General features: G+C 49.6%; 4 protein-coding genes across 5 annotated transcripts; 3 read left to right on the top strand and 1 right to left on the bottom strand.

Annotated features, from left to right (window-relative positions):
- Positions 1–19,564: 19,564 nt before the first annotated feature.
- On the top strand, positions 19,565–32,416 carry LOC127230387 (dehydrogenase/reductase SDR family member 4). The gene is made up of 8 exons (XM_051195685.1): positions 19,565–19,728; positions 20,697–20,874; positions 25,487–25,588; positions 27,795–27,865; positions 27,957–28,008; positions 28,274–28,408; positions 28,800–28,855; positions 31,889–32,416. Exons 1-8 carry the CDS (start codon positions 19,598–19,600, stop codon positions 32,001–32,003), a joined length of 840 nt encoding a protein of 279 aa, XP_051051642.1. The 5' UTR covers positions 19,565–19,597; the 3' UTR covers positions 32,004–32,416.
- An 828-nt stretch (positions 32,417–33,244) lies between these two features.
- Positions 33,245–49,895, top strand: Carmil3 (capping protein regulator and myosin 1 linker 3). Of its 2 annotated transcripts, XM_051195678.1 has the most exons (40): positions 33,245–33,311; positions 34,841–34,935; positions 35,188–35,238; positions 35,330–35,389; positions 35,467–35,582; positions 35,757–35,854; positions 36,107–36,177; positions 36,276–36,349; positions 36,570–36,645; positions 36,724–36,812; positions 37,338–37,432; positions 37,654–37,740; positions 37,942–38,051; positions 38,193–38,270; positions 38,754–38,830; positions 38,904–39,008; positions 39,100–39,169; positions 39,628–39,709; positions 39,807–39,903; positions 40,050–40,104; positions 40,182–40,354; positions 40,561–40,629; positions 40,812–40,905; positions 41,011–41,109; positions 41,448–41,576; positions 41,730–41,843; positions 42,268–42,443; positions 43,185–43,272; positions 43,394–43,528; positions 43,784–43,847; positions 44,153–44,361; positions 44,842–44,942; positions 45,545–45,860; positions 46,176–46,304; positions 47,241–47,307; positions 47,411–47,500; positions 48,740–48,858; positions 48,984–49,164; positions 49,339–49,458; positions 49,579–49,895. In XM_051195678.1, exons 1-40 carry the CDS (start codon positions 33,272–33,274, stop codon positions 49,602–49,604), a joined length of 4,125 nt encoding a protein of 1,374 aa, XP_051051635.1. In that variant the 5' UTR covers positions 33,245–33,271; the 3' UTR covers positions 49,605–49,895. The 2 variants fall into 2 exon arrangements, with proteins under 2 accessions (XP_051051635.1, XP_051051634.1); XM_051195677.1 differs by lacking the exons at positions 47,411–47,500; positions 48,740–48,858; positions 48,984–49,164; positions 49,339–49,458; positions 49,579–49,895 and having other exon boundaries at positions 44,839–44,942; positions 47,241–47,375.
- Positions 49,896–53,669: 3,774 nt separating this feature from the next.
- On the top strand, positions 53,670–58,628 carry Cpne6 (copine 6). The gene is made up of 15 exons (XM_051195687.1): positions 53,670–53,851; positions 54,274–54,453; positions 54,866–54,940; positions 55,101–55,175; positions 55,344–55,427; positions 55,518–55,607; positions 55,925–56,029; positions 56,229–56,315; positions 56,786–56,845; positions 57,081–57,214; positions 57,286–57,340; positions 57,422–57,473; positions 57,784–57,917; positions 58,055–58,291; positions 58,472–58,628. Exons 1-15 carry the CDS (start codon positions 53,684–53,686, stop codon positions 58,607–58,609), a joined length of 1,674 nt encoding a protein of 557 aa, XP_051051644.1. The 5' UTR covers positions 53,670–53,683; the 3' UTR covers positions 58,610–58,628.
- A 3,115-nt stretch (positions 58,629–61,743) lies between these two features.
- Nrl (neural retina leucine zipper) lies at positions 61,744–63,477 on the bottom strand. Its single transcript, XM_051195688.1, has 2 exons — positions 63,074–63,477; positions 61,744–62,137 (listed from the first exon to the last, which is right to left on the bottom strand). The coding sequence occupies exons 1-2, from the start codon at positions 63,452–63,454 to the stop codon at positions 61,805–61,807; spliced, it is 714 nt and encodes a 237-aa protein (XP_051051645.1). The 5' UTR covers positions 63,455–63,477; the 3' UTR covers positions 61,744–61,804.
- Between the last annotated feature and the right edge of the window lie 5,561 nt (positions 63,478–69,038).

Genomic DNA, 69,038 nt, shown 5'->3' with positions numbered 1-69,038 from the left:
TTTCCCACAGTTACCCAGACTTGGTTAGTTGGTTAATTGCTTTTTCCTGTTTCCCACATAAATTTCAGGACTAAAACAAAAACAGTTAGCTGAGCCTAACATCTTGTACCATAAACTGAGGTTAGAGGTTAATTGCTTAAGGAATTTGAGTAGGGAGTGCTGTCGGTCCACATTATCAGTTAGACCTGAAAAGAGAAACTGGCATAGCAGTTTTAGGCCTCTTTTGTGTCTAAGAGACTGATTCAACAAACAAGACACTTGCAGTTCTGCTCTTGAGTAATATCTGTGAAGGTTTAACTTACAATCCATTCACAGAGACACTTGGTCTAGTTCGTTGTACTTAATTGCCTTGTCAGCTACCTAATGATGAAACACAGGCTTCTAAGATTCTCATGGTTTTGTGGAACAAAGGTTTAACTATAAAGGCATATTTGATTCACCAAAATTACACTGTATACTAGGGGCTGGGGAGATGGCTCCACCGTTAAGAGCACTGGCTGCTCTTCCAAAGGTCCTGAGTTCAATTCCCAGCAACCACCTGGTTGTAATGAGATCTGGTGCCCTCTTGTAGCCTGCAGGCATACATGCAAGCAGAACACTGTTTACATAACAAGTAAATAAACACTTTTAAAAATCACACAGTATAGGAAGAAATCATCCTTCTGGTGATTTACAGGGACAACAGTGCCCAATAAATGAGGAACACACCTGCCAACAGTTGTGGGAAGAATCCCGTGGCAATTTTAGGGGAGATGTCATGGTAGTACACAAGAGAATTATAGCTAGAATCAGTCCGTTATTCATAAGCAGTAGTCTTTTCATAAACTTTGTTTATGAGTTTATCCTCCATCAGGTAATTACTCATCTGGTGAGTCAACCTTATGAATCTCAGCTGTCATCTACTGCATATTCTTGCGGACCCCGACAACACATGAAGTATCTCCTCAGTCCCATCACCTTCTCTATTTTATCAGTCACATCTGTGAACTATTCTTTGGGCTTTGAAATCTTCCAGAAGCTTACCAGCGCAACATCGGGCTTTCTGTTATCCTTAGGAACTTCAGCTCAACAGAAGTCCTGCCATACTTGCCTTTAAGAAACTGACAAACCCCTTTGTCTATTTTGGCCTTCCCTCCTCCCCTTTTGATTGCTTTAGCATTTTTAGAACCTTATTCACAAGTTGGTCTAGGTCAGCAGGGGCCATCAAAGTCTCTCCTATACCATAAACATCTCCCCACCCAGGGGCTCAGCAAATCCATTTAAGAGCTCTATATCAGCACTGAGGTTCTGGCTGAATTAGCCTTTTTCTCAACTCTCCCATAAGCACAGTTGTATGTGGTCAATAAAACAAGAACAAACAAGCAAATAAAACCAACAACAACAAACTGGAAACCAGACAGTGCCTCTCTTGTGTCTAGTTCTCTCGGTGGCACCCGACTTCCTGCATTGTTCCAATTCCTGACATTCACGGGTCCTCAGCTGCTGAAAACCAAGCTTCCCTACTCTCTTGAATGAGCCAGTCTGAGAGAACAAGAACTTACCTGTGAGGCAACCCTATTCCAGCACGAATAGCCCCTCCCTTCCTATGACTACATTCCAGCATGAATAGACACTGCCTCCTCATAACAGTTTCGGCTTTCCTAGAAGTCACTTAAGTCAGTACCACAAATAGCACTCCTACCTTAACCACTGATGTGATCTTTCCATCCTAAGCCCAGCCCTTTGAGCAAGCCCTAATACAAACCCTAGCTTGTAAGAGAAGCTCCGCCCCCAGCCTCTCAAATCTGAGAGGCCTTTCAGATGTATTCTGACACAAACCTGCCCGGGGTATGGTTGAGCAGCCTCTGCTTTGTTGTCTTCCTACACTGTCATCAGGGGTGGGTTTCTGTAGCATTACACCAAGTTGTACCACCTTTGTCCGGAGGAAGCATAAGCTGTTAAATTAGTTTCTCTGCTTCTACACCCCTGATGATGACTCCATCTTCCCCCACATCTCACAGCGAGGCAGAGAGTCTTTCACTTGCTTATAAGTACTGAACTGAAGCAGCTCAAGCCTTTGCTAAGTTCCCCACCCGCATACTGAATCATGGGCCTCTCTCTCTCTCTCTCTCTCTCTCTCTCTCTCTCTCTCTCTCTCTCTCTGGTTTTTCAAGACCAGGTTTCTCTGTGTATCCCTTACTGTCCTGGAACACACCAGGCTGGCTTGAACTCAGAGCTCCGCCTGTCTTGGTCTTTAGAGTGCTAGGATCAAAGGCATGTGTCACCACTGCTCAGAGCTTTTTTTTTTTTTTTTTTTTTTTTTTTTCCTTCATATATGACCTCTTCTGCACGAGACTCTTCCCATGGATTCCAAGTCTTTAGATCCCAGGAAGGGCTCTTTAAATGTAACTTAGTTGCAGCAGCAGCAAGCCAATATGCCCATGTCATCACACCTTTTGTCCAATTTACCCAACAAACCAAGGGCTAATGTGGAGGGCACTAGCTAGCTATGTGTTACTTTGCTATTGTAACTCCTCCCTTGCATTAGAAAATTCTCTCTGGGCAGCCACCTCAGCCTCAGTTGCATGGCTTGTGACACATGGCAGTAGTCACACAAGGGTCACAGCAGCTTGTCCAAAACCTCTTCCTATGCATACTCTTAGGGAATGTGGTGTTTCCTGGCCTAAATACTTCTGTATTGTTCTGCTCAATTAATTGCTGTGGCTACTTGGCCACAGTGATCTCTACTCTAAAGTATCCATCATGTTATGCCCAAAGGAAAAGAAAATGTTACAAAAAATTGTCCAAAAGTAGAGTGGTGTTTACTTTAAGAGGGTGAGTTTAAAGATGTGGGAGAACCGGCAGGTAGAGGAGCCCTGGGAAATCCACAAGGCTTTCTAGCTGCTTTTTTCGCATGTTCAAGACTCAGAAGATGCTTATCAATTTAACAAAACACACCTGCACCATTCAATTAACCAAACCCATTCAGTTCAACCAAAAAAATTAAACCTGTTTCATCTGAGGAAGACTTCCTTTGCAGGATTCATTTTCCAGACCTATGTCCACATAAAAACACCCTTGCCTCCTTTACCCTAAACACACACACACACACACACACACACACACACACACACACACACACACACACACGCAGAGAGAGAGAAAGAGAAAGAGAGAGAGAGAGAGAGAGAGAGAGAGAGCCCACTGAGCCCTGTGAAAAGGGAGGAAATGAAAAGGTACAAAGAAACTGTTTGGGAATAGTGACTACACTGGTTACTTTTCTGTGGCTATAACATACTGTAACCAAAGGCAACTCATGGAAGAAAGGGTTTATTTTGGCTTGTGGTTCCAGGAGGATAAGAATCCCTTATGATGGGAAGGGTTGGCAGCAAGCATCACACATGGCTTCAGGAACAGGAAGCTCAGAGATCACATCTTCAACCATAAATATAAAGAGACCCAGAAGCTGAATGAGAAAATTCAAAAAGCCTGTACACCCCCCCACCCCACACCAGTCCCCCCATCCCCCCACACCCCCACACCCCACACCCATCACCCCACCCCCACCCCCTCACCCCACCCCACCCGGTATCATGTTTCCTCCAGCAAGGCAGAATCTCCTAAAGGTTCCATAACATCTCCCCCCCAAACAGTGCTACCAAGTAGGGAGCAAGCATTCAAATATCTGAACCTGTGGGGGGGGGTTCTTATTTAAACCACAGCAACTAACTTTTGTGGGATCAGGAACAAGTTGGGTCCTAGAGAAAGATTTCTATCATCTGCCCTGTGGCCTATAAACACGACAAAGTAGAGCATCCCTGTGGGAGCAAAAGCAATGAGAGGCTGGGGAAGAAGTGGGGATAAATTTCCCTTAGTTCAGCACTCTGGGACAGTTATTTTCAAGATGTTTCACTGATATGTCTCATTTCGTCCACTAGATTGCAAATTCTCCAAGTGCAAGGACAAAGTTTGTACTATAAATCTTTAATCTCCTGAAGTGTGTAGCACGCTGTTTTTCCCACAGATGATTAATCAGCATATGGTTAATTAGTAAGAGGCAGCTTTTGAGGAAAAGTGTTACATGCCTGTGATATTACACTGTGAGTATATAAGATTGTCTTAGCTGCTGTCCTTTTGCTGTGGAGACACCATGATTTAACACGGTACAGTGTGTGTCAAGGACATTCCTCATACCCTAGCCTGCTATACCTCCTGGGAGTCGCCACCCTAGGAGTTGAGAGGATTAAGCATCACTTCACTTGGGGTCTGAAGTCACTTTCTTACCAAACCTCTCAGGAACAGCAGTCAAGTCAAAGACTACAGATAAAAACCAACCCTCCATTTTTCTTTCACCCTTTCTGGTCCCCAAAGTCCAAGGTTCCTTTCATCCTACCCCTCTGTGCATGCACACTTTGTTCCTAAAGTTTGAAGTCTCACCCACACTCGGAGCTGGTCACTCCTGGCCAACTGCCGGCTTCCTCGGCCTGCGCCCAGAGTTTACAGCTTGGCTGTGAGCATCTCTGGAGTGTTTTCCCCCACTCCCCTGTGTCCTTCGAGCATGATGCACATTTCAGGCTGCACAACACAGTCCTGGTCCCTGACAGAGCTCTCAAAGCAGTCAGCCAGAAGTCAAGTACTCAGCACCTTGCTGAGAGTTTGGTAGCGAACACTTGCCCCAGCAACCAAAACTCAGTGGATATGACTTTGCCTCAAAAGCCAGTGTATTGAGTGGAGAATAAGCCTTTTGAGTGGTGGGGGAAATGTGCCTCCCACATACCTGCAAGAATAAACAGAAAGACGATGTGGATGAGAAATCAGACTGCCCACTGGTACTGAAGGACAAACCCTAGAGTAGCCTTTGCCAGCACTCTCTGGCTTGTAGGCCTCTGACAGAATGTACTAGAATGCCACACTGTAAGATAGGGAAGAGTACAGAACAGTCTGAGCTCTGTCCCTGCTCCTACAACAGGATGACCTCACAGCACTTGGCTCAGAAATTCTGGGGCTCCTTAGGATTAAACACACACACACACACACACACACACACACACACACACACCCCTACCTGGGTGGTCCCACAGGTAAGACTCCATCTACTTGACAGTTTTCCTGAGCGAGCTCAGGGTCACCAGCTCACTGTGGTTCCTAGGTTGCCACAGGTTCTTGCTGTGTGACCATAAATAAGAAAATTTCTTAGCTCCCCTAGATTAGTATCACTCATCAAACTAAAACTCAAGCAGCTAGGCTTATACAAAAGCTCCCAGGAACCATTATGGAAACTGGCGAGATGTTTAGCATCCTGCCTTGTGATTGGAAGCAGTCAAAGAGTTCGCCTGCAGGGATTGAAACCCATGCACAGCGTTTGGCTTAACAGAGCCCTCACTGACACTGATAAACACCCAGTGCACACTGCAGAGCACAGTACCAGCATGTCATGTCTATGAAAAGAATGGTTCTTCTTAGTGACAATAACAGAGACGTTATAGATTCTGGATTCGCAGCCACAATCTTTCCCTCTTTGTCACCCACCAATGGAGCCGATGTTACGCCATGTGCTGACAACCAAGGACCTCAGCTGGCATCCCTGTGTCCTGTCCGTCTCTAAGCTCTGTCTCCCAGATGCCACATCCACATTGTACTTTTGGAATGGATGCTCTTGGCCCTGCTCTTAGCAACACTGTCTTCAGAGCTAAACGTAGAGCAAATCTGAACATTCCACTTCTCTCCAACCAAACCAGGCAGAGGCCCAGAACTCTGGGGTGACGACTGCCTGCCTGGTTGTCACCATACGTCTGGCTCTGCCACTGGGCAAACTTCATCTTCTTTTCCCTGCTAGTCTGAGAAAGCTTGGCAGTCAGCTACCATTACCTTTATACTACATTCATCAACTCTGGCAAAGGGAAACTGGGACTTTGATAGCTATTTGGAGGGTTGACTACCAGAGAAGCTCAAAGGCCAACCTATCCAACTGTGTCAAAGTTGATGGTATATTTTTTAGACTCTGAACTAATACACTTTATTAAATATATTTTTAAATCACTTTACTCAAATAGGCAATAAGACCTGGAATCTGCTCTGCAGAGTCCAAAAAGCTTTCCGGCTCAGTGAACTTTACACAAATTGAAAGACAGTTTAAGGAGGTACAGCTATTGGCAGTTCATTCTAAGCTTTGAGGATAGCTTTTAAATATTTTGGCTTCTCGGGAAGAAATGAAATTTAAATGAGAAAGAATACACTTATGCACGAACGCGAGCACGTGCGCACACGCGCACACACACATTCAAGGCACACAACATCTGAAACACAAAAGCATTTGTACTTTTGCCCTTGAACTTAGTCCTGGTGAAATGAGGAAATGGGAGCAAAAGAGACATTTAAGAGCCTGATATCAAGCCCACTCCCACAGAAGACAATTTTGACTCCTTTCTACCAAAGTCATAGGTATGCTTCCAAGCCACACGCCCAAGCCAACTCAGAGAGCTGAATAGTGTGCAACTCCATACTACAGTCAGTTAAGGGCCAAGGACCAGGGAAGGGAGGCCAGTGCCCAGGCCTTTCTAGTTTTTTTCACCATCCAATACCTGGCTTTTGGGAAGCACAGAGGAGAAAAGTGACCAGCAGAAGGGAACAGCCCCTGCTGCTAGCGCCCTAATCATGGCGATGGCCCAGATGTCCTCTAATTGAACTCTTTGTGATTGACAGCCATGGATCTTGATTTCAGCCCAGCCATTTACAACTGTTACTTGATCTACTTGAATTTTATTTTTTGTTTTGTTTTGTTTTGTTTTGTTTTGCTTTCCATTTCTTTTTTTCTTTCCTTGAGACAGAGTTTCTCTATGTAGCTCTGGTGGTCCTGGAACTTTCTCTGTAGACCAGGCTGGCCTCGAATTCAGATCCACCTGCCTCTGCCTCCCAAGTGCTGGGATTAAAAGTGTGTGCCACCACCTCCTGACTTTTTTCTTCATTTTAAGAATGGAAAATATCAACTTTGTACATTGTGGTAAAATTCTAAATAGCACTGATATTTCTAGAAAATAGTAGATGCTCAACTTAGAGCTACTGGGAATGATTAAATTGTTTTCAGGATGCCACAAAAGACTGTGAGTGCTTGCCTGATATTGCAAGCCCTGGATTCTCTCCCCAAAGCTACACAAAGCAGGCCTGTAGCACACCAGTCTAACCCAGCACTCAGAGGGGAAAAGCAGGAGGGTGAGAAGTTGCAGATTGTCTTTGGCTACATAGAGAATTCAAGGCCAGCTTGTGCTATATGAGACCCTGCCTCAAAAAGAAAAACAAACAAAAAAAATTAAGAGTAATACGAAACTGTATGTATGCTTCCTGTTTTAGTTTATTTCCCATTGCTGTGATAAACACCCAACCAAGGATCTAAAGAAAAATTGCTGATTAGCTTTAGATGTCTCCATCTCAGTCAGAGGGAAGTCAGAGCAGAAGCTCAAACAGGAGCAGAGGTGAAAACTGGGGGGGGGGGGGGGTAAAGCCGCTTACCGGCTTGCTCCCAGTGGCTCGAGCACTGCCAGGGTGGCCCACCAGCTGAGGTTCCCTCTTTTCAGGTGACTGCCGAGTTGTGTCAAGGGGACAGAAACTAGCCGTCACACTTCCTCTTGACTATGGTCACACATTGGAACACTCACATAGCGTGGGACATGGGGTCCCTCCCAGAAACCCATGCAAGCCTTTGCCAGATTTTACCATTCTCTTCTATCTTCATCGAAAGTTCTTCTGAAATATGGACTTGGAAACATATAGACAAATTGAATGAAATAGCTCAAACATATGATAAATCAGAGGCGAGATACTCAAACAGTGCCCAGAAAATTGACTGGCCCTTTGGGGAAGCCTGGATCTATACCCACATGAGAACAAGCATCATATATTTCAAAGTTGGGAGGTGGGGGGGGGAGTCTTGTTCTATCACTCAGGCTGGCCTTAATTCTCTTTCATCCTGTTTCTGCCTACTCCGTGCACTGTCATTAAAAGTGTAGACCACCATGCCTGGCATGACCCAAAATTCTTGAAGCAGAAAGTCTTTTTAAGCATCCCACAAACTCAGAAGGCATAAAAGAAAAGCAATTTTTAAATTTTTCACTAAATGAAACTAAATGGCATAAATTCAAAACTAATAAAAATATTTTCACATGTGACAATTAAATGTCTAATCACCTTTACAAAGAATTTATAAAAATAAGAAATCTGTAAATAATCCAAGCATGATGGTGCATGCTTTTAGTTCCCACTGCTTAGGATGCTGAGGCAGAAGGGGAGGCCAGCCCCAGCAACATAACAAGACCCTTTCTTAAAAGAAAGAAAACAGCCAGGTAAGGGGAGGCAAATGCTAGAAACAGTTTATGAAAATAATACAAATACTTTAAGCACATAAAAAATGTAGTAAAGAAATGAGGGGCAAAGCAGGAAAAAGATGTAAAAAAGAGTGTAGATAAAATTAGTTTTACATGGAGAAAAGTGATTGTAATCATTGTTTTTACACAAACTGAAAACATTTAAATGTTCACTGAAACTGGGTGCTGTGAATTGCCCTTCAGGAATGTTCTGGAAGCGTAGGAACAGGTGAGCATTGGCAGCAAGCTATCAAAGACATTCAACTTTGCCCTCGATCCCCACATGTTTACGAGATCTAAGTACAAGATTTTCTAGTTAAGTACACAGGGTACTATTGCGACCTCACAGGGACTGAAGAATCTCTAGAAACAACCAATGTGGAATTGCAACAGATTCCAAGAGGTCATAGCTCAGACTGTGGACAAAGGAATGAAGATGAAATGATTCTACAGAACCAACTAGTCAGAGATTTCTGAGATGTACAAGTGCAAAGTCTCACACACATGAAAATGTACGTAAAAATAAAAACTCATGGAGGTCTGTAGAGGTGTGTGTGTGTATGTGTGTGTGTGCGTGTGTGTAGATGTGTGTATGTGTGGTGTGTGGGTATGGTATATGGGCATGTGGGTATGATGTGTGTACATGTGTGGTGTATGTGTGAGTATGATGTGTGTGTGATATGTATATGTGTTTATGGTGTGGTTGTGTGTGATGTGTGTGTGTGTGTGTGATGTGTGTATGTGGTATATGTGATGTGTGTGTAGGTGTGGGTAGTGTGATCTGTGTGTGTATATGTGGTGTGGTCTGTGTGTATGTGGTGTGTGTGTATGTGGTCTGTGGTATGTGTGGGGGGTGGGGGTGTATATGTGGTATGTGTGATGTGTGTGTGATGTATGTGTGGTGTATGTGTGTGCGTGTGTATGTGTGTGTGTATGTGATGTGTGCTGTGTGTATATATGGTGTGGTGTATGTATGTTTGTGTGTGTGTGTGATGTGTGTATGTGGTATATGTGGTATGTGTGTAGTGTGGGTAGTGTGATCTGTGTGTGTGTGTGTATGTGGTGTGTATGCAGTGTGTGTCTTGCTGGTGGCCATGTCGAGGCATTGACGATTGACTTCCGAGGATTGGCTCACCAGGAAGCAAAGCTCTGATGGGTAAATCTTGGGTAGGCAAGGCCCCAAGAGCCTTGGCCCCAGAACATCTCTTGCTATTGCCGTGTCTTTACATGTTTGCCGCTGCCATTTTTCTCTGGTATCTGGCATGTTGTGAATGGGTGGGAGGAGCCCACTGACCTTAATGTGATTATTTCATGGAAACATACATTCTATTGGGCATTTTTTGCCAGTGGACTATTATGAAAATGATTTCTTCCTAAACTGTACTGTTTAACTGAAGCAATGATTTTATACAATAATAGTGTTAGTTTAAATAGAATCTTGATGAATGAGGATTTTAATATATATAGTAAGGGGTTATGATAGAGGTTAGCTTAGTGGGAAATCCAATATAAGTTAAAGCAAGATATGGTGGTGTTCCCACCCATGATAAAGCAGGGGCTGCAGAGGATAAAAAAATAAGAACAAGGAAATGTCACACAGTTAGTTTCTCTTGAATAACCATACTTAGGTTAATGATTAAGAAAAACAGTTGAGTCCCAGAAGCCCAGCTAGCTCAAATTCTTTAATCTAGATGTTGGGAGATGTGTTCACAGGTTTTAGTGTGCACCATAACTAAAACAACGCTCTAAATAACGACTTAAAGTTAGGCTAAGATGTTTTTGTTAATGGCTTTGAGGTGAAAAGTATATATTGGAAAACAATTTAAAGGCACACTTTTAGTAGATTAACAAGGGACTGATTGGGGTCAGAGAACAGCAGCAGTGGCTGGCGGCCTGGCAACCGCTGCCTGGCATGCCTTTTTAGCTAGCACGGGTTAGAGATCAAGGGTGATGAAGAATCCCTTGTGCCCATTTGGGCCCTCAGCTTCCTGTTATAAAAAACTGTTGATGAGTGGGTATGCACCCTGAAGATTTAAAGTAGAGCTGACTGGTGTTTTTCTTATATAAAAGTTTAGACTTGCGATTCTTCTACGATTTCTTATAAGATTACCTTTTGAGATGAATAATAAAGTAACTGATCTTTTCTTCATAACTACAAAATGCAGCCTGCCAGAAGAAAAAAAAGAAGAAGAAAGAAAAAAAAAGCTGGCTAAGAAAATACCTTGCTTGCTTTCACTCCTTTAATCCGTAACGCGTTGCTGGTATGAATGTATGTGGGTTCTTGAAACAACTTGTTTTTCATCTGTAATACATAAAATGTTTAATCATGTGAGGGGTATGCAAAAACATGCTGTTTTTCCCTTGTATTCATTATAATCATTCCCTTTAAAAATAGAATGTAACCACATTGTAATTTTTGTATGGCTTGAAAGATTCTTCTGGGGTATATAAGCTGTAAGGGAAAAACAAAGGCAGGAGCAAGGATAACACCAGGGGATAATGAGAAGGGAGACATCAAGAGAGACAGAAGGGAAGCATCACAAGAATGGAGCAGAACACCCAATGGAGAGAATAATAAAATGAAGAACTAAACTTCGACCCTCAGGAGAGTCCTTGTCTGTCTGTCTGTCTGTCCAGTAGTTTGCCTGTTCTGCATCTCCTCTTCAGTTTCTCTGACCTAATGAAGGCTTGCCACTCATCAGCACACTAGGTGAGATCCTGAAATGTTGGAGATGTGAGTACTTCCCTTTTGCCCTGACCCCAGAAAGTTAAGATTAGCCCCTCTCACTGGCCCCAGAGAATTAAGCTTTACTCCTTCAAATAGGAAAGTCAAATTGAGTGATTAATTCACCAACTCCATGACTCCCCCTGAAACCCTGAGCTTCTGGAGGCTGGTCCTCAGGGCAGTGGTAGTATGTGGTGTGTGTGCTGTATTCATGTGACATGTGTGATATGGTATGGTGTGGTGTGTGTGACATGGTATGATGCGGTGTGGTGTGTATGAGATATGTTATGGTGTATGTATGGCAAAGTGTGTGTAGTGTATGTGTGGTGTGTTATGTGTGTGGGGTGGGGGTGTGGTGGGTATGGGGTGGTGTGTATGATGTGTGTGTGATGTGTGTGGTGTGGTATAATGTGGTGTGTGTGGTTATGTGGTGGGGTATGGTGTAGCATGATATGGTATGATTTGGCATGTGTAGTGTGTGTGGTGTGGTGTGTAAATGTGTGTGTGATGTATATATGTATGTGTGATGTGGGGTATGTGTGTGTTATCCTTAGGATGGGATCTTAACTGTTGGAGGAGAGACAAAGGTTGACATCTTGTGTCTTCTCTCTCATTGGCCACTAAAGTCCCTCACTGAACCTGAAGCTCACTGATTTGGAAGACTAGCTAGTTCCCAGTCCCCTGGGAGCCTTCTGTCTTCACCTCCACAGTACTGGGCTTATATGTACAGCTAGAGACACTGACACTGACTTTAAAAAAAAAAAAGAAAAGAAAAGAAAAGAAAATGTGGTACACGCCTTCAATCCCAGCACTCAAGAGGCAGAGGCACAAGGATCTCTGTGAGTTCGAGGCCAGCCTGGTCTACAGAGTGAGTTCCATGACAGGCTCCAAAGCCACAGAGAAACCCTGCCTCAAAAAAAAAAAAAAAAAAAAAAAAAAAAAAAAAAATGGCTTCTGGGAATCTGAATTCAGGCCCTCGTGCTCAAGTGGCTTATTTTACTGAGTCGTTTCTCTTGCCCCTCCTTTTTTTAGACTCTGGTTCTTTAAGTTGCCCAAGCAAAACTTGAACCCTTGGTTCCTGCCTTAGCCAAGCCACTGTGATTATGGGCCTGTGCCACCAGGCCAGATAATTCTCTCTCTTTTTTAGCTCAAAGGGCAGAAAATTTATGCCTTCGGTTTTGTTTAAAGTATTGAAGTCAAATAGTCTATGCAGTGAAACTGGAGTGAGCAGAGCATATTAACGGGGGGGGGGGGCATGCGCATCTTCCCTTCATTCTCAGGGAGCTCTTGCAGAGTTTAAAGCATAGCCAGTTCTGCCAGAAATTTGATCTTCCCAACAGAGAAAAAGCAAGGAAATAGACAGCTTTGTCCTCTGGCGAGGCTTGTGAACAGCTGATTTATTTGTACCCTAGGCGTCTTACTCTGTCCCCAATGCAAGGGAAGGCAGCTGAAACTACTCGCATGATAATGTCAAATGTTATCTCCAGAGAGGCCAGACTGGCCACCTCTAGGGAAATGATTCTCCTTTTAATGTGGATTTAGATTGCTGTGTGCGTGTGTGCGTGTGTGTGTGTGTGTGTGTGTGTGTGTGTGTGTGTGTGTGTGTGTGTGTGTTATTTGGCCCAGAAATTCTTTGCAGTAAAATAAAATGCTTCAAGAAGGGGGTACATTTTTTTAACACATTGCATCATAAGGATCTCCATAAAAACATGCATGAAACCAGCCTCAGACTGCTAAGCCCACCCCAAAATTCTCTGTATAGATCCTCCTTGAATAATTCAAACTGGCAGGAACTGCAGTGACAGGATTCTTGCCTCAGAGTGCTCTGAAGTCTCTACTTTGTGCGGGAGGGGGGAATACACCTTTGAGGTGGTGCCCCAGGAATATTAGGAGTGGGCTCTGCACTGTAAGACTTAAGAGGGTTGGGGACGTAGATCAGTTGGGAGAGCTTTTGCCTGGTGTGCACCAAGTCCTATATTCAATTCCCAGTGTTGTAGTGTAGTATGGTGGTGTAGGTCTGTAACCCTGTCACCTGGGTGGTGAAGGCAGGAGGAGCCAAGATCAAAGTTAGCCTCAGCTCTATAGCAAGTTCAAGGCCAGCCTGGGATGCTTGAAACTGTGAGGGGTAGGGGTGCAAAGAAAGAAAATACATATATCCTCAGCAAAGGAGACATGTGGGAGGATGATGTAACCCTGTGAGAGGGGAAGGAAGGAAGGACAAGGATGAGGAGGTGTGGGTGTGCTGGCAAGCACCAGCCCACCCAGGACCTCCAGAATGAAAGTCGTCCTTTGTGAAGCAGAAGTTCGCTGTCCCTGTGGCTCCCTGAGAAGACTGTCACTTCCATTCAAAGGATGAAGTGGCCCTGAGGGAATTAGCAGCTGGCTGCATGTTCACAGCTCAACAGGATGCCACAGCTGGGCTCTGAGTCCTGCCCAAGAAGAACTGAACACCACACCTTCAGCATCAAACGCTGCCTGCATCTCCGGGAACCATCTGTGCAGGAGGACAGGAGAGAGCACAGTTCTGAAAACAAGGCTGGGAGTCAGTCGTGACCATAGGGGCCCAGTGAGAATGTACATCCTGCATCCTCCTTGCGGAGAGGGGGCTATGTTGTGCTTCTTTCTGTGTCGTGACTCGTTCATATCTTCAATGGAGTTCTTGGCGGAATGGCAGCGTGAGAAACAAAGGAGAAGATGACGGAGCAAGTGTGGCGGTCATCGCCTCAGCCCTGCCCCACAGCCTGCATCTCAGCTCCCATATGGAAACCACACGAGGACCAAAATCCTAGACTTTCCACAAGTGGCCAGAAGCAGAGAGCACCGCCTACTGGACGCCCCACCCCAAATGCAGGCAGAGAAAGCCACCTGGAGCAGCCTGACCCATGAGAGCCTTCTATCCCAAAGAGACTACATAGATGATTACCAAATAGCTTTCCCAAACAACTGCCTAAATATAGGCCATGAGAGGAAAGGAAATGTAAAAAAAAAAAAAAAAAAAAAAAAAAAAAGAAGAAGTTTAACGAGTTATACTTAAGTGCTTGAAATGGTACATAGGACAATATTTTACAAAGCTAATATCCCAGGCCAGGCCCTGGTAGGCAAAGACTATATCCTTCTCTGGCAATTATAGATCCAGTCACTGTTTTGTTTTGTTTTGTTTTGGCGGAGTTATTTTGTTAATGCAAGTTATTCTTGTTCATTTATAGTTGGGGATTGTTTATTTTTATTCACTTTTTATTTAGTTTTGGTCTTTTGAAACAGGGTCTGGATAACCCCAGATTCGTGGTGACCCTCCTGCCTCTGCCTCCTGTGAGCCAGGAGGATAGGTGTTTCCCACCTCCTACTCATTTGGTGGTGGTGATTATTTAAAGCTAATCAGTTACCAACATTTTAAAAATAAAATATCCTGTATTAATACCCGGCTTTGTTTAAAAATTCCACAGGACCTATAATCTCCGTGGATTTATATTTACCACAGAACTTAAGCAATCAGCGGTTTAAGCCATATGTTCTGTGTGTGTGGTAGGTAAAAACATCTTAAATAAAGACAAGCCATTAATCCCAGTACTCGGGATGCTGTATGTAGTTCAAGGCCATGGTGGTCTACAGGAAGCACTATGTCTCAAGAAGGAAAGGGAAGAAAAAGAGAGGAAGGAGTCCATCAAAACTGATAAAACATTTCCAAAGGAAATTTGACTTTTACTGGTTTAAAACATTTGATCCAGACTGCAAATATATGTGCACTAAAGTGTTCATCAGTAGGAGACTGACTAAACATTTTATTGTGTAGACAACCCATATAACAGGGTCTTGTGCACCTATTTTTAAAAGTAAGGAATACAGTAGCTCTATCGTAACATTCCCCAAGAAGCTCTTTTAAGAAGAGGTAAAATAAAGAAAACAATGAATAACTGAAGGACAGTATGTACAGTGTCATCCCACTTGTAGGAATGATTTTAATGTATATGGGTGTTTTGCCTACATGCATATCTATGCATGTGCACATCCCTGATACCCTCAGAGGCCATAAAAAGGCATCAGATGGCATCAGGTTCCCTGGGACTGGAGTTACAGACAGTTGTGAGCTGCCATGTGGGTATCAGGAATGGAACCCAGGTCCCCTGGCAGAGCAGCCAGTGCTCTTAACCACTGAGCCATCTCTCCAGCCCCTAACTTCTACTTTTCACAGCGTTCCATTTCATTTTAAAACCATGACATATGTATTTAAATGATTAAAACAAAAACAGGGGCTTAAAAAAATGTACCTCGTGTGTATGAGACCCTGGTTTGATTCCTCAGCCCCAAAAGGAAACACACAAAAGTGAAAAATACAATATTCTTTGTTTTTTGTTTTGTTTTGTTTTTCGAGATAGGGTGTCTCTGTATTACTCTGGAGGCTGTCCTGGCACTCGCTCTGTAGACCAGGCCGGCCTTGAACTCACAGAGATCCGCCTGCCTCTGCCTCCCAAGTGCTGGGACTAAAGGTATATGCCACCAATGCCCAGCACAAGATACAATAGTCTTAAAAGCAAAGTTTTACATCAGAAGAAATCGCTTTCTATGGAAGCTAACTTGTGAGGAAATCCCATCAATGCTAGGACAGTCAAATGTAGCTCCACAGTACTGGCAGTAGCAGGCTGTCATGACTCCTCCTGCTTCCACGCCATGGCCCATGGCACTCCATTAGAAACCAACAATGAGTTAATAAATATTTAAACCACCTGACACTTGATAGCACTTACTGAGGCCTCGATATGTGAGGCCGGTAACACTCCTATCATCATTCCCGCTTGGCAGCGGTCCCAACCATACATCAGCCTTTCCGCATTGCCCAGTCCTGATCGATCTCAATCAGGCCTCAGTCAATGACCAACCTAGAGTGCCTACTGCAAAAATGCATGCAAAAAGCTCATGCCGGATGAAATCTCTATGAGCCCCTGTCATGCCATGAAGATAGAAGCCTCCTTGTACAACAACTTCACATCCTACATATGTGTGTTCTCCCAAAAGATGCCCTAATCCACCTTCAACAGCCTCCTTAATAAGAAACAGAAGCTTGAGACCCTACACTTCTTGCCTTCCTTCTGCCCTTTTCTCTTCACAGATTCCTCTCCCTAACATTCCCTGTGCTCTTACAAAAGAAAAAGTGGTGAAGGCCAAATTCCTACCCTGCCTTTATGAAAAGGACACCACACTATTATGACATGACTCTCCCCTGTGTCCTTGTCACCCTCACCCACTTACCATCCTTCCCATCCTCTGTTAGATACACCCTGCAGGCCTGTCCCACCAAGCCAGGCTTTGAGAGCTCCTACTAGAGTCCATTTTGTGCCCCAGGGTCCCAGCTCCACACACACACAGGTGACAGTCTGGGAAGAGTTCCCATGGTGCATTAGCTGGAGTGAGTGAGAGAGTGTGGTGCTTTCTAGCACCTCAGACTGAGGTGCACCAGGTAGTCCTTTTCCTCCTACACAAGGCCTCCTGTCTCATCTCTTCAGGATGCGCTGAGCAACACAACTGCAACTTCTCTGCTGAGAAGCCCTCCGTAAATCTAGTTTGTGCTGGTTACATCACTTGTCATCCATATACAACCCCCACAACAACTGCTTTGTGCTTTGTCTTCTCAGCTGATATGTGTGTGTGTGTGTGTGTGTGTGTGTGTGTGTGTGTATGATCTATATAATGATTCTTTTTTGTTTTAGACAGAGTTTCTCTATGTAGTCCTGGCTATCCTGGAACTAGCTCTGTAGATCAGGCTGGCCTGGAACTCACAGAGATATGCTTGCTCCTACCTCCCAGATGCTGGGATTAAAGGTACAGTGTGACACTTTAGTAAATACAAATTCTGTTAAATGTCAAACCCCAGAACTGTATCTCACAGACTTACTAATTGTGCACACTGCATAAGGTTGACCAGATGGTGATTTCACTAACTAACAACACTTTTCTAAAACCATCATTTGAGCTGGGCATGGTGGTGCATGCCTTTAATCCCAGCACCTGGGAGGCAGACATAGGTGGATCTCTGAGTTTGAAGACAACCTGGTCTACAGAAAGTTCAGGACAGCCAGAACTACACAGAGAAATCTTGCCTCAAAAATAAATAAATTAAATAAATAAATAATAAACCCATCTGCTTTTATCATCTTTTCTAAAAAGAAAAGACTAATATCAAAAAGAGGCAAGCACAAATCCCAGAATTAACTACTACTAACTAGTTTCATTAGCGTTACAAAACTCACTGTATTGTCTTTACATTACTTATTTTGCCTCGGAGTCAAAAAATGTTGCCAGGGACAAACACTGCTTTTCAGCCTGGAATTTGGAACCCCAGGGGTGGAACAAGTTTAGTCACTTGTGCCTGGTTCTGTTGAGGCATCTCTGAGGTACATTCTAAGCTGTCCAAATTCACTAATTCTTCCAGGAACCCATGAGAGAGATCACTTCAGCCCACATGGCAGCAAATGGAGGCTGAAGTCTTGGACTTAGAATTTATGGTTGGTGAGCATTCTATTCATCATCTCCACATTCTCCGTGCACAGGCGAAGCATCTGGCCTGTGGCAGCCATAACTATTGTATCATGACAATAATTACTGTGGAGTTAGTAGTTTACAGTTAATAAAGCACTTTCATGTTTAGCAGATATTTATTGAACTAGACTAGAAGGGAAGAGCTGAGGATTAGTGGGCACAGGAAGTCTGAGCACCCCCGGTCCCCATATTTCCACCACTGCTTAGGGAACTCTTCAGCATCCTTGCTGCCACTATAAACTGGCAGGTCCTCTCAGATGGAACCTGGACCTCCATCCTTTCACACTGGGTATCACAGTGATCTTTTCTGCCTGTCTGAAGATGGAAGACTCAGTGGTTTTCAACCTTCCTAATGCTGTGACCCTTTAATAGTTCCTCATGCTGTGATGACCCCACATAAAGTTATTTTGGTTGCTTCACAACTGTAATTTTGCTATTGTTATGAATAGTAACGTAAATACCTGATGTTTCTGATGGTCTTGGGTGATTCCAAGGGATCATGACCCAGAGGTTAAGAACTACAGCAGTAGGCTTATGAGCTAGAGGGAAAAGTGGTATCAGGCCCAGGCCAGCTCATAACCTATCACATTTGTCTCCTAATCTCATTTCTCACTGAATTGATCCTGTGAGGAGCACAAGCCTTGCCTCCACAGGCAGTCTCAAAATATCCATTCACCCTTCACATGCATGGTGTGTGTGTGTGTGTGTGTGTGTGTGTGTGTGTGTGTGTGTGTGTGTTGAAAGAAGGTAGATACACTTAGTTGCTATAACAAATGTTATATTTTTTATTATGCTGAGGGTCACTTTTAGGTTCACATCCAAATTCCCAACTATGGTCCTAAGCTTATCTCCCCAAGTCTGCTCACCTATGGGACAATGTATCTAGCTGGAGGTCAGGTCCAATCTCTAACAGAAGTGTCTGACCTGAGGATCAGGATCTTGGGAGAGACTCTCCAGGTGCAAGGTAAGATCAAGGTGGTCTCTCCAGATGTGCAGAGCAGAGCTTTGCTCTTGATCTCTGCTTGTATGCTGCCCAGTGGTGTCCTGTGCTCTAGGACTGCGTCTGGTTATCTTGAGTGAGTGGTATCAGCGGCTTCTGGTTATCAGGCACAGCCTTGCGTGAAGTGAGCTTCCTAAGCTATTTTCACAATTCTGAAGGCATTTTGTACCATGCTTATTACAGTGTGCTGGGGGGGAGGGGTATACATGCGTGTGCGCGCGCGCGTGTGTGTGTGTGCGTGTGTGTGTGTGTGTGTGTGTGTGTGTGTGTGTGCATGTAGAAACCAGAGGCAAACATGGAGTGCTTCCTATCTATCCGTCTTATCTTTTTCTTGAATCAGGCTCTTTCACTAAGCCTGAAGCTCACAGATTTGGCAAAAGCAGCTAGCCAGAAACCTCCCCATCATCCTGTCGCTGTCTCCCCAAAGCTACAATTACAGCTGTTAGCTGACACACCCTTTTTATGTTGATGCTGAGGATCTTTCTTGTTCAGTAAGCCCTTTACCAAGTGAGTTATCTCCGCAGCCTCTCATATAAACTCAAGCTTCTTTGAAAGAATTATTTAAAGTTTTTAAAGAAGCAAAAGAAAAGTCAAAGCTTCCTCCACCGAAACTCGCCACCCTCCCTCCCTCCAACCCCCACCCCTCCCCCAAAAATGGTGGGCCAACAGAAGTGTGAGGAGCCCTGGGGCACAGAGAAGCCTGAAGGTTCCTGCAGAGAAGAGCAGTGGGCTGGCCTACAGGAAACTTGGACTGGGAACTTGCGGGGGAGTCCCTAGCCGGAGGAGGGTAGTGATCGACCCGGCGCGGGGTGCCAGCAGGGAGCGCTCGCAGCCGCAGCGGCTCCCCCTTGGCCCGGGATCTCGCGGAACAAGTCCTGGAAGTCCGGGCGGGCAGTCTATAGAGGCAGGACTCTCGCCCTTCGCCCTAGCGTTCTCCCTCCCTTTGATCTGTCACTTCCCGTAACAGAGTTCGACCCACCTCTCACTCCACCCCCCGCCTGAACTATGCAAAGAGCGGGATTGCTGCTGGGTAGCTGGACTCAAGCGTGGAAGTCGGTGAGGATGGCCAGCTCCGGGGTGACTCGCCGGAACCCACTCTCGAATAAAGTGGCCCTGGTCACTGCCTCCACCGACGGGTGAGTACGGTGTCTCCATGCAGAAACAAGTGTTCTTTAACTCCTGGACTCTTGTCCACAGGCCTCAAAGACGGCCAGAGGCCTGCCAGGAGATACAAAGGAAACAAACCCCACAATGGATCTGAAATCTCTTCGAATCCCCAACCTGACCCTGCCACCAACCAGCCCCTTTTGACACTGCTGCCTTTCGCGTTGAGACAGCAGGACACTGCCGAGTGTACCCAGGCCCCCATGCTCCTAGGCTGCCCCAATCAATAGCTCCACCTAGAGTGTGGGAAGACCAAAACAAACAAGGTTTCAAAGCTTCTGCTCTGACCACCCCACTGACAGCCCTCCCCAGTAACCACACCCCTTACCTAGATGAGCAGGAAGATCCTGTGTACAGATCTTTGCTTAGGTCTGTATATTTTGGCCCACGGTGCCCAGCCTGTCTCGCCCACCACCCTTTATCTATCCTTTTCATCCCCACAAGACTTGGGTAGATAAAACTTCCTCACAAACTTAGAATAGAGATGTATATGAAAAGCTAACACCTGGCAATTGTAAAATGTGTAATTGATATTTACATTTTGAGCCATGTTTTTCCATGAAGGCCCCCAAATCTAACAAAAGATAGAATATTGAGGTTGTGGTCTGGTAAGAGAGACACGGGCTCCTTCAAGCAAGACCCTCAAGCCACTGCCAGAGCAACTACTGAATACTCATCTCATTTCTCTCCCTCTTTCCTAACTGTGGTAGATCATGTCAGGTCATGGGAACCAGGGTGAAAGATAAGGTCATAATAAAATTATCTGACTTACCTTCTATCTGTAGCAGTAAGCCTACCCTTCCTAATAGAAACACGTGGAGCTCAAACACAGGGAGAGTGACAATCCAAAGCCAGAAGTCTGAATCCAGAGCCCATGTGTGTCCTCATCCTTTTCCCTGTTGTAGAGACCTCGACAGTGTATCTCTTTTTGTACTTGTAGGATTGGCTTCGCCATCGCCCGACGTCTGGCTGAGGATGGGGCCCATGTAGTCGTTAGCAGCCGCAAACAGGAGAATGTGGACCGGGCAGTGGCCACACTCCAAGGAGAGGGGCTAAGTGTGACTGGGATCGTATGCCATGTGGGAAAGCCAGAGGATCGAGAAAGGCTGGTAACAACGGTGAGCAGGGAAGATATGGGCATTGGGCCAAGAGATGACAGAAAGGAGGCAACCTGTACCTTCATCCCTGACTTTTAAGACAACCCTGGTGAGATGCAACCCAGCATTCACTTCTGCCAGCATTTCCAGTGCCCATATCCAAACTAGTCCACCAATAATTTTTAAATATTTATTTTTATTATTTTTAATTATGAGTATGGTAGGGAGGGTGTTTGTGGGTACAGGTTCCTGTAGAACCCAAAAGAGAACCTTGAGTCCTGTGGAGCTGGTGGGTTTGAGCCATGGGATGTGGGTGCTGGGATCGTCCTCGGGCCCTTTGTGAGTACATCCTCATAAACATCGAGCCATCTCCCCAGCCTCTCACCATTACATTTTTATTGTGTGCCTTTTTCTGTTACATCTGCATCCTAAAGTCTAAGAACAGCCAGATTCTCCCAGCCAGAGAGGTGATTCAACCTTGCAAGATCCCTTAGACATCCCCCAAAAAATGGCTGGACCTGATTCTTTAGGTTGAGCTAATAAGTGTCCCCTTGTTCTTTGACTTACAGAGCTCATAGGTGCTTGTAAGAGGCAGCTCACTGTGTTCCTTGTGCCTACTATGAGCCATTTCTTTTGTGTAGAGCTTTATGCAGGTTTTTGGTGGAAGTTGGGGGTTGAGGCAGGATCTGGTGCTGGAGCTAGAGTGGAGTGGAATTCACTTTGTAGCCTAGTCTAGCCATGAACTTGCTTCCCCTGTGCTGGAAGCACAAATGTGAGCCACCATACCCAGGCAAGGACTATTCTCCCTATATTTACAGAGACTGGGTCACATACTGAAGACACCTCTCCCCTCTCACAGCCTGAAGGGAAAGATCTGTGATTCAGCCAGGCCTACCCTTCTTTTGGTGCCTACAGACTAGGCACTTCCCCCATCTATGTGGTACCAGCCCTTAGATACCCAAATTAACTTTAGTCTAAGCCGGTGTCAGGCTTGACACTTGGCACCAGGCTCCAACTGTGTAAGAAAATATGAACTATGCTACAGAAAAGGTATATCTTCACCCAAACCCCAAAGTGCAAGGGAGGTCCTACCAGCACAGAGAAAGCTCCGCCTGTGAATACACTGGGCAGTGGGCAGAAATAATTTGGGCAGTCGTCTTGAAAGAGAGGAACCTTAAACAACAGTTGACTGAACTGTGAAGGATAAAATAAGATGATTTCATTTTTATTATTTGTTTGTATTTTATGTGTATGAGACTTTTTTGCCTGCATGTATGTCTGTACACCATGTGTTCCATGCCCATGGGATTCAGAAGATGGTGCCATATCCCTTGGAACTGGAATTACAGACAGTTGTGAGCCACTATGCAAATTCTGGGTACCAATCCAGGGTCCTCTATAAGATCAAACAGTGCTGTTAACCACTGAGCCATCTCTCCATCCCCAAGATAATTCCATTTTTCAAGAGCTGTTGACAGATACTTAAATGTGTTTTTCAAAGGGCCAACTATGAGTCCAAGGAATTTGTATTGCCTGGCATGGACCACTGGAAGAGCCTGAGTATGTAGTCTTGATCCTGGGAAGCTGGGGCCAATTAGTGACAGCCATTTAAACAAATATAGCACGTGTATGTGTGCATGAGCATGTGCACACATGTACGTACACACACACACACACACACACCCAGTGCTGGGGTCAAACCCAGAGCCATGTGCAATTTCATGTCAAAATCCTATGGAGTGGGAAGGCTTGGGAGATGGTCCAGCCATTAAATCTCTTGCTCTTGACTAAGGTTCAAGCTCCCTGGCCCACATAAATGTCAGGTATGTCTAGGGGCTCTCCTGTAATGGCAGCCTCAGAAGACAGACATGGGATCCCCAGAGCAGTCTCTGGGTTTGATTGGCAGAACTTGACTCAAAAGAATAAAGTGTAATAGCAGCCAAAGGAAGTTCCTGACATCAACCTCAGGCCTCACACACATGCACCCACATATTACCATGCAAATACACATAAAAGAAGAAAGACTTTATAAAGAAAATATCCTGTGGCCATGCAGTGGTAGCACGCGCCTTTAATCCCAGCTCTCGGAGGCAGAGGAAGGTGGATCTCTGTAAATTCAAGGCCAACCTGGCCTACACACACACACACACACACACACACACACACACACACATGCATGCACATGCATGCACACTCACACACACTGGCCACCAGCAAGTCCACTTAGCAAATCCTGCAGCCCTGGCTCTGAAGTCCAGCTTGAGTTAGACTTCAAGAAATGAGTAGTAATAGGCAGATAGGATGAGGATGGGGCTCCAGTGACCCTGATAAATGAGCAAACAGCCAAGGACTGAAGGGAAGAGGGGAGCTCTGTCAGTCCTCAGCCAAGAGCTAGAACTTGGAAGTAGGCTACATGGGTGGGACTCAGTGACTTCCTCAGCCTCCCAAAAGAGTATCAATGACTGCATAGCATCTAGAACCCATGTGAAGCTTGGAGCAAGATGAAAATGATTTAAAGAAGGATAATCTGGCAAAGGTGATGATTAACACAGAAGATGCTAAGAATGTCAGTGAAGAAGCCATTGGCTGTCATCCAGGTCTAGGGCAGTGGCAAAGGGACCAGCATGAGCTACTCAAGAGACAGTGGGAACGAAGATTTTTCTAACCACATGTCAAGAAATGAAAAATAGGAGAGGCGAGCCACGTACATATGTGGTATACACTCATAGACATGCACACATAAACACACATAAAAAATAAAACTGTCGGGGAGTTGGTACAACGGATATCAGGGTGGAGGGTGATGGGGTCACCGTCGGCAGTTTGAGATGTTCTCTTTCTGTGTCCGCTGCTACCCTGCAGTGGTTACTGATCATAACCTCCCACCCTGCACACTGTGTGGTGAGACAAGCTGTGTGGACCTCCCACTTGATAATACTTTGTTTTAAATAAATGTCAAAATAGACATATTTAAGCACATCACAGTGGTCATACAGTGTGGAGTAAACTGTGAGAGACATCAATGTGGTCTTTTCTCATTCAACATTTTTTTGGGAGGATGGCTTTTTATATTTTGAGACAGGGTCTTGTTCTATAGCTCAGCCGGACCGCAAACCTGTGATCCTTCTGCTTCAGCTTTCCCAAAGCTGGGATCACAAGCGTAGACTACCATATCATCATATCACATCATATCACTTCTGAAGAACCTTTATGGTTCTGTGATGCTCAGTCTGTGATGGCAGGCCTGAAAGGGAGGGGACACCGAAGTCAGAAGAGGGACAACCCCCTGCTTATCCTCTCCCCCTCCCCAGACATTCACAGAGCGTGACATACATCACTTTCCTTCTGTTCTGTTCTTGACAGTCACACACCATCAGGCTTTTTGCACAAGGCAGGTAACTGAGACTTTGGGCTACAACACCAAAATTTAGAATGCTTGAGCAAGTATTGGTCGGTAGTGGCTTTAAAGGAGTCTGTGACTTTAAATTTTTGTTAAATGAATGAATTGACAGTCTGGGTATTCCTTTAGCAGTGTAGAAACAACTGAGCTTAGCACCTAGTTATCGAGAATAATTGGTTAAAAGGAGAAGCTAGCAGATGGTGTGCATGGCTAATAACACCCCTCCTCTGCCAAATTGGAGGCACAAAGTTGATTGAGGGCCCATGGCATGCTATTTGCCCAAGGCTTCAAATTTGCCAGGTCTGGGCAAATACAAAGCCTGGCTTTAAGCTGGCTTCTAACTACTGACAACGCTTGTTGGCATGCTCTCCCAGCCCTTCACCACCTATTTACAACATACTGAGGGGGTGAGAAAGCTCCCTTCTTGGCTTTCTTGGTTTAATCCTCAGTTTCTGCCTTGCCTCTTCTCTACCACGGGGCCAAAAAGAGAAAGGAAAATGATATCAAAGTTGAGTGTGAAACTGCTTTAAACCACCACAGCTCTCCTGCACAGCTGGTTTCATGATGACCCCAGCTGGCTTCTGGGGAGCCCCTAGGACTCCGATCTCTGCTAGAGTTGGAATCTGACCTCAGTTCAGCCACCACTTTGTAACATGAGGGGGGGGTTCCCTTTACCTCTCCCAAACACCAAGGAAGTGAGCCACCTGCCTAAATGTCCCTACAGAATGATAGCTGAATTACAGCCTTTAAAAAATGGACTTCCTTGAACCTAGGAGGCATCACTTCCACCATGAGGAAATTGGGCTAGAATGGTCCTTCCCCAGGATCTCTCTTCATTCAGGTACATGTGGATAGGATGGCTTTGAGGTTGTGGTAAAACACTCAAGGAAAATAGTATTCGATAGGTACTTGAGGAAATGAGCTGGGACTCAAGAGGAGGTCTGGAAATAGATTCGAGGCGAGAAGTGAAGATAGAATGAAGGCGCTCACTAAAGAGAAGTGTAAAAAAAAAAAAAAGAACAAAAAGTCAGAGATGCCCTTAGAAGAGGAGGTAGATTAAGAAACGCACAGAAATAATAGCTTCAACTGTCAGTAGAGCTGAGGGTGCCTTTAGAGAGGACACGCTTTGAGAAAGGCATTTGACAACTGCTCCTGAGAGGGAACTCCTGCCAACAACGATGACCGCACCTCCCTGCTGTCGCTATAGCCCTGACTCACCTTCCTCCTCTCTAGGCTGTGAAGCTTCATCAAGGGATTGATATCCTGGTCTCCAATGCTGCTGTCAACCCTTTCTTTGGAAACATACTGGACACCACAGAGGAGGTGTGGGACAAGGTGAGAGAAAGCTAAAGCTGCAGCAGGGCACTGGCCTTAGAAACCAGTCAGCACAGACTTGGCCGGCCTGCAGAATGCTTTCTTCCAGAGTGTAGATGTGAATGGTTCACCAAGGGCTATGCCAAGTCCTGAGCTTGGGAAAGTGTGGAGGGTGGTGGCTTCCCATGCCCTGCTTGTGTCTTTCACCTCTGCTTTTCCCTAGCTTTGTCTGCTGTCATTTGTCTGTGCCAGCCATCTCTGCTTCCATCCCCACTCTTTCCCCTGGCCTGCTCAACCATGCCCTTCTTCCTAGTTTGTTTCCAACAGAAACATGACAGTTAAGAGGCCACCAATACTATGCTTAAACTTACCCATCCACCGTTCCCTTCTCAGCTGTTGGAAAGGAATGTGTTTTCATTGGTTGGGAATGTTAGTAACTGCTGTTGGCTGAAATGTCAATTTTGGTGAAATTATAGAAGGTACATTATAGCATACAGCCTTTGGATATGGCCTGTTTGTTCTCATTCTAACCGCACTGCTAAGAAAAGTCTAGGTGCCTAAAAGGTGCTGGGATGTTGGTCTTCAGATGAACATGTGTTGTCACATCATATTCATAATGTAATTTGCCCATCTACATACACCTTTAATGATAAAGCTGTTATCTAAGGCCACTATTCCCTTGTGATTTGGATATGCTAAATTCTTATAATCCCCCTGTAGATTTCTCAACATGGAAGTGTAAGGATAGCAACAAAACAAAACAAAAAGTGTAGCTTATCAGTGTTCCAAACATAAAGACCAAAGTACCAAAATTTCTTCAGTGAGCCAGTTTTGGTTAAGATATTTTTTAAAGTAAACAGGCCTCTTTTGGGAAAAGTCAAATAAAGTTCAGTTTGTAGATCAGTAATTTTTCTTCTCCTTTTTATTTTAAAAGTTTTCTTTTTAATTTGTTGTTTTGTTTTTGTTTTTCAAGACAGGATTTCTTTGTGTACCCCTGACTGGAACTTACTCTGTAGACCAGGCTGACCTAGAATTCACTGAGATCCACCTGCCTCTACATCCTGAGTACTGGGATTAAAAGTGTGCACCACCAGCATCCAACATACATTTAAAAAAAAAAAAAAAAAAAGTTTATGTTTTGCCTGTATTTGTATCTGTGCACCACATGCATGCAGTGCTCACAGAGGCCAGAAGGGAGCACTGGCTAACCTGGACGTCAGACCTCCAGTGTGCCTGTCATCTCAGTATTCAGCTGAATCCTTGAGCTCTAGGTTCAGTGACAGAACCTGTCTCAAAATACAGTAAGTTGGAGTAGCAGTTGAGGGAAATACCCTGCACTGACATCTGACCTCCTCCCCACAAAAATATTAAATAATGTTGAGCGTGAAATCCCAGCAGTAAGGAGACTGAGACAGGAGGATTGCCATGAGTTCAAGGCCAGCCTGGGCTACAGAATAAGTTCCTGGATAGCCTGGGCTGCAGAGTGAGAATATGAAACTGTACAGATGTGTGAAGAGGGTAAGTCAGGCAAAAGATAAATAACTTGAATCTAACTAAAGGATGCTGGATATTCACTGTATTTCTATTGCAAACCTTAGTAAGATTAAAAGTTTTCAGACTAAGAAGTTAGCATGCCTACAGAAGGTGAACAACCCACTACTTAGAACAATTTTAAATGTGAGATACGGGAACTGTGATTGTAGACTATACCCTGGCTCCCCCAGAGATGCTCCCGCATTATTCTACTTTCTGATAAATATTCATCCAGATGGTCCATCCTGGAGGTCCTCTTGCTTCTTCAAGGGTGGAAGCCAAGGAGGCAAGGAGACACCCAGGTGTCTCAGGTCAGGCTACATATTCCCTGAGAAGCCCAGCCTGTTATAGTACAGGTCCAGGCAACGACCCAATTCCCTGTTCCCCATACTTGGAAGAAATACTATATCCAGCTCAAAACCAAAGCAACCCTGAGAGGTCAAGCTGATTGTGGACTGGCTGGGTAGGAGAGATACTTTATCTCATCTCACCTGACTTGATGTGTCATCATCAAGTGACGAGCTGTGAGAGGCACCTACCCAGTCCTGAACCCTAGTTTCTCACACTGTTAGGTCAGCTATCCCTGAGAATCTCCATCAGCTCCAACAGGCGTTTTCAGGGAAGCTATGAAACTCCACCTCACTGTGCCCTTGCAGCAACCGCCTCATGTTGTCTTCCTTTCTGTTGGCTTCAGGTTCTGAGCATTAACGTGAAGGCTACAGCCATGTTGATAAAAGCAGTGGTGCCAGAGATGGAAAAACGAGGGTAACCGACACAAAGGGGAAGCTTGGGTGAGATGGGCCCGCATGGGCGGTGGCCTTTATGCAGAAAATAATCATCTTTCTTTCCCTTTCAGAGGTGGCTCGGTGGTAATTGTGAGTTCCATAGGAGCCTTCACTCCATTTCCTGTAAGATCCTAGCACCTCTGCCCTGTCTATTATCCTATCCCATCCACCCCTCCAACTGCCCAAAGAAGTATTTTAGCATCATTCTATCAAGTCCTCTCCCACAAAATAGACACCATGAGCCCTAACCTACCTGAGACTCCAAGGTGACTTCTGGCTGTGACCCTTCCTTACAGGAGGTGCCTTCCTGGCCCCTGCCTTCACTGTACAATAAGAACTAACAATGACCTCTAAAGTAATGGACTAACTCGTTCTCTTCTCTCCCTAGTCTCTAGGCCCTTACAACATCAGTAAATCAGCTCTGCTGGGTCTCACTAAGAACTTCGCCTCAGAGCTGGCCTCAAAGAACATTAGAGTGAACTGCTTGGCACCGGGGCTCATCAAGACTCGTTTCAGCAGTGTGGTGAGAAGGGAGAACACTGAGCCCCAGACCCCTTGAAAGGACAGGGGAGCCCAGTGCCTGAGTCCGGAGCCCCCACCCCTTCCCATTCCTGCTTCTGTGCTTTTGAGTTACTTCCCCAGACCAGACTTGCACATATTCCTTTCCTATTGGGCTCTACCGAGTGAGGGATTCCAGCTGTAGACACACTGTATCCCGTCCCCTAAAGCGGATGAGAATCGAGGAGACCAAGCAAGACCCCTGAATAAGACGTGACAAGGAGAGCAGGGAGTGGAGCAACACCAGATGAGACTGAATTGCCCCTCCCAGTTGCTGTGGGGACAGACAGCTCCCTCCCTTCTCTCCCCATGCTTTCCTCTTCTTGTACATAAAAAGAGTTCTCTTCTTCCTGCAGTTATGGAAGGATGGATCAAAAGAGGATATCATAAAAGAACGCATGCAGATTAGAAGGTAAGCTGTCACGGGTGAGGACTGGTGTGAATAAAGACAGAAGGTTCACCCCTGACTCTCAGTCCCACCGATAACACACCATGCTCCTTCTAGACTTGACAAATTCATAAATCCATCGCTCCTATGACTTGACCAAGGACACTGCTTTCATTGCAAAAAGCAAAGTAGAGCTCTCATCCGCCGTCTGCCTCTACCTTGAACCTGTGGAGACCAGAACCCAAAAGACAGTGATGTTTCCAGTGCTCAGGCAGATGATCCTACAACCCAAGCAAAATGTCTGTGAAGCCCACTGAGCAGAGACCCTGCCTGAGGAAACCGCTCCCGTTCCCGGAGGGCTGGCTGGGCCACTCAGACATTTCTGCTAGGTTTCTATTGCACTGTCACTGTGTCTCTCTGCCTTCTGGCTTCTCTAGCTTGACCCCTCAAGGACAAATGCTGACATCTTATCCAGCCTTCCTCAAGTTTTCCCCAAAGACATGCTGAAGTCAGGTATGAGTTTTAGGCCTAGGTCAGGGCATTGCCAATCTGGAGACTGCAGCGAATGCTCTAATCCAGTCCTGGCTGCACACTTGGTTTGTTTTTGTTTTGTTTTTTACTTTTCTATATGTATTTTTTTCTTATTTTACATATTGATCCCAGTTTCCTCTCCCTCCCTCCCATGCCCTGTGACCCCCTCCCATCCCATCTCCCCCACTACACATGGAGGTTGGTGCCTTCCAAGAGGGATCATCAAAATCTGTAAGTCATTTGGAGTAGGGACTAGGCCCGCCCTCCTGCCTCTAGGCTAAGGGAGTATCCCTCCATGGGGAATGTGCTCCCGAAGTCCTTTTGTGCACCAGGGATACATCCTGGTTCCACTGTCAGGTCAGAGGTCCCTTAGACTGCCCAGACCTTCTAACTGAGACCCATGTTCAGGGGGTCTGAGTCAGTACAATGCTGGTTTCCCAGCTATCAGTCTGGGGGTCCATGAGCTCCCCTTGTTCAGGCCAGCTGTCTCTGTGGGTTTCTGTAGCCTGGTCTTGATCCCTTTTCTTACCACTCCTCCCTCTTTGCAAGTAGATTCCAGGAGTTCATCTCAGTGTTTAGCTGTGGGTGTCTGCTTCTGTTTCCATCAGCTACTAGATGAGGGCTCTATGATAGCATATAAGTTAGATAACAATCTCATTTAAGGGCATTTAAGGTAGCCTTTCCACTGTTGCTCAGATTGTTAGTTGGGGTCATCCTTGTAGGTCTCCGGAAATTTCTCTAGAGTTAGTTTCCTCTTCAAACCTATAATGGTTCCTTCTATTATAGTATCTCTTTTTACTCTCTCATCTATTTGTCCTCCCCCCCCCCATCTTCCTAGTCCCACATGCTCCTCCCCTTCTCTTTCTCCTAGCTCCCTCTCTACTCACTGCTCCCAATATGCTCAGGATATCTTGTTCCTTTCCCCTTGTGAGGGACCTTATATGAATCCTCCTTGTATCCTAGTTTCTCTGGTGCTGTGAATTATAGGCTGGTGATCCTTTACTCTATGTCTAAAATCCATATATGAATGAGTACATACCATGTTCCTCTTTTTGTGACTGGGTTACCTCACTCAGGATTGTTTCTTCAAGTTCCGTCCATTTGCCCGTGAATTTCAAGATTCTGTTGTTTTTTTCTCCCCCCCCCCAGTAGTATTCCATTGTGTAAATGTGCCATATCTTCTTTATCCATTCTTCATTTGAGGGGTATCTAGGTTGCTTCCAGGTTCTTACTATTACAAATAATGCTGCTATTGCTGCTATGAACGTAGTTGAACAGATGTCTTTGTTACATGGATGTGAATCATTTGGGTAAATGCCTGAGAGCGGAATTGCTGGGTCCAGTAGTAGACTGATTCCCATTTCCCTGAGGAACCGCCATACTGATCTCCAAAATGGCTGTACGTGTTTGCACTCCCACCAGGAGTGGAGGAATGTTCCCCTTTCTCCACATCCTCTCCAGCATGAGCTGTCATAGGTGTTTCTGATTTTCTGGCTGCACATTTGAATCCTCTAGGGAAGCCCTGACAAGTGCAATTGATATAACACACTCCCAGGCACTCTTCTTTAATTGGCCCATGGTGGGATTTGCATGCCTTTTTTCCTTTCCTTTCCTTGTTTTTGAGCATCCCAATGAACTACAATGTGTAGTGAAGTTGGAGAAACACTCATGTACTCCTCCTAGTCACATACTGCCACCTCTAGAACATACAGAATCACAATACAAACACTGTGATTGAACACATTCTTATAAAATGAATATGGTCCTGAAAGGGTAAAAAAAGATTCCTGAAAAGGATCTGGATATGGAACCTGTACCAATGAAATAATTTGATCCTTCCATTTACTGTCATAAACATTATCTGACACTGGAATAGTATATATACATGCTGAGACAATTTCTTTTGAAACATGAAATAATTCTTCATCATTTTATCAGTTCCATTCTTCATTCTGGTATCTAAAAACAGTGTTTCTGTATTTAAATATAACGTGGTTTTACAGGAATCAGTATATATATATAAATTATAACCACAGAATCATAACCACCCTATTTAACAGGCAAAAATCTGTACACTCGTTCTGAAAAATCACCTCCTTCTTTTTAACTTTTTAAAAAATATGTATGGGTGGGCTGGTTTGTTTGGTTGGTTGGGTTTGGTTTTTTTCGACACAGGGTTTCTCTGTGTAGCTCTGGCTGTCCTGGAATCCTCTCTGTAGACCAGGCTGGCCTCAAACTCACAGAGATCCGCCTGCCTCTGCCTCCTGAGTGCTGGGACTAAAGGCGTGCGCCACCACGCCAGCATGTAGGCATCACATCCCATGGAACTGGAGTTTGAAACCATTGTGAGCTTCCTTGTGTGCTGGGTCCCCTGTGTCCTTTGGAAGAGCCCCTAGCTAATGCTCTTAACCACTGAGCCTCTATCTCACCAGCTCCCGTCTGATAATTCCTAAACAAATGTCATGCGCTGTGGGCCAGATGAGAGAGGCTAGCCCGGTTTACATTTGCTCTCTCCTTGTTCCCCAGGCTAGGCAAACCAGAGGATTGTGCCGGCATAGTTTCTTTCTTGTGCTCTGAAGATGCCAGTTACATCAGTGGCGAGACAGTAGTGGTTGGGGGAGGAACCCCTTCTCGCCTCTGAGGACCGCCTCTGATGACCTACAGAGAGGTTAACTCCAACTAGTGTGTGTGGGGAGGGTGCAGACCACCTTGCCTCTGCACCCTTGTGGCTGCCTAGTATTTTGTTCACCCCACAAAATCAGCTCTACCCAGTAATAAATTCCTGCTTTCTATGTGGTCAAAGTGTGGTCAGATGAGCATCCCTGCTGTTGCTATGGCCTTGTAAAAGGCTTGGGGAGGGGGGTGGAAAAGAACTTGCTGAAAAGACTGTGGCTACCTTGGTGAAGACCAAGTCCCCCTCTCCCTCCTCCTCCCCCCCCCCGGAGAATCTGAGGGAGATAGAAGGGACCTAGAGTGGAAGGAACAGAAATGGAAATTAACAATTTACAAACAAGGTACAAATAAAACGAAGATGATCTCGTTGCTCACTCTGAATCAGTGTGTGCTCATTTCTCAACGTAAGGTGCTTAGAGTATCTGAGAAGTCTGGGCAGTGCTGGGTCTCTGGATTTTCCCCAAGCCTCCTCCCAGTCTCCAAAGCCTGTGCTTGATGCTCAAGGGTGGAGGTGTCTGCCGAGCTGCCAGCCGTTGGGGGGAGGGGGTGGCTCGGGAACTCCCAAGTGCTACTCTTAGCCTCACACCCCCAGGGACTGTGCCAAAGACGCCACGGGGATCCCCAAGACTAGACTAGCGAGCAGAAAAGAACCAACTCCCTCCCTCACATTCGGACAGGTCTTTTTGCAGCATCGCCCTTGATTCAGAGTTCCCTCCAGGGTCAGCTAGGACGAGCTGAACGGTTCCTGAGCAGGAAGGAGGGGGAGGGCGGGGCCATACAAGAATGACCCGGGGAGGGGGTACCAAGGCACATAAACAAAGAAATAGAAGGTTCTGCTCCGTGTGGCCGAGGTGTGGGTAACACGGCAAGTGAAAACGCTGCACCCCGCCCCTGAGCTAGCTCGGACAGCAGGCGCCGCGCTCTGGGCTCCTCACGAGGTAGCCCGCGGGAGGGGTCGTCGCGAGCGCGCGCGGGGTCTCACGCGGCTCGGAAGCTCAGCGCGCATGCCCCATTGGCCAACTCTCGGGGAGGGGCGGGAGACCCGGCGCTCAGTAGCCGGGGGGAGGAGCGCTCGCGCAGCCGCCCCTGACGGGAGCGGGCTCAGCCGCTACTGCAGCGCTCAGCAACGGGCCCTGCCGGAGCCGGGACTAGCATGTGCGGCGCCTCTCGGGAGGCGGCGGCGGCGGCTCCTCTGCAGCAGCAGCAGCAGCAGCAGCAGCAGCAGCGGCGGCCGCCATGGCCAAGGCCAGCGTGGAGCTCACCCGCGAGCTGCAAGGTACGAGGTTGCCTTCATCTCCGGACACCCGGTCCGCGAGCATCCAGACCCAGTGCTTCCCTGCGGTACACCCCAGCCCGGCGCCTCCCGCCCCCTCACGCATCCTCGCTCTTAGGCAGTCCCTTCCTCTGCATCTCAGTCTCAGCTTTGCTTTCCGTGGAGCATCCTTCTCTGCCCCACTCGCCTCACCCTATCAGAACCTTCCTGTCCCGGAGCCGCCCGTCCCGTTCTTCGGTGACAGGTGCAGTTCCTTGGCGCTCTTGGGGGCTGATTCTCAGCGCTCTTGACCCACCCCTCCGCAAGGCATCCAGTCTTCCTTCCCTCCCGAGAGTCCCAGCTTTCCCCCACCCTCGCCGGGCGGGGCCAGGCGTTGGGAGCTGCCCCTGGTCCTGACTGCTGCTTATCTCAACACCCTCCCTCCTCCCAGCCCCGCCCCGGAACTGGCCCTGGAGAGGCCCCTACGAGCCTTGCAGCGCCCTGGCCAGTGGGGCAAAGGAGGGAATCAGGGCAGAGGCCCTAGACTGAAGCTAACACCAAGAGCAGGTTTTCTGAGACTCGTCTCCCATAGTCCCCGTCCCAACCTGCCCCCTTCTCTTTACCCACACCTCTAGACCTCTATGGATCAGTGATTCTAAGACCTCTCTCTAATCCCACTCCCCGCAGCACTGCTACAACCCTGATCTTCAAAGGCAGGAGCACAGGCTAGCCCATGCAGAAAGCAGGACTCTCAAGGATATTCAGAGTGCTATTGCACTCCGGAGATCTCTCACACCTACACATGCATGCACTTAGAAGCACAATCATGAGATGTGTGTACATACATCTTAAAGAAACTGTGCCTCCACCACATATAGGCACGCTCTTTCCTCATGTTAACACGCGTGCACGCACGCGCGCGTGCGCACACGCACACACACGCACACACTCACACAGTGGGGTAATTGGATGGTTCTGTTAGAAGCTGGCTGGGTATAGGCTCATTGAGGCATTAAATCTTTCTCTTATCCCACCCTCCATACAGATACTGTCTGGCACTATGCCCCTTTCATATGCAAGCCAGCACTCATTCACACTCTCTGTCCCCACTAATGTCATATTCAGATTCCCTGGCGTCATCAGAAGACAAGCATGCAGCCATAGTAAAAAGCAGATTCTCATGCCCAGACCACCTAGGGTGTAGTCAGGGGACATTCCCACACCCATCCCCAGCTCCACACATACACACTGACTCACTGTGTATGTTGATGGTTGCTGTGCACATGGGTGGGGAAAATCCTTCACACCTTCAGAAGTGTAAGATACATGCTCCCACAGACACTGTCATTCAACAACTGTCCCCTGACCAGGGGACACTGGGACCAGAGTTTTCTCCTTACTGTCACCCAGAAAGGGAAAGTCTCTGCCCCATACCTCTCTATCCAGTACCTACTTGCTTCTGTTTCTCACCTCTCATCTGCCCCTTCTTCTCTGGAGAGTGGGGTGGGGGAAGGAGGTAAGAGAAGTTCTAAGCAGGCCCTACCCATCTGCAGACAGCATCCGGAGATGCCTGAGCCAGGGAGCTGTACTCCAGCAGCATCGTGTGAAACTGGAGACAAAACCCAAGAAGTTTGAGGACCGAGTGCTGGTGAGAGCGTTGGTCTCAGGGGAAGAGGAGATGTGCAAGGGCAGCTAGCTTTAGGAACTGGGCAAGAGAAACAGTTGGGGGTGGTGCTGAAGGGGCAACGCCTAAGGGAGAGGGCAGAACCAGACTGGGCTGAGGTAGAAGAGCTGAAGGTCGGACAGGAGAAATGCAGGGGGTGGGGTGCCTTGGAGCAGAACCAAGGAGCTAAAAGGGGGCCAAGAGGCTACCCTGAGCTGTTGATGCTCTCTTCTGCAGGCCCTGACCTCCTGGCGCCTCCACCTTTTCCCCCTTAAAGTTCCTGCCAAGGTAAGTAACCTAAGGAGTGGGGGATGCCTGGCATGCTCCTTTAGAGTCTAGTGACCTCCCACCCACCACCATCCCCACCCGTGCCCCACAGGTGGAGAGCTCATTCAATGTCCTGGAGATCCGTGCCTTCAACACACTCAGTCAGAACCAGGTGAGCACCAGGCCTCAGGCCGCTACTGGGCCAATTAGGTGAAGGCGTGGATAGCTGAGGTTCTCCCTCCCCCTCAGATCCTGGTGGAGACTGAACGTGGCATGGTGAGCCTAAGGCTGCCATCAGCTGAGAGTGTGGACCAGGTGACACGGCATGTGAGCTCTGCCCTCTCCAAGGTCTGCCCTGGCCCGGGGTGAGTGGCAGATAAGGGGTCTCCCAAAGGTTTGGACTACAGGCAGGTCTCTCCTTGCTATTAGTCTGGGCTCCCAGGACAAGAATGCTATCTCCATGGAGACCCCACACTGTAATCCAGGGGGAACTGAGAGCCTCTTGTACCTCTCTCTGGAATGATTTGTTCATCTTCCAGGTGTTTGATCCGACGTGGAAATGCAGACACCCCAGAGGGGCCCCGAGACACATCTCCCAACTCTGAAACTTCCACATCCACCACTCACAGTGTGTGTGGTGAGCAGGGGCAGACATGAGAATGTGGGTCTTGGAGCATCCTACCCCTATCCAGAACCCTCTATGCATGGGCTTTGCTTGAAGGGCCTTTGCCTGTCCTGAGGACCTCAGTCTCTTGGACCTCAGGAGGTGTATGGCATGGAAGGAACCTAGGACACTAGCACATGCAATGACCTTGACCATACCTTGAAGCCCAAGCCCATTTCCCATCCCCCTCAACAACACAGAACCAGCCCATCTCCTGCCCTGCAGGTGGCTTCTCCGAGACCTATGCTGCCCTGTGTGACTACAATGGACTACACTGCCGTGAAGAGGTGCAATGGGTGCGTTGGGCAAGGACTTGGCAGGGGATAGGTGGGGTCCAGAGGGAGGGGCAGAGGAGGGGGCTGAAGCAGACATGAGCCACTCCCACCTCTCCAAGGATGTGGACACCATCTACCATGCTGAGGATAACCGAGAGTTCAATCTTTTGGATTTCAGCCACTTGGAGAGCCGGTAAGCAGACGGGCAGAAACTTAACCCCCAAATTCCCAGCCTCAGCCTTGCCCTTCTCAGGTTCCCCTTCTGGGCCTACCCACAGCCCCTGCTTTACCCCTGAAATTCCAACCCCACTGCCATCCACCCATCTAGCTGTCCCCGGCCCAACCGTCCCAGTCTTAGTCTCTTCATTCTTGCCCTAGTTCATCCTTTCTTGTCCTATCCAATATCTACCCAGAGATTTGGCCCTGATGGTGGCAGCCCTGGCCTACAACCAGTGGTTCACCAAACTCTCCTGCAAAGACTTGAGACTGGTAAGAACGAGGACTTGGGGGAGGGGGACAGAGTAGTGTTCTTCTTGGCTCCTGATTGCAGGACCCCTCTGTCCTCAGGGCTCAGAAGTGCTAGAACAGGTGCTACATACCCTCAGCAAGTCGGGAAGCCTGGAAGAGCTGGTGCTGGACAATGCTGGGCTTAAGACGTGAGGCCAGGCTCCTGTGTGGGCAGTACTTTGTTCATATAGTCTTAGAGTCCCAGAACAGCAGAGTATGATGAGGCCCTGGGCTACTTCATCTAGCTCCTCACTCTGTAGAGGAGGCTGATGCTTAGGCAGGCACAAAGCAAGCCAGGGGTCAAACTGGGACTCACACCTCAACCCTGATGTCCCAGTTCCTGATTTATCCCCAGCACACACTTCGCGTCCCATCAACTTCCAAGCAGGGTGGGCTGCTCCAGGTTCGGGAGCCCAAAGCTGGGCTTTGCCTCAGCAGGTCTTTCTGAGGTGTGGAATGGCCATAGATATGGAATCAATATGTAGCCCCACCTTCCACCTCCCAGGAGCTCCTACTCGAAAATCTCCCTGGTCAGCCCCAAGTTGCTCCTCTGTCACAGGGACCTCTAACATTATAGCCCCCAGCCAGATGGGCAGACAGGAGATGGGAGGGCAGCCAGGGGCTGGAGACTTGGGGCTCAGCTCAGGTCAAATCCTTCCTCCCCTTCCCTGAAGGGACTTTGTCCAGAAGCTGGCCGGGGTGTTTGGGGAGAACGGGAGCTGTGTGCTGCATGCCCTCACTCTGTCCCACAACCCCATCGAGGACAAGGGTGAGCCCTAGCCCTGAATCCTATCCCCACTGCAATGCAGACCCTTACCCCAGCCCAGAGCCCAACCTAGGTTGAATAGGGCCTTTGCAGCCTGAGGGTTGCCCCAACCCCAAGCACCTCCATCCTTGACCCCAGGCCTACACCCAACTCTAGCCCCATCCTGACCACACAGTATGTACCCACTAACAGCCATTCACCAGCCCACTTTCTCCACTCCCCAGGGTTCCTGAGTCTGAGCCAGCAGCTCCTCTGCTTCCCTACTGGCCTCACCAAACTGTGCCTGGCCAAGACTGCCATTTCCCCTCGAGGTACTCACACCAGGACCCCTGGCCTCTGACCCTTCTTGAATGCTGCTTGAGATACTGAGCCCTAGGGGGTAACCACTCACTCACACACCATCCCAGGGGTTGGGACAGGGGAAAGAGTCACTGGGAAGTGGGGGAACCGCATATATTAAGAGGATGAAGTGGAGATGGGGGCCAACCCAGCCCAGTGCCCGCTGTGTTCAGGGCTCCAGGCACTGGGCCAGACCTTCGGGGCCAATCCAGCCTTTGCTAGTTCCCTTCGATACCTGGATTTGAGCAAGAATCCTGGGCTGCTTTCCACAGATGAGGCCAATGTGAGTCCATGGAATGTAGCCTCAACCACCTACAAAGCATGCTTGGGAGTGGGGGGTGGAGGGGGAGACTTCTATCCTATGGCTCCTAAGGGTGGGGAGATGCTACCACACCTTTTCCTTCCTCTACCCTTTCTTCCTCAGGCCCTCTATAGTTTCCTGGCCCAGCCCAACGCCTTGGTACACCTGGATCTGTCAGGGACTGACTGTGCTGTTGACTTGGTGAGGGGTTAGGTGATGGAAGAATCTAGAGAGTTTGAAAAAAGTGAGGGCAGAGGGGGCCTTCCATCTCACCCTCCCTTCCTGAGTACAGAGATGGGCAAAGCCACAAGGGTGACTTCAGGTTCATCCATAGTGTATGCTGTGTGCACTTTGTCCAGATCACAAGATCATGCTGGGTTTGCCTAAAAATAGACCCTCACTCCAATCCTGACACAGAGCTATGTCCACTAGCAGAAAAGGACATGTCCCCTACCTTGAGAAAAAGCTCCTGGAAGCCAGCAGTGGCCCTGTTTTTACCAATACTGCCTGTGAGTCTCTCTGTAGCCCTTCCTCCCTTCCACAGAAGAGCAAGCTGGGTCTTGAAGAAGCTGAGTGAGCTTCTCGATGGAGGTTTCAGAGAGAGAGATGCCAGAGCGTGATGGGGGTGGGAAGGGCATGAGTGCCCTTCCCAGATCTTTTAAGACCCGCCGTGTCTCTCCACAGCTTCTGGGCGCCCTACTTCATGGCTGCTGCTCCCACCTCACCTACCTCAACCTGGCTCGGAACAGCTGCTCCCACAGGTGGGGGAGGAGGCAGGGAGGAGTAAGTACGCTTGTCCGCAGCCCTCCCACACTGACTCTGAGGTCTCCACAGGAAGGGCCGGGAGGCCCCGCCAACCTTCAAGCAATTCTTCAGCAGCGCATACACCCTGACTCACGTCAACCTGTCGACCACAAGGCTGCCCCTGGAGGCCCTCAGGTTGGGTGGGTGAAGAGTTGGGGGCTGCCCAGGGGAGTCATGGAAGTGTGGGGGAGCGATAAAAGTAGGTCTCCTGACCTTCCTACTGCAGGGCACTGCTTCAGGGCCTGTCCCTCAATAGTCACCTCAGCGATCTGCACCTGGACCTTAGCAGCTGTGAGGTGAGCTCTGTTCCTGTCTCCGAGCCATCGTCCCAGACACACACACACACAGAGAGAGAGAGAGAGAGAGAGAGAGAGAGAGAGAGAGAGAGAGAGAGAGAGGGAGCAGAGTGAAAACCAGTCTCTGTCCTGACCACCCCGCTTTCCCTCTCAAACTGGCCCTCCAAGTTCAGGCTCTAGTAATCTGTGCCCCTAAAGCTTTGGGTGGCAGATACCAGACTTGCCCAGCAGAGGGCAGGAGCAAGCTGCCTTCAGAGCAATGGTTTTTGACTAAGGGATGAGGAAACCCACAGGGATGGGTACCGTGTAGAGTGGTCTCCCCGATTTTACACCCAAGGCCGGGTATGACTCTTAAGTCCTTGAGAGACTAGTATGATATCTAAGAACTAAACATGTCCATCCCCTACTCATCCATCACCCCTTCTCTGCCTTTTACCACCTTCATTCCCTCCCTGCAGCTCCGCTCAGCAGGAGCCCAGGCCTTGCAGGAGCAGCTGGGGGCTGTCACCTGTATAGGCAGCCTAGATCTGTCTGACAATGGTGAGTAAGACTACTCCTTGAGCATAGGGGTGAAGCCCTGAGGAAACTTCCATTAGCCTTGGGCCTCAAGGCCAGGAGTCTCCTGTCTGCTGAACAGGGTTTGACTCAGACCTCCTGACACTGGTGCCTGCACTTGGCAAGAACAAGTCCCTCAAGCACCTGTTCCTAGGAAAGAACTTCAATGTCAAGGCCAAGTGAGCCCCATCCTGTGCCCTCAGACCCTGTTCCCACCATCCATCACTCCCTGTGGCTTACTGTATTCCCTCCAGCCACACTTCTCCTCCTCCAATACCATGCCCTGGTCCCCCTCCCCTCCTGCTCTGACCCCAACTCCCTGCAGGACCCTGGAAGAGATCCTTCATAAGCTGGTGCAGTTGATCCAGGAAGAGGACTGTGTGAGTGGTCGGGACTAGGAGGGAGCTTCGGGTGGGTGGTGGTAAAGCCTGACCCCAACCTCCATTTGCCTACTCAGTCCCTGCAGTCATTATCCGTGGCCGACTCCAGATTGAAGCTTCGTACCAGCATCCTTATCAATGCCTTGGGCAGCAACACCTGCCTGGCCAAGGTGGATCTGAGTGGCAACGGCATGGAGGATATCGGGGCCAAGATGCTATCCAAGGCGCTGCAGATCAACTCTTCCCTCAGGTGAAGCCCCATCTCCACCCTTCCACCTAGACCCCCAACCTGCTGACAGGTGCATATTTTCCCCTTTTGGCCTCCACATCCTCCATTTGGGGAACTGTATCCGAGTCAGCCTCATTATCAGGGAAGAGGGGGCTCCAAGAAGTTTCCACTCTGGCCTTTCCTGAGGACCCAGAGAAAGTGGTAACAGCTATGACCACCCTCCCCAGAACTATCCTATGGGACCGGAACAATACATCTGCTCTGGGCTTCCTGGACATTGCAAGGGCGCTGGAGAGGTGAGTGGACCAGGCTTCTGTCCTGATGCAGGCCCCAGCCTCCCTGTGCCAGGACAAGGAATAAAGCACCCTAGGTACATCCCCGTTCCCAGACCTGTGGCATGGGGAGAGAGTGAGCAAGAGGAGGCTGAGGGGCTCCTCTCTTTACTGTCTCCCCACCTAACTGCACTATCATTTCACAGCAACCACACACTGCGTTTCATGTCCTTCCCTGTGAGCGACATCTCTCAAGCCTACCGCAGCGCCCCTGAGCGCACAGAGGATGTGTGGCAGAAGGTGAAGGGCAGTTCCTCCCCCCCCCCCCCTCCGCAGGATGAAGACGGCGGGGGCAGAGGCAGTCCACATCCTCAACCCTGACCCTTCCCACTCTATCTTCTCTAGATCCAGTGGTGCCTGGTGAGAAACAACCACTCCCAGACATGCCCTCAGGAGCAAGCCTTCAGGCTACAGCAAGGCCTGGTGACCAGCAGCGCCGAGCAAGTAAACATTTCCCTCCCAGGAACATGGGGCATGCAGGGGACAGATGCCATGTGCTGAAGCACACAGATGGGCATCACATGGTGCCCCAAATGGACTGAGCAAAAAAGACACTATGATTATGGGCCCCCCCCCAAATATACGCAGGCAAATAACAGCCACGGGGTAGCCTCAGCCCAGGGTTACAGAGGACTCCAGGGGCTCAACTAGGTATTCAGGAAGGGCATTCCTTCCAAGGAGAGAAGCCATGCAGAGGTATCACCACCACCACTGTAAGTGCTGGCGACATGACCCACGGGGTCTGACCTGAGACCCTGACACCCCCTGCCGCTGTACTCTAGATGCTGCAGCGGCTGTGCGGACGAGTACAGGAGGAGGTACGGGCCCTGAGACTGTGTCCCCTGGAACCTGTGCAAGATGAGCTGCTCTATGCCCGGGACCTCATCAAGGACGCCAAGAACTCCCGGGCGGTGAGCCCTTCACAGCCCCACCCTTCCCTACAGTCTGGAAGCCAAGAAGGCCACCCAATTCTAGAACAGCACTGCGCCATGAATCTATCCTCCTAGCCTGGGGACCTAGTGGGGCCCGATTCTGACCTCTAAAGAGAAACTTCTTCTTTTCAGCTGTTTCCCAGCCTCTACGAGCTGGGCCACGTGCTGGCCAATGATGGGCCCGTGCGGCAGAGACTGGAGTCGGTAGCCAGTGAGGTCTCCAAAGCTGTGGACAAGGAGCTTCAGGCAAGTTCTGAGAGAGGAAGGAGACCATTGGTGGGAGCCCAGCATTGACTAAAGCTGAAGGCAGAGCAAGGAGGCCAGAGGGTACAAAGGAAACAGGCTGCCCCGCACTCCCCTGTGCCTGCAACAAGATAGCCTTAGAATTATTTTTTTCTGTTAGCTGAAGCCTTGGATCCTGACCTCCAACCCCTTCCTTTCTCAGATTCTAATCTTCAGGCTGACTCCCCTGTCAGTATGGTAGGGTGGAGGGGCACTGAGCAAGGCAGAGAACCCCGAGTATCCAAGGCTGACACTAATGGCTGTGTGACCTTGGTTAGGTCCCTCCGTCTCACCGTGGGGAAGTAGACAGATGGGCTGAAGACCTCCACTTGGTACTATCCCTGATCCTTCCCTGCCTGGGGCTCTGGCTTTCCTCCTTACTCATTAGGTGATTCTGGAGTCCATGGTCAGCCTAACACAGGAGTTATGCCCTGTGGCCATGCGGGTAGCAGAAGGGCACAACAAGATGCTGAGCAATGTGGCAGAACGTGTCACTGTGCCCAGGAACTTCATCCGAGGAGCGCTGCTGGAGCAGGCGGGACAAGACATTCAGAACAAGCTGGAGTGAGAGGCACAGGGTGGGGTGGGATGAGGCTGGATTTGGCCCAGAGCACTTAGGGAGTTTGGAACTCTCAGCGATGAATAATGAATGGATAACCTTCCATTACAAGGGATAAATCTTCAGCCGCTGCAGCCATGCTATTTAGGATCTGACTGGTGTTTGCCCTAGAAACCAGGGTGCTGTGATGGGGCACAAGGGTATTCCATAGATAGTCACATATTCCCATGACCTACACATATGCCAGGAATTAACCTCTGAAAGTAAAACACAGCCTCTTAGAGAGATAGACAAAGAAACGTATGTAAGACAGGAATATGAATATGCTCCCTTCTTCCTAAGTGGCATCACCAACTTCATTTCACTTGGGTGCAGGCACCAGCAGTCACTAACGCAAGGGAGAGTTAGTATATGTATTGTGAAACAGCCAGCTCAAGGCTTGCGAGCACCCACTGTACCTAGCTCTGTGCCCCTGGAGCTCCTGACCTGGAGCCTCCTTGTTCCTCCTCCTTCAGTTCCTCTTTGTCCATACACACCCAAGCTGAAATGATCGCTATCTGGGTCCTGCACATGCATTTGTGGAGATATGGCTATACTGGACCTGGACCCAAGGTGCAGCCAGTAGCAACGATGCGCTCTGTAGGCAGACAGGCCACCTAGTCTGTTCTTAGGCATCTGGGGAAAGAAGGGGTGGAGACCCAGGGGTCAGGCATTAAGTAACTGAACAGCTCCACTTATACCTACAGTGAGGTGAAGCTCTCCGTTGTCACTTACTTGACCAACTCCATCGTGGATGAGATCCTGCAGGAGCTGTACCACTCTCACAAGAGCCTGGTAAACACTCTGAGCCCCGGTGGACCCTTCCCTCGGCCCTGTGCCATCCTGTCCCTTGCCTCCAGGGTCATGGGAGTGTGCAGGTTCCTGGGATCCTGTATTAATGCCTGTCATTCCTCAGGCCCGACACCTGACCCAGCTAAGAACACTGTCAGATCCACCAGGAGGAGCAAGTCAAGGGCAAGATCCATCTTCCCGAGGCAGAGGCAGGAACCACGACCATGAGGACACAGATGATGAACTTGGGACCAACATCGTGAGCCTCATCTTCCCACTGCTTTTTCACCTGAGTCCTCTCTTGAACCTGTGGAATGCCGCCCCTCATTTCTCTGAAGTCCACTCCACCTCACTATGTTCAGCCTCTCCTCCACCCCAGTCCAGACCTTACCCTTCCCTCCCTCCAGATCCTCAGCCACCCGAGGCAGGATGGATTCTAAAGCAAGGGCTTTGAGGGAAGGGGTGAGAGAATTCAAGCAAGGGTTTGGCCTACTTTTTATCTCCATTTCTGCAGGACACTATGGCCATCAAAAAGCAGAAACGCTGCCGGAAGATCCGGCCAGTGTCTGCCTTCATCAGTGAGTCTACAGCCTCAGTCCAGTGGGTCTCAACCTGTGGGTTACAGCCCTTTTGGGGGTCAGACAACTCTTCCAAGGGATCACCTAAGACCATCTGAAAACACAGATGTTTACCTTATGATTGACAACAGTAGTAACAAAATTAGTTACAAAGTAGCAACAAAAATACTTTGATGGTGGGGAGTTTCCACAGCAAGAGGAACTGTGTCAAAGGAAGGTTGAGAACCACTGCTCCTTGCCTGTCTTTCCTGTGCCTGTCCATCCTGAGTCTCCTGTTAGTCCTCATAACATTGTTGTATCCACAGGCGGGAGCCCTCAGGACATGGAAAGCCACCTGGGAAGCCTGGGCATCCCTCCTGGCTGGTTCTCAGGACTTGGAGGCAGCCAGACCACCCCAAGTGGCTCCTGGGAAGGTCTATCCGAGCTACCTACTCACGGCTATAAACTAAGACATCAAACACAAGGGAGACCTCGGCCTCCCAGGACCACCCCACCAGGACCTGGCCGGCCCAGTGTAAGTTCCAAAAGGCCTGACAAAAGAACCAGCTTGCTGGCACTGCCAGAGCAGGGCTCTACACTTTAGGACCCAGATTGACAAGAGCCAGAAAATGCTTGATAAGAAATCTGTCTTGTGTATGTGTGTTTGATGACATAAACCTATAGTCACAGCTACTCAGGAGGCTGAGTCATGAGGGTCACTTGACCCCATTAAGTTCACAACCAGCCTGGACAATATAGTGAGACATTCCTCTCCATCTGAAAAAGAAAGGGGGTGGGGGATGAGGAGGAAAGGAAGGAAAAGGGGAGAAGGGATAAACCTATTTTGCCAGGTAGTGACCATGACATTTTGGTGATGGATAAATTTGAGACCCTCTAAGCTTAGGAAATGTCCTGGTGAACTGAAGTCTAAACTTTCATGGGACCATGTCCAATGGGGAAAGTCCTGGAAAGATCTCAGAAGTGGGCTTCCTGAGTCTGACTTTCCTCCCAGCAGGTACCAGTAGCTGGGCCTCGGCAGGAGAATGGGATGGCCACCCGCCTAGATGAGGGGCTGGAGGACTTCTTCAGCAGAAGGGTTATGGATGAAAGCTCCAGGTATGAGGCAGACTCCCCACCCTCAGCAGGCCACAGGCTCTGTGAGGGTTCCTTTGTCCTCCAATTCCCAGGGGAGTCTCTCCAACAACAGGGCCCCCTGGCTGCTGTCTCTGGGGAATTTCCCTGCATCCTCACCCTAACCCACCCATCCTCTAGCTCCCAGGTCTCTGAATCCCCCTCGGGGTGGCTGAAAAGTATGGAGCCATTATTTATTGCTGGTTGGGGTCTGGGGATAGAGACAGGTCAGGGGTGACAGGCTACAGATGAGGTGCAGTTTAGTAATGTGAGACCCTCTGCGGTTTCTGTCACTGCATGCAGATTCCCCTGGGACTGTACAAAAGCAGTGTCATTTGGGGAAGCTGAAAGAAGGAATTATGGGAGGGGATCTGGGAAAGTAGAGCCACTTTGGGTTCAAGAGGCCACTGATGGTTTATGAAAGAAAGCCAGGACAGCATTCCCTGCCTGAGCGCCAGGCTGCAGTGCTGAAGAGACTAGGTAGGGGAGGAAGTGGGACACTTGTCACACTTAGAATGGACCAGTGCCAGCTCCACCTTAAGCCCTGCATCTGGTACTTGTCACCAACCCACCCCAACTCTGCCCAGCTACCCCCGGACTCTGAGAACCATGCGGCCTGGCCTCTCGGGGCCACCACTGCCTCCACTCCAGAAGAAGAGGCGACGAGGCCTGTTTCACTTCCGCCGGCCCCGGAGCTTCAAGGGGGACAGGGGACCAGGGTCCCCCACGGCTGGACTCCTCCTTCCTCCACCCCCACCTCCACCCCCAACTCAGGAGAGCCCTCCCAGCCCAGACCCCCCAAGCCTTGGCAATAACTCGTCTCCTTGTTGGAGCCCAGAGGAGGAGAGCAGCCTTCTTCCTGGACTTGGAGGGGCCCGGGGATCTGCCCTCGGCAAGAAGATGGTAAGTGAGGCAGAAGTGGCATAGTCTCCCTTTCCCCTGGCCCACACATGGCCCACTCCTGATCCTAGCCCACCCTTCACGGGAAAATGCTGGGACTCAGGGCTCTGGAGAACACTGGTATTCAAACTTCCTTTTGAGAACGACCCAGAACATGCCGTACATAGATGAAGATGTTAGAAGAATTTCCCCTATAGGCAGGGTAGGGCCTCCCCCAGAGCTGGAGTCTCACTGAGGCATCTGACCTCCCCACAAGGCCCTTGCTGCCTAGAAAGCCTTTCATGCCTCTCATGCCTTTAACAAGAGATTTTGTTCTAGGGCACAGAGAGGTTGGAGCCAGGGGAGGGCGCCCCAGCCCCTGGGACAATGCAGCAACCAAGGGTACATGGTGTTGCCCTCCCTGGCTTAGGAAGAACCAAAGGCTGGAGCTTTGATGGAAAACGAGAGGTGAGGGGGGCTTGGGGTGGCAAATGTAGTCCCATGGGCTCCTTCTAACAACCCACTTCCCTTAACCCTGGTTGTCAGTAGACAAAGTGGGCAGGCATCTAACATGCAATCCAGGACTCACTCTACCTGTTAGAGCAGGGTTTCCCAACACCTTTGGATGACCCTTTCACATGGGTCGCATATCAGAGATGCTGCATATCAGACATTTATATTACAATTCATAACAGTAGCAAAATTACAGTAATGAAATAGAAACAAAAATAATTTTATGCTTGGTGTCATCACAACATGAAGAACTGTATTAAAGGGTTGCAAGCATTAGGAAGTCTGAGAATCACTGTATTAGAGTTTGTAAAACATAGGAAAGGTCATAAAAATACTTGCCTTTGGATTACTGTTTCCGAAATGTCTGTAGCTTGTGTTGCAGCCAGTGATTGATTTTTACCTCATTCATGAGCACTTAGTTAGAATTTCCACAGTATTTTTATTTAAATCAGCTCACCTCTTCAAATTTAGTCTGGACCTAACCATGATCATCTTTAAAATCACAGGCATTCTGCAAGACCCATTTTCTTCTACAACACATAACATTAAGATAGCAGTGTGGTTCCGGGCAGTGGTGGTGCACACCTTTAATCCCAGCACTCGGGAGGCAGAGGCAGGCAGATCTCTGTGAGTTCGAAGCCAGCCTGGTCTACAGAGTGAGTTCCAGGACAGCCTCCAAAGCCACAGAGAAACCCTGTCACGAAAAACCAAAAATAAAAGATAGCAGTGTGCTCACTGGTGTAACCCTCCTTATGCTCTTCGGGAACAAAGTCTGAGCACCTAGGAACTAGTAACTTGTGACTGACAGGAGCCTCTAGGGCAGAAGCTCCTTGTCAGCTGCTGTCTCCGTGTGGTGACTTTTCTTACAACCTGACTCAACTGTCCTTTTAGGGCACAGGCCCAGACCAGGAGGACAGCACCCAGGCTTGGCAGAAGCGGCGATCTTCAGATGATGCAGGCGAGGCTGGTTACCCTCGCTCCTTTAGCCCCTCTCTCATCGATATCTCCTAATTCCCGCATCCCTTTTCCCCTTCTGCTTCACATCCCCTCCCCCATTCCAGGGCCTGGAGCCTGGAAGCCACCGCCACCCCCACAAAGCTCCAAGCCAAGCTTCAGCGCCATGCGCAGGGCAGAGGCCACATGGCACATAGGTATGTAAAGCCTTTTCTTGGCCAACAGCACTGAAAGTTCAAAGAACCAAAAACTATGTCCCCACCACACTGGGGAATTTTCAGCCAAGGGGAGGTAGTGGGAAGTCAACACTGTGGACGTGTTTAAAGATATTTACAGAGATACATCCAAAAAAGGACCAACAGCCTAATCCAAATCCGGGCTCTGCAGAGCACAGGTAGATTCAGCAGGGTTAAGCGGATGTGAAAATGCTTTTGTGGATACTTCTAAGGAATTCTCTGAGACAGGTGGCACCCTGTCAGAAGATACCCTCTATCAGTGAGGCCTTGCTCCAAGCCTTAGCTGGGAGAAGGCTGGTCCAGCCACCAGCCAGTGCAGCCAGCCAGTGTTGGCTATGCCGGCCTCTTCAAACACTGCCACCCTACATATCAGCCTGCCCTCAGAGTCTCAGAGGAATGCTGCATAGAAGAGGCAGTATTGAGCATAGTCCCACTTTTATGATTGGGGAGTGGGGAAGGCAGTCTTTCGTAGTGTCACATGTCCCTCCTTCTGGGTTAGAGGACCTGAAGTCACCCTATGAAGGCACTGAAGAAAAGCATCATCAGCTCAGTTTCCCAAAGGCCTGGGATAAGGCTCCTGGTGGAATCAACGCAGACCAAATCTCCCTAGAGACCCAGAAGCCCCCCCCCATTCCTACTCCTAGGCTAGGGCATAGAGCCAGAGATAAAAGATGAGCAGGCAGGCCTGGTTTGGGGGCTACCTACGCCCCGTTGTCTCATCCTGTTCCTTTCTGTCCTTTCCCCTCCTTCTCATGTAGTGCTGGCATAAGGCTTGTCAGTACCCATATGCCTACCGCATCCTCTGCCCAGTGTTGGGGGCAGGTCTACTCATTTTCCGTCCCTGGCACAGGCTAGATGTAGCATCCAAAGCAGGGCTTCATCCTTCATTTAGTAAAGCACAGTAGCCAGGTACTGTGCTGCACACTGAGGGACAAGCACAGCATCTGACAGGTACCCCACTTTCGTGCTCATGTGGCTTAAAGTCACAGGCGTGCACAAGAGGGCATCTCTCCTAAGGCTCTCCCTGTCCAAATCAGACTTGCAGACAGTGCTGGAAGTGCCAGGCTGCAGCCTTGGCAGGCCCCTAGGCCAGTGCAGCCTGAGATGAAAGTCCTGACCGTGCCTGGCATCATGGGAAGAGGAACAGGAGGCCTCTGGACAAAGCCTTTTCTGTAGCTTCTCCTGTCTCCCATTTCCCAGCTGAGGAGAGTGCCCCCAACCACAGCTGCCAAAGCCCTAGCCCAGCTTCCCAAGATGGAGAGGAAGAGAAGGAGGGAGCCTTATTCCCAGAGAGGACAGTCCCAGCTAGGAATGCCAAGGTGAGGGATGGAAGATGGCTGGGGAGGGCGTTTTGAAGACCTAGGCATGTCAGGGTGAAGGCCAGTTGTGGGTGGGGAGGGTCCTTTGAAGCATCAGAGACCCACCATCTTCCTTACTCTGCTAGCTACAGGAACCCCCCATAGGTCCACGTCCCCCTAAACCAGTGGCTGTGCCCAGGGGCCGCAGAGCCCCCCAGGCGCCAGGAGGCAGAGAAGAGCCTGAGACTGGCTGTGCTACCCCAGGAGTCAACAAGCCCCGGCTGAGACTGGGCTCACAACAAGACCAGGAGGAGCCAGAAGTACAAGGTCTGCCATCCTACCTGAGTGGGGGCTTGGGGGAGCCCTGGGGCTTTGGTCCCCACATCAGATCCCCTTCTGAAGCATGGGACGGGCACAAGCGACAACCAGGAGTCAAAGCCTGGATGAGCGCCCAGCGTGTGAGACCTCCTTGTGTGCCAGGCTTCCTGTGATTCATTTCAGGACCCTCTGATCTGGGCCGGCGAACGGCCCCCCTGAAACCCAAGAGAACAAGGCGAGCACAGTCCTGTGACAAACTGGAACCTGACCGAAGACGGCCGCCCGACCCCACCGGTGCCTGTGGTGAGACAACAGGTCCCCTTCCCACTGGTCTGTTGGACGTGGCAACCCTTGAAGCCCCAGCATTGGGTGGCTGGCTCTCTTTGCCCAGGAAACAGGGTTCCCTGGATTTGTCCCCAGCAGGAACCAGTGAGCCAGGAACAGACTGACAGCTGCTGAACACCCTCCCCAGCCTTCCTCGACATGTGCCTCATAAGGACTCAGGCCCCATCCGCCCCTGCTCCCCATCCCTTGCCAGCCCGTATCCTACAGGGCAGCACCCCTGAGTAGGCATAGGGGAGCAGAAGTGGGGACTGGAAGGGAGGGAGCAACCTGAAGCAGGGAGGCCCTCACACCTGCCTTGCCTCGCTCTGTAGAGAGCTTTGGGCAGAGGCTGTCTCTTCCCCTGGAGGAGGGTAGATCTCTGCCCCTCTATGCCCGGGGCCCTCTCCCCACTTGTATAGAATAAAAAAAAAAATCACTGTCTGTTTCTAGTTTCTGCTGTCACCCCTATACTTTGCTCCACTTCCCCCTCTTTCCACGAGCTCTCACGGTTTGGCCACAGTTGGGGGCAGTAAAGAACAGCTCACAGGTATGGGGCTGGGGTTCCAAGAGGAAAAGAGGGGGTAACAGGGCTGCTGACAAAGGATGACGAGCCATGGGCTCTGCAGAATCAGGCCTGTAAAGGGACTACTGTGACAGAGGACAACAGTGTTTTTCTGGCTCTTGGGCTTGTGATAGGATTAGACGATCCCGGGCAGTGTACCAGGGGAAGACTGGGAAACTTGTATGCATGTGTGTGTACATGTGTACACCTATGTTCACACATATGTTCACTAACATATTAAATGCTGAATTATCCTATGGGTACCCTTTTTAATATTTTGTTTCGTGTATATGTATGTGAACACACATGTCACAGCATTCATGTGCAGGTCAGAAGGTAATTTGTGGGAATCAGTTCTCTCCTACTATCTGTGTCACCAGGATCAAACCCAGGTCCTCAGGCTTACTGGCAGCGGCCTTTTCCTGCTAAGCCATCCACAGCCTCCTTTAAATAGTCTTTTTTTTTTTACATGTATGAATGTTTTGTCTGAATGTATGTATGCATGCATGCATGCATGATTGGCACCTGTAGGGGCTAAAAGAAGGCACCAGATCCCCCAGAACTGAGGTTACAGATGGTGTGAGCCACCATGTGGGTGCTGGAAATCCAACCCAGGTCCCCTGCAAGAACAAGTGCTCTAAACCACCGAGTCTTCACTGCAGCCCCTGTAGATACTACTTTTTAACTCTATGGTTAATGTATGTGTATGGGTGCTGTGCCTCTGGGTGTGTCTGTGCACTGTGTGCATGCATTGACCACAGAGGCAAAGAGGGCTTTGGCGTCCCTAGGACTGGAAGCAGTTCCATTGTGATCTGTATTGTTAGTTCTGGGAATTGAACCCATGTCCTTTGGAAGAGCATCCAGTACTAACTGCTGAACCTCTCTCCAGTCCCACCTGTGGATACTCTTAATAATCAAAAGTATCAACAGTAGAGTAGCTTACAGGGAACAGGTCTCTACAACATGAAAAGAAAATCAATACTTATGTTAATCATTTCTGGTACGTCCTAACAAATGTGATATTGAAATTCAGAGACACCCTCTGTGCCTCTCCCTCCAGCACCCTTCTGGATGCCTTCCCCACTCACCCAGATGGAAGCTTCCTTCCCTCATTATGCCTCTGTTCCACCTGCAGCATAATGTTCTGTGTCATACTTAACTGCATTTCATATTAGCATTTCTGTGTAGGTCCCTCTATTTCATATACATCTGCCTCCTTGGGAACAGGAGCTATGTCTTGCCCCTAGGCCTGGCACAATCTCTAGCACTCCGGGGGGGGTAGTTAATGAATGATTTCTACCTTAATAAATGAGCAGCTTAGGGGATAGAGATTGGAGGTATCCCTGTGAATGTGTTTGGGCACTCCTCCACTCACCACGCCCAAATCTCTCCCCATGCGGCTAGTAGCAAGTCCACAAACTGCTCACTTCCCCTGATCTCACTGAGAATGACTACTTCTGTTTCCTTAAGCTTTTTGTTCAGCCCCTCCCACAAGAATGTGGCCATAAGGGTTGAATGGGGGGGGGCTGTTGGGTACACTGTGGCGGTAGGAAGATGCCTTGAGAATCAATCTTTCTGGAAATGCACTAAGTGTGCAACCCTGCCCTCCAGGAATGTATGAATAGGATGAAAGCCTGTGCAATGTAATCGTATGCACATTCCGTATTTCCCCATGAAAGAGTAACTTGGGAACTGGATGTCATTTCCATGAGGTTCAGTGTGGTGCGTGGTGGTTTTTAAGGAGCATGTGGCTATCAACAGTCTGTTGTATCCAGGTTAGTGAGAGTAGGTGTCTGTGTGTATGTCACAAGTACAGCCCAGCGTTCTTTTATATGTAGCTACAAATACCCTGAACAAGTGAAACACTGTTCAAAGTGCTATGAGAGTGTGTTTCCCACAGCGCGTCGCTGGGGCTGTAACTGTCGTGGTGTCACTGTGAGTTTATGTACTGGCGCCTGTCATGTCAAGATATGTGTGAGCCTGTGAGTCGTGGGTGCATGTGTCGCCATCCTTCCTCTGTGTGGATGTGTGTGTGCATGCTCCACGGCAATGTGTGTGTGTCTCTGTGATGCTGGGTGTGGGTGTGATGTGAAGGAGATGTGTGTCACTATGTCTGTGGGGGTCCTGCCTTGGGCCTGCCCCCAACCCGCCCTCCTCCCCTAGTTCTGTGGCTCCCTCCCAGGCAGTGTCCCTGCCCCTCCCCTCCTCTCCCTCCCAATCAGTTTGTGCAGGGGGGGGAGCTGGTGCTGCGGCCCCCCTCCTCCCCATCCAGGCCCCATAAATAGCAGCAGAGCCGGAGCTGGAGCTGGCGCCAGCGGCTGGAGCAGCAAGGAAGTCAGGGGCAGGGCCAGAGAGCCGGAGAGGAGACCTCAACTAAGAGCCCAGGTGAGCCCACCCTTCCTCCCTAATCCAGGCTCAGTCCTCCCTTCCCTGGCCCAGTCTCCATAACAACATCTCCTCTAGCTCTCAGAAAAGTCACCAGCCAGCCCTACCTGATCCCCTCTCCACCACATGCCCCTGCCTACCTCACGGCATCCACATTAACTGAGAGACTTGTGGCTGGAAGGCAGAGACAGCCCCAAGCCCAGACCCTCCCTCCCATATCTAGAAAGATGTATCAGGAGGCTGGTATCCAGCCAGGGAATGGTCCTGATTCTGACAGAGATACAGGACTGTCACACCCTCCTGGAGATGGACACAGGACAGAAGGGGACAGACAGAGGGTGGGGCACTCAGGCACACCAGTGGACACTCACTCAGGAAGTATGGCATGGATCAGAGAGCTTCACCCTGAGATCTGGACAGGCACAGATAGAAGGGCTGACCAGCCATGAACCCGGGCGGGCATACCCCTGTCTGCTGCTGCCTGAGGCTTGGTGACTCTGCTGGGGGTGGTTGGTGCGCATGCATCCCACAGGCAGCATGGAGGGGGCCATGGCTCCCCCAAAACCCTGTCGCTAAGAGACAGTGCCTGTGTTGCCAAGAAGTGTGAGAACAGGGGGGTGGGGAGCCTGCAAGCTTGTCAAGCTCCGGGGGAGCTCACAACAGAGCCCTAGTCCTGACTCTCACTCCCCAAGCCCACCACCCCTCCTTTCCCATCAACCAACCATACAGTGAGTGGGGACACTAAAACAACGGGGCAGGTTGGCACAGCACCTTCCACTGCCAACCTGTCTCCTGTCCACTGCAGATTTCTTGCCTAAGGCCCATCCTCTTCAGACCTCCAGGGGCCTCTCCATCCTCTTCCCCGCCCCCTTGCCCCACTTCGGTTCCCTAGTGCCAAGACTGAGTGCAGCGCTGGCTCATACGCCAGTCGGGAAATAGCAGAAGGTGCTGAGACAGCAGTAGGCATAAAGCAATCGATGGCCTAGGAACCAAGACTGCCAGGAATCCACTATCCCAACCCTCCAGTCTCTTCCAGTCCCACCCATGACACCTAGGCTGGCAGAGTGACAGAAACATAGGGCTCTGGACTCCTGATCCTGTTCTGCTCAGAGCTTCAGGGAAGTCAAACAGAGGGCAGGGGAAGTGGGCTGCCCTTAAGGACCCCAGCAAGAAGAGCAACGGGTAGTCAAGGACCCCCCCCCAGAGACAAACTCCTCCTCTCTTTTTCCAGGCTGTCTGTTCTGCCCCGGCAGTGCCATGTCGGACCCTGAGATGGGATGGGTGCCTGAGCCCCCAGCCATGACCCTGGGGGCCTCTCGAGTGGAGCTGAGGGTGTCCTGCCATGGCCTCCTAGACCGAGACACACTCACCAAACCACATCCCTGTGTACTGCTCAAGCTCTACTTAGATGAACAGTGGGTGGAGGTGAGGGCAGATTGGTGGGGTTCCCCTTAAGTAACCTTTGTTAACCCGAGAAGGAGGGAGGGTGCGTGAGCAATGAAGCCTCATGGGGGTATGTGAGGATCCCAAAGGACCTTCTCTAGCCATGTGAATAACCTTGAATGGAAGTATGTTATCATTATAAACCCAAACTATTTGGTCAAAAAAAAAAAATCACAGAGCCCCAAAGGGCTGAGGTCTAGTGGGGCAGCAGTACCCCAAATTCAGTTCAGAAGTCAGCTAAAAAAGAAAGATGCTAGTTGATGGGGATTTAAAAAAAAAAAAAAAAGAAGAGGAAAAAGAAAACAAACAAAAACAAAAAAATCAAGGAGAGTCCATGTGGTCAGGGAAGTACAGGGCAGGAACAAGTAGCCTTGTTCCAGAAGGTTCTCATCCCTCTGCTGCAGGCTGAGCGTACGGAGGTGCTTCGCTCCTGTTCAAGCCCCGTCTTCTCCCGGGTGCTGGCCGTTGAATACTTCTTTGAAGAGAAGCAGCCTTTGCAATTCCACGTGTTCGATGCCGAGGATGGAGCAACCAGCCCCAGCAGCGACACCTTCCTTGGCTCTACAGAGTGTACCTTGGGCCAGGTCTGCATTCCATCTCAGTCCTTACATTTGCTACCTCACCATCAGCTTCTGTCTCTGGAAGGCAAGCTGAGAGAAAGGAGCTCTGAAGCTAGTTCTGAGCCTGGAGCGCTCCCTGCCATCCATGGGATGTGTACCCTTGGACAAGATACTTAACCTACTTTTCCCATCTTAAGTGGGGGGGTCGGGGGTATTATTACTGTTACTGTTGTTTTATTTGGTGCTGGGGATTGAACCCATGGCTAAACAGTACTCTACCACTGTACACTCTACAGGCTGCTGTAGAAATTGAACCCTAGCCCAGTCAAAGGACCAACCTTATGGACATTCAGTGGGCATTTGTTTTCCTGCCCTCAAACCCTTGGCCAGGGCAGATGCATGCATTACAACCAGAACCCCCCACCTCTATCTTTAGATTGTGTCACAAACCAAGGTCACTAAACCATTACTGCTGAAGAATGGGAAGACGGCGGGCAAGTCTACAATCACGGTAGGCAAAGTCCCTGAGCTCACTATTGGGCCAAGGTTCAATGTCCCCAAATGGACATCCATTGTGACATTGTTTTTATGACCACCTCCATTTATGAGAAGCATATAACTCAGCTGTTCTGGTGGGAAGAAAATTCTTAACACTGTGTCCTCTTTTACAGATTGTAGCTGAGGAGGTATCGGGTACCAACGACTATGTACAACTTACCTTCAGAGCCCACAAGCTGGACAACAAGGTTGGAACCCCGGAGTCCAGGCATTCGTGCCCCATTAGAGAGCCACGGGCATCCCACTAGAGACAGACTCCAGGGCCCCGGGCCAATGCCCTTCCCAGTGTCACTCCCTCCCTGGCCTCCTCTCGGATCTCACCAGACTCATGAACTTTCCCCGGCATCTATCTCCAGGACCTGTTCAGCAAGTCTGATCCTTTCATGGAGATCTATAAGACCAATGGAGACCAGAGTGACCAGTTGGTCTGGAGGACCGAGGTTGGTGCACAGGGCTGTGGGATAGAGGTGGGCAGATTTTAGTAAAGAAACCTAGACAGGAAGTGACACGGTTCCTCCTGTCTCTCCAAGGTGGTGAAAAACAACCTGAGCCCCAGCTGGGAGCCATTCCGCCTGTCCTTACACTCTCTGTGCAGCTGCAACATCCACCGGCCTCTCAAGGTAAAGCCCCAGGGAAACAGGAGCACTCTGCTGCAGCATCCCCTCAGCTGTCTGAGACCTTCCCCAGGGTACAGCCTGACTCCTCCCTCTCCCTCCTGTGGGATAAATAACAGCTCAGAGTTAAGCATCCCACAGAGGTGCCTTTATCTGAGGCCAGACTGAGCTAAAGAGTGATGTTTAGCAGGTGGCTTCTGGGTAGTTAAGGACTTCTATCTGGGCCTAGACACTGCGGGGTCCCTGCTACCTTACGTGAGACACCTTTGGAGCCACTACCGAGCATCCCTAACCCTGCCCCCTCCCCTTCCCTTTCCCTTCAGTTCCTGGTGTATGACTATGACTCCAGTGGGAAGCATGACTTCATCGGCGAGTTCACCAGCACATTCAAAGAAATGCAGGAAGGGACAGCAAACCCTGGGCAGGAGGTGCCAAAGACCCCATCCTGCCCCCACAACCTCTGGGAAAATCCTGAGACTCTAAGTGACTGGAGACAGAGAGGGTGGGAAATGCCGGGGCTTGGCAGATGGGCAGGCTCATGAGGGTGTGGCCCTGGGAGCATCAGTAGGAAGGGGCACGAAGGTCTATTTGATGGACTTCTGACCTTGCACTGTGGGGTGGGTCTAGATGCAATGGGACTGTATCAACCCCAAATACCGGGACAAGAAGAAGAATTACAAGAGCTCAGGGATGGTTGTGCTGACCCAGTGTACGGTAAGTCACAGTTCACAGCTCAAGCGTCCTCTGTGCCTGCCCTACCACAATCTCAGACCCATACCCTACCTTGCTTTTTAATTAAAAAAAAATACATTTATTTATCGGGGTGTGCTTGTGTGGACACATCAATGCCATAGAGCACACGGGTGCAGATCGGAGAACTGCTCTTGGCAATCATCCCTCTCCTTCCGCCATGTTGGTCTTCAGGCTTGGCAACAGTACCCTTCCCTACTGAGCCACCTCTCCTCCTGTTTATTTTTTTACACTTATTTATTTACTTACTTACTTACTTAGTGTGTCTATCCTTCCCTTGCTTTAAAGACTTGAACTGGAAACCCTTGTTCCATCTCATCCTCAGCTGCAACCTTTAAAACTCTAGTATCCCTCCCCCATCCCCACTTTCCCCATGGAACCTGGCCAAAGCTTCCACAGTCTCACCTACCTCGTTACCCCTGCCCTTCTGCCAGGTGGAAAAAGTACACACCTTCCTGGATTACATCATGGGTGGCTGTCAGATCAGCTTCACGGTAAAGCACCCCAGGGTGGGGGCATGGCATAAAAAAGAGGGAGGAGCTAAGTCATGCAAATTGAAGGCAGCCAGAGTCTCATAGCTCTCATGTACCTTGCATCCAACACCCCACTCAACTATGAGGCTACCTATGGGCTCCCCTAGATTCACCTTGGTCCTTTTAACATATCTAACTCTGGCCTAGCCTGCCGGTTGGGTCTCACGGCTGCAGCATGACCCTCACCTTCACCCAGGTGGCCATCGACTTCACTGCCTCCAATGGGGATCCAAGGAGCAGCCAATCCCTGCACTGCCTCAGCCCTCGACAGCCTAACCACTACCTGCAGGCCCTGCGTACAGTGGGAGGCATCTGCCAGGACTATGACAGGTAGGGAGCAGGGTGCAGGTCAGGAAGGGAGGCCTTGTCCAAGGAGTGCCACAGTGGTTTCTTCTTTCCAGTGATAAGAGGTTCCCAGCTTTCGGCTTCGGAGCTCGAATCCCCCCAAACTTTGAGGTAGGCTGGGTACAAGAGACAGGGAGACGGCAGGGAAACAGAAAGAAGGTATCCCTTCACTGCCTCGCCTCTCTCTTACAGGTGTCCCATGACTTTGCTATCAACTTTGACCCAGAAAATCCTGAATGTGAAGGTAAACTGGAGAGTCCCGCCATCCTACGCCACCACAGATGCTTGCAATCTCCTCAGGAACACAGACTCCACTCCCACGCACTCAGCTCCCTGACCCATCCCTTCTTCCATCCAAGGCTAGCCTTCGCTTGGGAAGAACCCTATGACCCAGCATCTACCCACTTACTTCTCCCCACCCCAGGGCCATCTGACTCTCTCTGCTTAGTGAGGACCCGGGAGCCATCAGGTCTAAGTCAGCAACGGCCATGCTGCTGTGTCTGGGGCGTTCCCTGCTGACTTGTGCCATCTTCACCCCTTGTCTTGTCCTATAGAAATCTCAGGGGTCATAGCTTCCTACCGTCGTTGCTTGCCTCAGATCCAGCTCTATGGCCCTACCAACGTGGCCCCCATCATCAACCGTGTAGCTGAGCCAGCCCAGCGGGAGCAGAGCACTGGCCAAGCCACGGTGAGGAAGCAAAGCAGATGACCAGGTGCTGCCCTGTGTGTCCTCCAGTGGTGTCAGGGTCAGGACCTGGGTTTGGGAAGACTATCAGTGCCCTTTCATGCAGACTCGGCCCCTGTTCCCCCTCTGCTCGCCCTCAGAAGTACTCGGTCCTGCTGGTGCTCACCGATGGCGTAGTGAGTGACATGGCTGAGACCCGAGCAGCCATTGTGCGAGCCTCCCGTCTACCCATGTCCATCATTATCGTGGGCGTGGGCAACGCTGACTTCTCTGACATGAGGCTACTAGATGGAGATGATGGTCCCCTGCGTTGCCCAAAAGGGGTACCCGCCGCCCGTGATATTGTCCAGTTTGTACCCTTCAGGGACTTCAAGGATGTGAGTATTTGATATTCTCTCCCACGGAAAGGGCTTCTCAACAATTCGTGCCCCCCACATCTGCCTTTCTCATCCTTGGAAGATCACTGGAATCCAGCACACCACTCTGAAGTTTATCTGTTGCTCATTTGACCCAGCCGCCCCCCCTCTACTGCCCCTAACCAATCTCCTTCCTCCCAGGCTGCTCCCTCTGCACTAGCTAAGTGTGTCCTGGCAGAGGTGCCCCGGCAAGTGGTAGAGTACTACGCCAGCCAAGGTATCAGTCCAGGAGCTCCCAGACCCTCTACACCGGCTGGGACCCCCAGCCCCAGCCCGTGACTGCCTCTCAACAAGCCAACACTCCTCAACCCTTCAGTGAGTTCTAGGAAATCAAAGGAGTCCAAAGTGGAGCTTTTGAATGGCCCATCTTGGCTGCTATGGCTGGCGGGTAGGTATGCTTCTGACTACCCTACTCCTCTCAGATGCCTGTGCTGACCCCTGTGACTCCAGTGACCAGTGGTGCCCTGCGAGTCCTGAAGTGAGTGGTGGGCCCTGCTCCCACCTCTTCAAGCCCCGTGCCCCTCAACTCTGTGGACCCTCAAGAACTTCCTTCAGTGATTGTGACTTTATGGATATTAATAAAGGGAACTACCCCCACCCCGCCCCCGTACTCCAACCTCTACCCATCATGCCTCAGATGCCCACTGGAGAGTCCATCACTCCCACATACACCATAGAAAAGAGGCCCAGTCTCTTCCCAAATCTGAGTCAGAGCTCTCCAAGCAGGCTGTTGTCTCTGCTAGGAGCCCCTACCTACCCTCACCTCCCAAGCCCAGGGGGTCTAAACAGCATGGGTGTTAATTGCAGGAGATAGGAAAGGAAATGAGGGGCTGTCAAGAGGGCAGGCTGATGCACTCTTAGAGCTGTCTCCAGAGAGACTCCACTCAGTGTCCCAGGGGCTGAACCCCAGCCCCCACACAGCTGTGGGGCAGGCTAAGGAGGGCTTGTGGGGAGGTGAAGGAATGCATCTGTCTAAGGCCTGGTTTTCCTGGTGAGTGTTCATGCACCACACATACCCAACCCTCCGTGAATATGGCCTGAGGCTTCTGGATGTCCAGTTGGGGACTTCCTGAGAAGTGTTCTTTAGCACACGTCACACTTGGCTCCCTTAACTGTGTGTGTTGTGACAACGAGTCTGAGCACTATGTCTCTGTTTTTCTGATGAAGCGAGTAAGGCTTGATTTTGACTCTTCCAAGGTCAGGAAAGAGTCACAACTAGAGGCTTCCTAGCCACAGCACCCACATTCTTCATCACCACAGCATCTTTGCTGTCCCGGGCCACGCATGTCATCTTGAGACCTGGTGTTTGCATGCTGTGGCATGATCTGTGGGCATAAGTGTCTGAGGGTAGTGTCTCTGTCCTTGTGTGCTGGTGCCATGCAAATAAGAAAGGGATACAAGAGAATCAATGGGTCGGGATTGGAACTCCAAAGACAGGAGAGGACACAGATGAAATTCAGAGTAAGGGAAAGGTAGGAGATGGGCCACAGCCTGTAATCCCATCACTTGAAAAGTGAACGCATGGCCAAGGATGGTGGCACACACCTTTAATCCCAGCACCCAGCACACAAGGCAGAGAGGCAGGTGGACTGCACTGCTATGAGTTCAAGGCCAGCTAGGGCTATACAATGGGACACTGTCTCAAACACACACACACACACACACACACACACACACACACAGTAAACCCAGGATCCTGAGTTCGAGGCCAGCCTGGGCTACATAGTGAGAAAGATAAGAGGAACACAGAGTAAAGGAAGAAGGCCTGAGATCCCAGGTAGGCTCCCTCTGCCCCAGCCTCTCCCTGAAATCGTGAATGTGAAAGAGGAAGATGCTGTGAGTCACCACAGGAAGGAGCCCAAGCCAGAGAGGAAGGCCACTGGTCAAAGGCAGGCAAATGAGCAGGGGGCTGCAGAAAGGACTCCTCTCTCAGTCCCCTGCATAGACTAAGGATGAGCTAGGCTAGAGGAAGGGACAGAGGGAACAAGAAATGTGATGGGAAGAGAAGAGACAGCTGGTCAGAGGGTGGGTAAGCGGGGGCAGGAAGGAAGAAAGACATATGGGAGCCACTTCCCACACAGTACTGCTTCTCCCATTTATTATGTCCCTTAGAGGACAGATGACAGCAGCTGATGAGGTGGACACTCCCAGCTCAAAGCCTCTGCTCTGCCCAAAAGCCCTCCCCATATGTTGCTGAACTGGAGGACTGGGTTGCCATGGCAACTGTGAGACCTGGAGGACAGCCACACACAGGCCTAGCTAGGGCCACTGCTGCTCCCGGGCTTTGGTGGTGGTGGTAGTGGTTGGTGGTGGGGGAGGCTCCATCTGGACCATTCCTCACCCCCTCCAATCTACTTTCATTGGCCTCTGGAACTGAGGTGTACACGGCTCAGCTCCACAAAGAGACAGCCGACACATAGGATAGTAGCCTGAAGTAGTGATAGAGAATTAACTCTTTTTAAATGGCAAGGACATTTAACCAGTAACATTAGCTTTTCCTGGGCTTGAGGTTGTTTAATTCACAAAAGCCACACTCTCTCAGCTCCTGCTTATACTGTGAGGTTGCGCTTGCTCAGAGTGGCAAGAGGCACCCTCTGCACTTTGAAAGCCAATGCAGCCTAGAGGGAGTTACAGAGGGCTAGTGCATGTGAGAGCTCCCAGAGAAGCCATGAAGGGGCTCTACCGCCTAAGCTACAGCCTAGAGGCTGAGGTGGAACAGGACGTCCTTTTGGTACAGTCATCTTGGGGCCTTTTGGGGAGACCTTTTAGACTTGCTCACTGTAGACGATGCCAAAACTAGAACGGTGTCAGAAGTCATCTAATCCAAAGGAAAGTTAAATGAAGCAACTGAAATCCGATGGCAATTGCTTTGCTTAAGGTGACAGACATTTTAGCCTCTGACACAGTTGAGACTAGTGCTCTGGTCTCCAGGCTCCCATCCAGGGTGTTTGCTTTGCTGCTTTCGACTCTAGAGGCCACTGCGTTGAGCAGGGAAAAGCATCTTGAGCTGACCTAGTACTCTGTTTGGGAGAACTGAGATCTTGAAAATTCAGTAGTCCTAACATGGGGAGTCCCAAACTTCAGCGAACATGCGGCTTCCTTGTCAGGTATGGCATCGATGCACTACAGGTTGAAAACCTCGAATTAAGAGCTGGACTGAAGGGGGTGATACACCGCTCCCTCTCCTCCTACTGAGCATGCCACCCACCCATCCTCCACCCTAAGTACAGGCACTAGCCCCTGCAATATTCAGTGCCCTAATCAAGAACACTCAAGACCTGCAAAACAGCAGGGGACTCATCTCCAGCAAAGGACGAGCATCTACCTCAGGCATGCCACGAGGGTCAGAAGTTTGGGGACATTTGTATCGACACACAGGAACATGAGTAGCGATTTGGTGAATTATATATACTCTCCTGTATAGTGCCACCTACCCAGACACCCCCAAACCTCCACACCCCCTGCCCTAGAGGCTCAGAGGAAGAGGTGCGCGTGGTCGTCAGACCCAGGGCCGCTGGAGGTAAGCCGGTCACAGCGGGCCTTGTATAGGTCGCGCTCGCGAGCCAGTCGGGCCACCTCGGCTCGCAGTGCGTCCAGCTGGGCGGCCAAGCGGGCACGCTCTGCCTCCAGCCCGCGCCGCTGCTGCAGCCGCTTGGAGCGACAGGCCTGCGCGTAGCCGCGGTTCTTGAGCGTGCGGCGCCTCTGCTTCAGCCTCAGAGCCTCGTCGCGCCCGCAGCCCCGCAGCTGCCTGTTCAGCTCGCGCACAGACATCGAGACCAGCGCCGCGTCCGAAAATCTCTCTGGCAGCTGCGGAGGAAGAGTGCAGGGACCAGATCGGTGCAGGTCCCACCCAACTAGACAGGTGGGACCTTGGGAAAGCTGAATGCTCGACCACACCCCAAGTCTGGGCACGTCCTGGATCTCAGGAGTACACACACACACACACACACACACACACACACACACACACACACACACACACACACACACAGTGGCCCTTCCCGCAAGTGTCGCAGTATGAGCTCCGCCCCCTGCGCTCTGGAGAGCCACGCGCTCTGGAGAGCCAATCGTGCTTCTGGACGCTGCGCACCCTTCAACTGTCCGCAGTGTCCGGGGGACCCGCGCCCAGACAGATCCTGCCCTTGCCACAGTCGACTGGCTTCCCTGTCCTGAACACCACAACCCAGTGACCCTCAAGGATTTGGATTACATCCTAATGCCCTCAACACCCCCATCTGTGTCTATAATTAATAGGATGAGTCCCAATCCTTTCTTAGAAGGGTTAGGTTGTGGGGAAAACACCTAGCCTTGAAAAACCAACTTCAACCACAGCCTTTACCCCGCTAGAATCCACACATCTTTATCTATTTGCTTCTAATAATCGTTCATTCCCCCACAGTGCTCTTAAACTCTAAGCCCTTCCCCTTTGAGACCCCTTCTAATCTTTTGTTTTGTTTTTTGGCCAGGTCTCACTGTGTAGTCGCGGCTGGCCTGGCGCACACTAATTAGACCAGGCTGACTTCTAACTCACAGAAATCTGTCTCCCGAGTACTGGGATTAAAGGCCTGTGCCACAACTCTTGGCCTCTTCCTTGTCTTCTCTGTCCCCCATAATTCAACTATTTCCTACCATTTTGAAAAATTGATGTAGTTTTCTCAAGGACCTTGCTGTCTCTTTCCAGTCCACATCCCTTTCCAGGAACTCTCCCTCTCTTGATGGTTTCCTTCCCTCTTGGTCACTCACCTGGGCACGCTGTGCTCCTGTCTCTCCAGGGCTCCCTGAATAGTAGTCCAGGGGCCCTTCTGCAGGGACTTGGCCCTGATTCTGTAACAGCTCCACAGCCTCGTCAGGACTCAGCCCCAGCACCTCATCAGACCCCAGCTGCTGCTGCAGGGTGGCCAACCAGTACAGCTCCTCCAGGCCTGGCCTGGGGCCCTCACTGCTGCCCAGCAGGCCTGGCTCACTGAAGGTGGGTGAAGGAGGCACGGAGCTGTAAGGTGTGGATCCCAGTGAGGCTGTAGGGAGTCCAGATCGGCCCTCCGAGGGCTCCCGCTTTATTTCAAACTTCATCAAGTCAAAGTCATTAACATATTCCATAGCCAGGGGACTCGGGGGAAGAGCCATTCTGGGGCTGAGCTGAGAGAGGTGTTCCTGCAAGAAAAAGGAAGTCTGAAACTCTGGGGCTGCCTGCTGCAGCTCTCAGTGTTTCCTTCCCCCAAGGCCCTGAAACTCAAGCTCTGGGACTCTGGAGTAGCAATGCAGCCGTCTTCCCTGCACAGTCCCTTCCAGGTGGTTCCTGACAGACAATAGGAACTGGAAGCCTGAAGGACAAAATGGACAGCACAGCCTCTCACCACTTTGGTGCCTATGGGATCCGTGAAAAACAACAGCAACATGGCAGTGCCGGAGACCCGGTGCTGGGACATGCTGAGATGACAAGCCCTATGGTCTCCAGAGGCACCATTCCATTTACAAGCAATTAAAATTGTTGCTTAATTACTGTGGTTGTGTGAATGTGTGTGTTTATGTGCATGTATGTGTATATGGCTCTGTGTGCTTATATGTGTGTGTATATATATGTGGCCCTGTATGTGAATGTGTGTGCCTGTGTGTGACTGTATGTGTGTGTGTGGCTGTGTGGCTGTGTGGCTGTGTGTGTGTGCCTGTGTGAGGCTATGTGTGCCTGTATGTGTGTGTGTGGCTGTGTGTGTGTCTCTTTGTGTGTGTATGTGGCTGTGTGTCTGTGTGTTTGTGTGTGTGTGTATGTGGTTGTGTGTGTGCCTGTATGTGTGTAGCTGTGTGTGTGTCTCTTTGTGTATGTATGTGGCTGTGTGTGTGGCTCTGTGTGTGTGTGTGTGTATGGCTCTGTGTATGTGTGTATGTGGTTGTAGGGGGTGCTGTGTGTGTATATGTGGCTGTGTGTATGTGTATGTGGTTCTGTATGTGTGTGTGTATGTGGCTCTGTGTGTATGTGTGTGTTAGGGCAGTGGGAAGACACTATGCTGTGAATTTCAGAGTATAAGGATATTATGCTGTTATCTTTATCTCTCAAAGCTTTCAGGATAAGTGTCAGTTACATATTTTTTCTATGGGTTAGCCAATAGACAAACCTCTTCTATAAGAGGCTTTCTATGGGAAAAACATTTCTAGAAAGATCTGGACCAAGTGGCCACTCTCTCCTCGAGGTCAGTCTTCCCAAAGGGAACCCATGAAGACAGATCTTTGATTTAGAACTTGCCATGTTAATGTGAGTTTGAGCAGGTGGCCTTTGCTTTCTGACCCTGTTGTTCACTGCAGACAGTTAGACTTTGAAAACTTCCTCCAAGAGTGTTCTGTGGAACACTGATTCTGAGAAATACCGTAGAAGAGGTTTATACGCAGGTGATTTAGGGAAGGTTGCCTCTTAGCCCAATCTCTTGCAATTCACAAGCACAAAAATATATTAACCTAAGAAGCCCTTGAACAAACCATTGTTCAACAGAGTGTACCAAATTTACAACACTAGAGAACTCTCACACGTTCACCTCTGGCTAGTTCACCTCATGGTTTACATTCCCAGTCTGGAAGTCCCAGCTCTGGTCCAGCTCCCAATGGCAACAGGCACACCCCCAGGCCCAGAAGGGGAAGTTGGGAGTCTCATTCCCCAGCACTAGCACTTTAGCTGTCTCTTGATCCTCTCTTTTCTTCAGCCACATCTCAGACTTTCACACTTTGACCAGAGGGTTGGAGGGGTAGGTAAGGCTTCTCTTTTTTTCCAGGGGAGAACTGTCCTCTGCAGAATCACCCAACCCTAAGAGAACAGAGGTGCTAGAAGGAACTAGTCCTTGGCAAAAAGGAGCTGGTGAGGTACTAATAGAGGTGTCAGAGAGACAGGAGATGTAAACCATTAAGCAGGGAAAGTTGCTTTTCTTTCGGATATGATAGTGGCCAGAGTAGAGATGGGACAGGATACAGAAAAGTGAGTACATAAGATACAACAGAGAGCAGACACCAGGAATCAGAGGAGGGCTCGACATGGCAGACCTAGCACCCAGCGGGTCACTAGACATACTCACTTTAGGAGTGGCAGAGATGACAGAGATGTTGGAGATGACGTGATCAGTGTCAGAACCAGAAAGGCACCGCTTTCCCAGAGATGAGAGACTCCATAGAACAGGGTCTGGTGTCCCTGTATTCAGAAGGGGGTTGTGAATAGAGCCTAAAAGGCTCTCTTAAAGGGCTGGTTCTTAGAGATCATCTGTGGTCCTCAAGCCTCAGCCAATGAGATAAAGGGCTTATTTCCATGTCTCATTGGCCTGAGACAGGGATGCAGAGGACAATGAAGGACAGGTACCGCCAGTTCTCAAGAAAGAAGGAAAAGGGGCATCTTTCCCAAGAGAGCTTCTTATTGGTGGCCACACTTACATGCACGGTTTCCAGTGTGAAGAGTCACAGTGGCCCCAAGCACTACCCTCAGTGTGAACACAACCCTCAACCCAGCTGCTCAGAGCAGGGCTGGCCAGAGTCCAGACCAGTTCCCAGGAACCCCATCTTTTAAGGCTCTGCACCTCCCATCCACATCTGTGGGACATAAACACCCTCCCAGCCCTTTCTCATTGGGCTTGTTGGGTCAGCTTCCTCTTTTCAAGCATCCTAGAATTTCAGCCCCCACCCCACCTTCACCCTGGCTGGCCTTATACTTCTGAGTCACTGCCTAACAACTTCCTCTATGAAGAATCCTGCTCGTGGGGGCTGGAAAGATGGCTCAGCAGCTAAGAGCACTGACTGCTTTTCCAGAGAATCGGGACTCAATTCCTAGCACTGACACAGCAGCTCACAACTGTCTGTAACTCCAGTTCCTAGGGAATCTGACACCATCACACCAGTGCATATAAAATCAAGGTAAAATTAAAAGAATCCTGCTCTTAACAACCCAACCCCAAGATGAGCAGCCCCACTTGAGAGAAGGGACAGAAAAAGAGAGGCCAGATTCCTGGTCTTTCCTTGGGACACCAAAAGAAGCTGAAATCTAATCAGATACCAAAAGAGGCTGAAAGCTAATCAGATATGCTCTCGTAACCCTCAGGAGCCCTCTGCTTCCTCTCACCTTTTCTCTGTGTGTGTCTCAGTCCCTCTCTCCTCCTCCTCTCTCACTCATCCTGATTCCCAGACGGCTGGAGTATGACCTACATTTGCAGCCTAATCCCCTAACACCTCTTAGGGCTATCATCCCCCAGGAGGAGCTGGAGCAGGATACTAAGACTTAGCCAAGGAGATGTTTAAACCTGCCTGAAGCTGTTTAAATAGGGCCTGCACTAGAATAAACTCCAGACGTTAAAGGATATCCCCACCTCCTGAGGACACCGGGAAAGTTCGTTAATAGAGCTTTCCCAATGCAGAGGAAGGTCTGGGCTCTGTCAGCCCCAAGAGTCCTCAGTTATAACCATTAACTTTGTCTTGGCCTCATATATTAGTGAAGAGCTAGCAGATGCAGATTACCTAAGACTATAGCTCCCAAGATGTGGTCCTCAGATCATCAATAGCAGCATCTCTTGGGAACTTGAAAAGACAAGTACTCTGGCTTTACCTCAAACTCACAGAATCAAGAACTCTGTAGGTAGAATATAGATGTTAGTAATTTAGTAAGCCCTTCTAGCAATTCTAACACACGCTAAGGTTTGAGAACCACTGGTCTACAGATGCCTACATTCACCCCATCTTGTGTGTGTGTGCATGTGTTCGTGTGTATGCACCTACACTACACGAGTTTTCCATCACTGCTTGGACATAAATAACCCCCGAAGGCTCGTGTGTTAAAGGCTTGTTTCCCAGATAAGGGCACAACTGAGAAGTGATCAGATGAAAGTGCTACACTTAACAGTGAGTTTATCAGTTGAGGAGTTAATACTAAATTGGCTGACAGGAGATAGGGCCTACCAGGAAGAAATATGCCTGTGAGCGGCCTGTGGTCTCCTTAGTTCATTCATGTGTGTTTTCTCTGTGTCCTTCCCTCCCTCCCTCTCTGCCCCCTCTTTCTCTCTTTGCTCCACCGAATATCCTCCATCATGATGTTAGATTTTGGACCAAAGCAATAGAGCCACATAACTATCAACTGAAACTAAAACCGGTAGCCCAAAGAAATCTCTCCTCCTTTGGTCTTTTCGGGCACTTTGCCCAACAACATAAAAATTGACCAACACAATTGCTCCCATGGAAAAAGTTTGTGCTGGGCAGTGGTGGTGCCTGCTCTTGATCCCAATGGCCAGGAGGCAGAGGCGGGTGGATCTCTGAGTTCGAGACCAGCCTGGTCCTCAGAGTGAGTTCCAGGACAGTCAGAGCTGTTACACAGAGCAGGGTTGGGGGGGGGCTAATTTTGGCTTGTTGCCTTAGAGATGCCAGCCTGTGAGCACTGGACCCCATTATTTATTGCCTAGAGTGAGTCAAGCTGTCATGGCAGGGATACACCTTAAAGCTACTCACACAAAGGCAAAGGAAGGGGATAGGGTCCTGCTTTCCTCACGGGAGCACCCAATAACCAGAAGATTTCCCACCACACCCCACTCTTGAATTTTTTACCACCTTCCGAAAGTGATTGTAGTGAACTCTTGTGCCTTTGGAGGACTTTTGTTTTGTTTTGTTTTGTTTTGTTTTTCCAGAAGTTTCTCCATGTTAACAACCCTGGCTGTCCTGGAACTCACAGAGACCCATCTGCCTCTGCCTCCCTAGTGCAGGATATAGAGACATGGGCCACCATGTGGCAACATGTGCAGCCTTGGAGAACATTTGAAATCCAGGCTTTCTCCACATACACTAGAGGACCTAGATCATTTGTCACAACACCCCGCCCCCATGCCTAGGTCTCTATGTGTAGAGTCTGTTGTCACTACTCAAGTAAAAATGTTACACTTCACCTGGATGTGTTGCTTGCTTTCTCAGAAGCAGCAGAAAGTTTAAGGCCAGAAACCAGCCACAAAATGGGAATAGAGATGATAAAAGCAAGGGAGCCCGAACACATGCGTGGAAAATGACTTTACGGTGCACAGCCAGGAAGGAGACCCTAGAATGTCTCTAAAGGAAACGGACTGGCAACATTAAGTGCAGCCCCCTTTGCTGTGACCTCCCTAGACACTTGCCCCAACCAGCAGCTGCCATCTCTGTCATGATCCGCTTGTTTACTGGAGGACTCGGAGAAGATGTGGGAGGGCTAAGCTGCTAAGGGGCGAAGGCAGTCAGGCCAAACCAGCTCAGGCAAGCTGAACACCTCAGACCAGGTTCCACTCACTGGGGAAAGAAGTTAGGATGGGAGGGCTAGGCTCAGAGAAGAACTGTGCTGACTAGGGAGACCCGGGAGGCAGAGCACAGCCCCAGCACAACAGGGAAGACTTGGAGGGTAGGAAGTAGATAATGTGAGGAAAGGGGACCAGGGTTGAAAAAGATGGAGCTATCTGTGCTTGGTGATGGAGTGCATTCAATCCCCAACACTGATTACAAGAAAAGGGGAGAAAAGAGAAGAGCACAGGAGAGCAGAGGGGAGGGGAGGAGAGGGGAGGGGAGGGGAGGAGAGGGGGGAGGGGAGGAATGGAGAGGGGGGAGGGGAGGGGAGGGGAGGTATGAAGAGGGGGGAGGGGAGGGATGGAGAGGAGGAGAGGAGAGGGGGGAAGGGGAGGAGGGGAGGGAGGGGAGGAGAGGAGAGGGGAGGAGAGGGGGGAGGGGAGGGGAGGGAAGGGGA

The sequence above is a fragment of the Phodopus roborovskii genome, unplaced genomic scaffold, assembly GCF_943737965.1.
Source record: "Phodopus roborovskii unplaced genomic scaffold, PHOROB, whole genome shotgun sequence".
Lineage (NCBI taxonomy): Eukaryota > Metazoa > Chordata > Mammalia > Rodentia > Cricetidae > Phodopus > Phodopus roborovskii.
This window is presented reverse-complemented; position numbering and strand designations above follow the sequence as displayed.

Excerpts from the sequence above, each read along its gene's own strand:
- LOC127230387 (XM_051195685.1), top strand. The coding sequence starts at position 19,598 with ATGCAAAGAGCGGGATTGCTGCTGGGTAGCTGGACTCAAGCGTGGAAG. Across the intron at positions 25,589-27,794 it reads CAGAGGAGGTGTGGGACAAG|GTTCTGAGCATTAACGTGAA; the intron begins GTGAGAGAAAGC and ends TGTTGGCTTCAG. Across the intron at positions 28,409-28,799 it reads AGACTCGTTTCAGCAGTGTG|TTATGGAAGGATGGATCAAA; the intron begins GTGAGAAGGGAG and ends TTCTTCCTGCAG.
- Carmil3 (XM_051195678.1), top strand. The coding sequence starts at position 33,272 with ATGGCCAAGGCCAGCGTGGAGCTCACCCGCGAGCTGCAAG. Across the intron at positions 35,855-36,106 it reads CACCACTCACAGTGTGTGTG|GTGGCTTCTCCGAGACCTAT; the intron begins GTGAGCAGGGGC and ends CCTGCCCTGCAG. Across the intron at positions 36,350-36,569 it reads TTCAGCCACTTGGAGAGCCG|AGATTTGGCCCTGATGGTGG; the intron begins GTAAGCAGACGG and ends ATATCTACCCAG.
- Cpne6 (XM_051195687.1), top strand. The coding sequence starts at position 53,684 with ATGTCGGACCCTGAGATGGGATGGGTGCCTGAGCCCCCAGCCATGACC. Across the intron at positions 55,608-55,924 it reads ACATCCACCGGCCTCTCAAG|TTCCTGGTGTATGACTATGA; the intron begins GTAAAGCCCCAG and ends CTTTCCCTTCAG. Across the intron at positions 57,341-57,421 it reads GAATCCCCCCAAACTTTGAG|GTGTCCCATGACTTTGCTAT; the intron begins GTAGGCTGGGTA and ends TCTCTCTTACAG.
- Nrl (XM_051195688.1), bottom strand. The coding sequence starts at position 63,454 with ATGGCTCTTCCCCCGAGTCCCCTGGCTATGGAATATGTTAATGACTTT. Across the intron at positions 62,138-63,073 it reads CAGGAGCACAGCGTGCCCAG|CTGCCAGAGAGATTTTCGGA; the intron begins GTGAGTGACCAA and ends CTTCCTCCGCAG.